The following is a 72,089-nucleotide window of genomic DNA, read 5'->3' as shown; positions in this document are numbered from 1 at the left end:
TCCTTATTACCATTTTCCTTATTATTTTATTCCACCTAATTCTCAATCCATGTCCTTTAAATCCTAGCCCGTGAATCCATCTCTCTGGATCAAGATCTAAACTTGTCATCATGTGACAAGTGTCCCTACCTTCCTCTTGCTTGCATACGAGTGATCATTAAATGTCACATCATATCCACCCTACCTCTTACATATGTCATAGAGATGTCATTTCCACAAGCCCTCTAACTCTTAACATGTGACTTTCACAAGTCAACCTATCTCTTACACATGTCATAGACATGTCTCTTTCATGAGATTGCCCATGTGTTCTCACACATGTGTGAGAACACTTATACCTCACACCTCACTTCTCCTTGTGATACTTGTCACAAGGCTAAGCCTCCAAATCTATGACCACATTCTCATTTAATCCTAACTATCCAATTCAACATTTAATCTTGGCCCTTGATTTTCATCATGAAAAATCTATAAATTGGGCCTCAACTCCCATTTTTATCATCTCTTCATATGCTATCATAATACTATCCATTTCATCACTCAAGCATCCTTATTGAGCCATCATGTCACTATATCAATAAGAAACCGCATCCAACCAATCATCATCAAATCAACATACTTATACCTCAATAGAGCATGCATGCATTGCAATCATTTTAGCATCCCAAAAAAATTGGCATTATATCCTTAGTCACAAGGAAAAGCTTATTAGAAAGATTGACCCACTCAAGTACCTCCTTAACAAATATTCTCTCATAGGTAGACTCACTAAATGGGTAATGATCCTTAGTGAATTTGACATAAAGTATGTAGACAAAAAAGGCATCAAAAAATAAGTCATTGTAGAGAAACTTGAGAAAGCACCGATCTAAACAGATCACCCAATATTGCCAAACTTCCCAGATGAATTAGTGTTCACAATAAATACCTCTACATAATGGAAATTATATTTTGGTGTATCATATACCAATCATGGAGCAGGAGCAGGGATTTTGTTCATCATGGCCTAGGAGGATCTCATCCCAAGGTCTTATAGATTAAACTTCCCATGCATAAACAACATAGCCGAGTATGAAGCTCTCATCTCTATCCTCTACACAAAAATTCAATGGAAGATAAAGGATATCCATGTTTAAGGTGACTCCTAGCTAGCAATAAGATAAGTCACTCGTATTTATCTCACCAAGGATGATAATTTTCCAGCTTACAAATGCATAGTAGATGATTTCAAAAAGTATTTTGATAAAATCATCTTTGAACATATTTCCTGAAACTAGAATAAAAACATCGATGCAATAGCTACAGTAGGGTCTTTGCTTAATATGCCAAACAATGTAACACACTTTGAGTTCTAGGTATTACAATTTATGATCCCAACTTTTGATATTTCCTTATCCAAATGTGTATGTGAAATTGTTGGTCCTAATTCACCTTGGTATAAAGACATATATTCCTACCTACATGAACAATACCTTTCCCCTGATTTTTCCCGAAAAACAACGTAAAACCCTCATTCGAAAAGTTGCATGTTATTCCATAATTGTTGACACTATATACCAAAAAAGTCTTGATGTAACTCTCCTCAAATGCCTTGACTCAATAGAAGCACAAACAACCTTATAAGAAGTACAAAAGGTATTTATGGAGCCTACTCTAGTGGTCTTTCCTTAGTCAAGAAGCTCATGTGAACTAGATACTATTGGCCTACGATGGAAAAGGATGCATACAATTTTATACAAAGATGTCGACAATGTTAGATGCATGGGACCTAATACATGCACCATCTCAAGAGTTATAGCCAATAACATCTCCATGACCATTTTCATAATGGGAGATCGACCTCATAGGGAAAATTAATTTGACTTCTTCAAATGGACATAAGTTCATCCTTACCACTATAGAATACTTCACCAAGTAGGTGGAAGCAATTCCACTTTCTTATGTAATTGGCAAACAAATAGCCAAATTATCACTTAACTACATCATATGCTAGTACGTTGTACCCCTATCCATCATCACATATAATAATTGCCCTCTTAAGAATCAAGATGTATGTAGACTCTTTGATAAATTTCATATTCAATACCACTTCACTACACCATACTATCCCCAGAGTAATGGTCAAGTTGAGGCAACAAGCAATACCATTCTAAAAATCCTTAAGAAAGTTGTCAATGATGTTGGTCGTGACTAGAAAATCCAACTAAATCTTTCCTTATGGGCCTACCCAACTTGTGTGTCCACCCCCACTGGCACCACACATTTTTCCCTTGTGTACGAATCTGAATCCATTCTCCCAATCGAGGTCGAGTTACATCACTCAGAGTGTGTTTACAAAATCTAATTTTAGATGAAGAGTATCAGGTGGAAAGATTGCATGAGTTAAATTTGCTTGATGAGAAATGTCAGAGTACATTAAACCATCTTCAAGAATATCAAAATCATCTCTATTGAAGCTATAATAAAAGAGTCAAAGTTCACTTCTTTGAAATAGGATACTTGGTCCTCAAGGAAAATCAGAGGAACTTAGCAATAAGAGAGAGACTAGGAAAATTTGAGCCAAAATGGTTGGGTCCCTGCATCATCACAACAACATATGGAAGCAACTCCTATCAACTATCAACCCTTGAAGGGGAACCATTGCCTAATCCTATTAATAGTATGTACCTCAAGAGGTTTTAAAACCAAATTCCTTTCGACCAAATTCAAAATTAAAACCCAACCATGTCAAAGCCTCAAAACTAAATTCACAATCTCCTCCAAAGAATAATCACGTATTAAACCTTTTCGCAAACGCTCTCAGAGTATCTTGACAAAAATAGGCTGATTAAGACATGTTTTATAGGCAAGATCAAAATCATATACCTATGTCTAGCAATGGCTCATCCTCCCATGAAGGAATTGACTCTCAAGTAGCCTCCACATCTCCCATAATTCCTCCATCCCCTAAAGCTTCACAAACTTCCTCTCCATCAAATGATACATCCAATGATGACTCCTTTCAAATTTACCCCCAAGGGCTATACACAATAGAAATCCAATCTAATCCTTTCCTTATACAATTAAAAAATCCTAGAACCAATGGCACCATATCCTCCATTATGAATTATACCTACTCCAAAGATTCATATTCAAAATCATTCTTGTCATTCCAAAGTTTTGACTCCTTCCAAGAATCTCCCATACATATTCGAACTCATACCCCATGTCAAGAGAATATTATGAAGTCAGAAGAAACAAGTCTTAAAATAAATCAAGATCAAGAACAAACCTTTCCATCCCATCCAATTTTTTAATAAGAACCCATCTCTCAAAAATCTTATGATGATCCCCTTCCATCTCAAGAGAAAAGAATCCCTTCCACTCCATGCAATGATCCTCTTCCATGTCAAGATCAAAGTATCCCTTTATCTCCTTGTCATAATCCTCCATATCCACCTTAATATCCCAACATCCCTCCTAATCCCCCTCATGATCTTGATCCTTCCTATGATCTCATTACCTCTACACAAGCTATTCAAGAACCCCTTGCATATCAAATGGGTCCGTCCACTTTCATCCAATCCAGTCTACTTCATGATCATGTCATTCCTTCCATACCATATCCCCCTCAAAATGGACTTGCATCTTGTTTTAAAAGCAACAAGTATCCAAGTGGTAAGAAGATTTGTCAAAACACGAATAATCAAGGCAAGGGGTTGGGAATCCACGAATAAGGTATATTAGAACCCCTTCTAATTAAATCAAATCTCAATTATCATGGACTTGACTACATAGCTTGCTCTCGAAACATTGGTACCCCTAATAAATCCAAAATCCATCCATCTAATTTCAAACATGGACATTCCCCATCCTCCAAATCTATTTTGGGTCCTCATATCCCAAAACCAAAGCCTTCATCCCTTCCATCCATCTTAGGTCCTTATATCCCTCCATCCACTATCCATGTCACTCCTAGCTCACAATGTAGTTACCCTCTTTTAAATCAAGATCAACAAAGGCACACATCTTTGAGAGCCTTACAACCATCTACCTACATAAACCCATCTAAAATCCCTTCATATCATTCATGTCCATCCATGAATCTTGTTCCCCTTGGAAGCAATTTGGATGCCAAACATAATATCCATAAGTCCAAAAATCTATATACATCCAATATCAAAATGTCCCATCTAAAAGACATTTCAAATCAAAGAAAAATTTGACCCAAAAGAAAAAAGAAAAATCCAAAAAGCTACAAAGGCCCATCAAGCAAAATGAAAAATCCAAAACTATGTAGATTCCTAAGTTTCTCATGAAGCAATCCATCCAAAGAATCACAAAGGAAAGAGTAATCAAAAACCATGTGGATTCCTAAGTTGCTCATGAAAGCACTACATCCTAAAGAAAAATAAAAATTGGCATCCAAACTTGTTATTCACAAGGCTTCCTTCATTCCTCCATCTAAACATCTCCTACCTTTCAAATCTATTTTGGGTCTCTATGTCCCAAAATTCACTATCTTAGATACTCCATTACCTCCTTCATCCATTTTGGGTCCTTATGTCCCAAAATCCATATCCACTCCTCCATCAAAATCTCAAAATCCAAAATCTACTTCTCCTCCATCACTCCACCACTCCTCAAGGTGCATACCAATGCTGATCTTGGAAACATTTCCATCCACCCAAACACAAATCTTCCAACATTCTATCCATTATCCAACACCTAATCCTTCCATCCCTCCCATCTAATCCTTTGCATAAATCCTTTCCTCGTTCCATCTTATCATTCATTTTGTCTCCCTATACCATCATCCTACCAACATCTTTGAGCATAACTTCAATAGTCATGGTCCATTGTAGCACATATTTCAAGGGTATCATCCAAAGAATGAGATTCTTGAGTCCTTCCACCACTCCTATCATGCATCCATTGTCTTCCAAAAAAAAATTGTCACCTTGATGAAAACTTGAAAAACAAGCATTTCACGTGACAAAAAAAATGGAAAAAAAAAGTAAATTCGTCCATTGGAAAAAACCATTTCATGTGGCACCTTAGGCAAGTACCATGATGAAAACCCAACAAATAAGCATTTTGAGTATTATATTTTCCTCTTGCATTCTACACTTGGGGGCAAGTTTCATCCATGCTATCTTACCTACCACATTTATCATTATCCCTCATCCCCTATCCACCACCTATCTACATCCATATTTATTTTTCCACGTTTGATCTTGACAAGGCTAAGGATCTCCATAAGCATCATGCATCCTATCTACTTCACCTTATCCACACCTTTCAGTCCATGTCCCTTATCTTATCTATTTTTATACTTCCATTCTTTATCACCTTTGATCTTGCTTATCCTATCCATATCCTATCTCCCTCATATCCAAATCCATCCCTTGATCTTGATCGAAACTAAGGACATAAAATGCAAAATATATTTTCAAAAACCTCTTGACATGTCCAATCTTGTGGAGCACATACCATTAAATGCTCCAAGCCATCACCTTACATTATCATATCTAGTCTCTTAGGTTGGATAAACATGTTGTCCCATCATGACATAGTCCTTGCAAACCAAATCAATTTTGATTCCACAATAAGTTACCTTCATCCTTCACATATACATTTCCATCCCACCAGCTCATTCATTCATTCATTCATATTGTTATATGCGTTGCTAGACATTGGGGCAAATAAATACATCTTGCTTGAGTATAAATCCTTAAATATGTCTTTCACCTCAATCAATGATACAAATATCTTTCAAAAATCCAAACAAATAAAAAAAAAATGAAAATCCAAAAACATAAAAAAAATCCTATAAAATCCAAAAACAGTCATAAAAAGTCTTAAAAAAATCCAAGAAAATTGAAAATTGTCCTAGAAAAATCCAAAAATATTTATAAAAAGGCTTGAAGCAAAAGACAAAAACATCAAATAATCCTAGAAACTAAAAATCAGAAAACAATCAAAACCACAAAAAATAATTGATCAAATTGCGATTCATAATAAGCTATACCCTTGCTAGGGCACTGACACTTTGAGAAAACACAACTAAAATATCACACAAAACATTGAGCTTAACAAATCAAGCATCAATAGACAAACTACCAAGCTAGCCTACAACCCAACTAATCAACTACCTATTAGTTTTAAACATCATTATCAAACAACGTCCCTTTATAGATATATCGTTCCTAAAACATGTACCTTATCAAATATCATGACCTAATGGATACATCTTTCCTACAATGGGCATCCTATCAAACAATCATCCTATCAAGAAACACTTGTCTTTGGAAAGAAGATCTAAATGGTTGTTGACTCATTTGGTCCAATGAGTCTTATTTTTTTATGTGATTTGTCTTTACATCATGTTTCTATGCTACTTGAGGATATCCACAAGTGATTACAGCGAGGATGGGGCATGATTTTTATTATTTGATTTATGTTTGTGATTTGTCTTGATAATATTGTTGGGGAAACTTAGATCCCTGTGTGTGATTAGGATTCCATTGGGCATAATCTAAACATCTAATGCAAGTCAAAGTTCATCTAACGCTTTCTTGCATCAGGATTAACACGCATTGTGGTTACTTCCTTACATATTCAAATAGGGATCTATTGTCACTAGTGAATCATTACACTCCTTGTTTGAAACATGTTTGTCTATGCAAAGGGATAGTCCTCACCTTGGTTTTTCTATACCTTGGTACAATATATCCATTTGCCACATAATAAGGCTCAATGATGATATTGTTTTACACTAGTGAAAGCACAATACAAGCTCAAAAGGCTATTTCCTATCAAACAATGCAATCAATCAATCAATCTTATACCATCTATTCTATCTGAGTAATCAAGCTTATCTACATCTGATATAGATAAACTATTGTCTATCATCAACTAACATTCTTCACTTCTTAATAATCATTCTTTTGTTTCATCATATTTCATTTTCCATCTAACATTCTTCTTCTTTCGAGAGATCATTCATGCTTTCCATGCACAAACAATCTCTCAAGGGGGCATTATATCTCCTTTCTGGGGTATGCTTGGGCAAAACTTTAACAAATTTTCTTTGAAATAATGCTCAAAATTGCATTGTCTCAAAGAGGAGCAAAATGTAGACACCTAAAATTGTCTAGACACCTATGACGCAACATTTTCCAAATTTTTATCTGAATTAATTAAATAATTTTAATTATTTAAATAATCTAGCATCATCCTTATAATTCAAATTCAAATAAAAAATTTCCCTTTAGTCCCATAATTAAATAATTTTTAGTTATTTAATTATCTAATTTTCCTCTAAATAATTAAATAGTTTTATTATCTAATTAATAATTTCTTATCCATTTTAATTAAATAATCTTTACCATTTAATTAAATATCAATTTCTTTTCATCTTCGCACAATTAAATAATTATTCTAAATTATTAATTTAATAATAATGTCCTCTACAATTAAATACATTCTTTAATTTATTTAATTATTCATTTTTCAAAAATCAATTTCTAAAATGGATAAAGTGTTTATTTTATTTATTCTCCTACATCACATGTTTAAAATGACTAATTATTCTCCCTTCCTAACTGCCACTGACTCTGAGTTCCACTCTCAATCACCTTTTGCTGACTGAGTCAATCAATCCACCTCACTCCCAATCAATGTAGTTAACAACCTAGTCATTTTTTCTAACAAATCAATCAACCCAGTTAGTTGACTAATCAATCTCGATCACATGAGCAATCATATCTCAACCAACTTGTTTCAACAATCCTCGACCATTGGTCTTTCTACTAAACATTAAATTTGAATTGTTGATCAAATCCATAAAATCTATAAATGCAAACCTCATTCCCATTCATCAACAAACACAATCTTTGAATTCTTGTCTCATCAGGTTGCAAAAAAGGTGTTGCAATTCTAAGAGCCACCATCATTTACAACACAAGGAGGAGAGAAGTGGAGGCACTTGCATGAATTCAACATTTTGGTTTGCATATGGTTGTTTCATTTATTGTTCTTGTTGAATTTGATAGCTGCCTCTATTGATTTCATTTGATAATTTAGTAATAGTATTGGGTTTGTGGTTACTCTTATGGTCTATTACAGTATTTTCCAATTTTCAGTGTAAACAGAATTTATCTACTTGCTCCTTCCTTTCAAAAATATCATAATCAATATCATGTCTTCTAATTGTTTCAAGAGATTCAACAAAGGAGATGTCCCAACTAGATAGTATTAGGGAACCACCTTATTTTGGTGCTATGTTACCTATATGAATATTAATTTTCTTTCAAATTCTTTGAGAAATATCGCAATCATTAGATTCCTCTTGTTGATGCTTCTTATCTTTTGTCCTTTAAATATCAACACATGTCTTCCATATTGACCAACAACATTTTAAACGCGTCAAACATAATAAAGTCATCATTTGAAAAAAAAAAATTGTAGGCAAGAGCTATCACGTCTTGCAAATTTTTCCCTCCATCCTAAAAGTACAATAGAGTTCTATAAGGGGGAATTACATCATTGATTTTCCTTTCAATCAAGGCAACAACTAGCCTAATTTCCTCTTCTTCAAAATCATATTCCCCACTTGCCTCTATCATATCATAACCCATTAAAGGCTAAACATGTTCCATTTCTATATGCATCCTAAATACTTTTTCACCAACAAGTAGTCCTAGAAATGAAAAAATTGGTTGTTAAAAGTCTTCAGGTTCAATACTTGGTCTTTATTCCTTTGAACAATCAAAGAAGACATTTTGTCCAAAGTATTTGCATTGTCCATCATTAATCTCATTCTTGGAAGCATATCAACAAATGCTCCTTTATAACTATTATTAAGCAAATGACTCCTTTTATCTATAAAGATAATTCCTCATTTTCTTCTTCTAATCAACTTCTCCTACCTTATTAAGATATTTTTGATTAAATTTTTTGTTTCATCGTATTTATGTTCATATCCTATCTTGTCCACATCTCTTCAAATTTTATCAATGAAGTTCTCAAGATCACACTTTCTTCCAAGGACTATTCTCATTCTCTAGTCCATCAATTTTGTATCTATAAGGTCCAAGCCTTTCTCTAATAATACTTTGAAATCAAAAAATCTTATTGTTGTAGGGAAGAATGACCCCTTATTGGTTTGTCTCAAAAAAAATCTCTAAATTATTCAAAATTGTCACATGCCCTGAAGGTAGGTAAATCTTTCAAGTACCCAAAGGGGAAGAATGTGAAGGCTTGCATCAACTCTATAGATTTTGATAATAGATTGATTTATTGAATGTAAAATGCCCCAATAGTTAGATGCTTTGGTCTCAAAACCTAGTGAAGACTTGAGGAAGCCTGTCACTTTTAAACCCAAGCAAATTAAATAACCTATTACAAAATGTAGCTCAAATACACAATAGTCAAAATTTAGGCAATGCATATCCCAAACGTATGTCCATCTCTACACAAGGAAAGGGCTTCCATATTGTAATGTGGGAGTTACCCTAAGAGTATGATCCCAATAACTTCTTCACACAAAAAGGTAAGATATAAGGGAATGTCATTTAAAAGATGGTACCCTTTGGTCAGTCTTCATTGATTCAGATTCCTTGTGGATTTTCTCTATTGTGAAAGAGGCAAAATCAAATAACCTTTATATGTATATGCTTGTTTTCAATATTAACAACCAAAATCATTAGTGTCATGAGCATTTGAATTTCATAATATGCCCCTAGTACCTTACACAAAGTTGCATGTCGTCTTGAAGTATCCATAAATAAATTTGCATTGAGGGGATCAATTTCTCTCTCATGAATAGGTGTTGGCCTCCCATCTATATTTATTGGCCTACAGTTAGGCTACCATTTTACCCTATAGCTATTTCTCTTCCTTTCTTACTCTTAATATAACTCATCAAAATCAATTAAATTATTGGCCTTAGGGTTGAGATCTAAAACCTCTTCTTGATCAATTTAGCATTCAAGGAAAATACTACAAATCTTGAGCTATTTGTCATGTTATAATAGTGGGGTCATATTTATTGTATATGGCATTTAGTAGGTCAGCACTAATAAGTACCACCAATTTCTCTAGGTCAAAAATCCAAATATTACACAATGGGATGGATTCATTAGCATGACATTGGTCATATTTGAACAAGTCTTATCCACTTAATGGAATTGCATCCCTAAAGTCTTGGTATAGGCTTCTTTTGGTTCTACTAGATTGGACAGGAACACATCTCATTTTTTAATATTTTAAGCTCTCTAGGGTTTACAATGTGGGAATTGAAAGCTTGGCCACAAAATATCAAGTAATTAAAACTTTGAAAACCCTATATAACTTGATATTGTAAAAAATGTTTAGTTATAAGTGACTTACCCATAGCTAATTACCCCTTAGAAAGTTTGTAGATGTGTTTAATTTAAATGTGTGTTGAAGAAAGATCACCAAATTCATCTCTAGTACATCCTTTTGAGTTCCTTGTCTATTTTTGGTAGTGACTCTGAATAACCTTGATGAATATAGATGAAACAATTTACCCTCGGCCAACTAGTTTCATTGAACATAGATACAAAAGTTTATGAATTAATGGTGGTCATTAACCCCTTGAATCTTATTTCAATTATAGTTGATGTTCTTGAGAGAACAAGACTATCATACATCTTGTACGCAATGCTCTAAAATGTGACAATCATCAATTTTAAACCCTTTACATTTGTAGTAGCAAATGACAATGAACATGTGGCCCAATAGAATTAGGTTACTTGTGCCATCATGAACACACCTAGGATACCATTCCCATAGATATGTTTATTTTATTCTCAATGCATGACACAACAAAGAATGTGGGACCTGCCTCTAATATTGCATTATGAAGAAAATAATGAGTTGGAATAGAATATTGTCAATTGTATAAGTTGATAAGACCAAATGAGAGACATGTGTCAAACTAGTGCAAATACATAATCTTTAAAAGAATGGGGAAGATATTTTTAAAAAATCATAATAATGTGAGTAGCATAAGTCTAACGTGGGTAAGAATTGATAAGATAGAATAAGGGGGTTGATAACATGACCTCCAAATGTAGAGATCAAGTTGTAAGCTTAAGTGATGAATTGGACAAACAAGTCAACAATGAATTAGAATGATATGGCATAGTAGGTCTTTAAACATAAGGAAAAGGATTTTAGTCAAAATATGAGGGAGAAACCCCTTGCAAACCAAAAAAATTAAAACCCTAAAGATCAACCCTACAAAAAATTGAAACATCCCAACACAATGTATTTTTGTTGGGTATGAAATAAATATGAAGGGATTTAGATTTTATGATCCCTCCAAAATAGTTATTGTTTTGAGTTGAAATGTTTACATTTTAGAATTTTCTTTATCTAAAATTTATTGGTAGTATTATCGAATATTCTGAAGAGGAGAAAGATCGGCAATCCTCTTAACACTTATCATAATCCACCTTCCAAAATACCTAAATGTGCTTTATTCTTAATTCAATATTCAAATATAGAACCTTCTCATTTTTTTCCAAAATGACTAGAAGTCAACTCACATTTTCTAATGACACTACATGAAATTGAACCCCAAATCTTCGAAGAAGCAAATAAAAATCAAAACTGAAAAAAATATCATACATTTAGAATACAAGGCTCTCATTAAAAACAAAAATTGGAAACTTGTTCCACCACCCTCTAATTGTAACATTATTTACAGTCGTTGGCTTTATAAAATGAAATATGACCCTCAAGGTAATATTGATAAATATAAAGTTGGATTAGTGGCTAAAGGATTTCCCCAATGACAAGACATATATTATGATGAAACATTTTCACTTGTAGCCAAAATGAGCACCACTCATTTACTCCTCACACTAGCTGCCAAGAATGGATGTAAAAATTACCAAATGGATGTTAAAACGTGTTTTCAAGTGGTGATTTACAACAAGAGATACATATATGGATCTCAAAGTTTTCTACAAACAAATAAATAAAACTACGCATGCAAACTCATAAATCACTTTATGGGCTAAAAAAAGCTCCTTGAACATGGTATTCCAAATTATGTAGCTTATTTCAAAACATAGGATTCTCCAATTGTAAATATGATAATGATCTATTTTTTAATCTAGAGATACTCATACAGCTATCGTTATAGTATATGTGGATGACTTGCTCATCACTATCAATATTTCATCCTTACACTCAAATACAAGCAAAAACTTTACTTTACTTTTGAATTAATTGATTTAGACTTTCTAAATCATTTCCTAGGAACTTCAATTTTCAAGATTACCATTATATCTCAAGCAAAATATACTCAAAAATTACTCTAAAATTTTAATATATTTGATGGCAAACTTGTCATTGCACCTATTAAAATTGATATTAAACTTGACTCTAATCCTTGCAAAAAATTCAACTCTACTCTATATTGTCAACAACTTGGGAGCCTAGTTTATCTATAACTATATCACTCCCTAAAATTTCCCAAGCAATTGATATTGCATCGCAGTTCATGCAAGAACCTTATGTACAACAATGAAAGATTGCAAAACGCATTTTATGTTATACCAAAGGCATTATTTGGATATTGTGATGTTGATTTTGAAAGAGGCTCTTGGAAATCCACTTCAAGATATATGTTATACCAAAAGCACTATTAACTTTGGTTTTTACTATTCTCATACTAAAAAGCACATATATATGGATATTGTGATGTTGATTTTGAAAGTAGCTCCATAGAAATATGTGTACACATTTAGATATATATATTGATAAAATTCAAGCTTTTTTTAAGTTATAAAAAATTTAATTCAATATTTTAAGAATTAAACATGTTGAAAATTAATAAAAAATAACATTACATAATAACTTTATATGAGGTCCAAGGGGTTGAGCTTAACTGGTTAAAACACTGGGTTCTCACTGTGGAGACCCAAGTTCAATTCCCAATAGGGACATCTGAAGTGGAATTCTAAGCTCTGACTCTTGGCCTTCCATAGGATGGGGAAGGTCTTGGGGTCAATCTAATCAAACATAATAATAATAATAATAATTCAAAGATATGTAATGGGGATGGGGCCCCCTACTATGTCCCCACTGGTTCCTAGCTCTAGTCAAAAGCTATTCAGGCTTTGACCAATTACCGATCATCAAAAAAAAAAAAAAAAAACTTAAAAAACTTATATGAAGAAAATCTTGTTGGATAAAAAATCTGACAAATAAAAATTTTTAATACTAAGAATGTTTACAATATCCATGAATTATAGATTGAATTATAGATTGAATCTAAGGATATACTTCACCATGCTTTCACACCTCTTATTTCCTTTATGTAAAATTTTCAAATATTTTTCATTCTTATCACTATAATGTTGAGAAGAATTCTCCTTAAGAAGGAATAGTAATTAAAAACTGTGAATAAATAAATAATCAGTAGTTTAAAACTTTATTAATTATTATACAAAGTAAATGCTTTTATGAATCATAGATTAAAATTATTTAAATACTATTCGGGTTTGTTTTGCTTCTTACTAGTTTTATGTTCTAACACTCCATAATTTTAATAGGGTGTAAATTTGTCAATTTCTATTAAGATAATAAGTACCTTGGTAATGCGCATTTGTTTTGACAAGGATAAATAGGGATAAATGTTTGTCAAATAAAGATGACGTATTTTGGATTACATGAAAGTCATTTTGTCATTATTTATAATTTCAATATTTTAACAAAGATGCTACATATGAGATATTATAATATTTTTATTAGGACCTAGACTAGCTTTATATGTGGAAGAATAATAGAGATTTTTTTAACAAAATGCATCAAAACCTTATATGTAATGTCTAGAGGTCTTATGTTTTACCTATTAGGTCTCACATCTAGGATTTAGTGATTAGGAGATGGTATTGTCAAGCATAGTCCCCCTCAATGTCACTATGTTAACCTCCAACGTTGATATGAATTTGGATAACTTAACATTGCCCAATGGTATAGTAAAGATATTTGCAACTTGATCTTCAATTTGGTAGCGATGAAGACAAATATATCTTTTTAGGACTTTCTCCTAAATAATTGACTTTGAATTTCTATATGTTTAGACCTTTGATGATAAATAAGATTTTTGGCAAGAGCAATACAACTTTGATTATTACATTAGATTTCCAAGTGAAATTCCTTTAGAAGGTGCTTTAGCCAAATAGCTTCTTTGGCTACTTTTGAGGCACTTTAATATTCAACCTCTATAGATCAATGTGCTATATAATTCATTCTTGTTTAGAACTACATGTGATTTGCACCTAACCCGTTTAAATACAAATCTTGAACTGGATTTCCAATATATAAATGCATACATATATATACACAAATATATTCATACATACGTATATTAATATAAATACAATGAATATATGTATTATGTAATACATATGCATATATAAACACCCATGCATACACATATACACATGCATGTCTACATATTTTTATGTTATTAAAAATCTAAGCGAATGTCTACATGTGCATACGAATGCATTTGGACACACATAGAAATAGACGCATAGACACATAATAAATCACACATTTACATGCACATGGACTTACATACACGTACATGTATACACAAGCATATAAATGCATACATATATACACAAGCATGTGTGCATGTGTGTACATGAATGCATACGCATTAAGAAACATTTACACATACATTATACATATATGTGTGAATTAAAAATGAACACATGCTGATCAAAAAAAATTGAACACATACATTAATGTGTATTTGGAGCACACATGCCTACACCTGCAGATAAGTGCGCAAGCGCATATATATACTTTGCTAACAGACAATGAAATTCAATGCACGGACAGATCCAATTTGCGCTCGGATAGCAATGGTCCACTAAAATGATCTGCGATATTTGTCCTCTTAATTAACCCATTGAAATTTGATAAAATGGTACAATTAAATAAATTCGATTTAGGTTGTCATTTCAATTCCAGGTGTCGCATTCAAATTCAATGAGTTGATCGTACTGCCAAATTTCCTTCATTAGCATTGGTGTAGAGGGCAAAAAAGTTCATGAAACAAATCCGAGTTTTAATCATACTGCCATCAGCAAATTATAAAAAGTCAAGCTACGAAAGCCCCAGTGGTGAAAGAAAACAAAGTACAAACTTGTTCTTGAGATCTGCGGGGCACACTGAGCAATAAGTCAACAAAATCAGTCAAATTATTGAAACATGTTTTCATAAGGCAAACACTTGTCCCTGCAATCAAACAAAGAGGTCCAACCCATGGTCCACTATAATACAATCGGCAATTGACTAATCCTAAATCTACCCTATGGTACTGTCGGGTGTTCGAGCGCACGGATGATGGCAAGATAATCCACACTGCCAATTATATGCATAAACACAATCCAGTGAAATTAACAACGATGCGATGATTTGCTGTGTGCTAACAATGACTACTATCAACCTCTTTAATCTTGGAGTTATTTAAAAAAAACGGACAGTGTTGGAATCCTTTTTATTCAATAGTTGTCCTCGAATACAAGTGTATGCTGAGGGGTCCATTGCACATCACCTGAGAAGTTGTAGCAAGGCTCACCCTATCAAAAAGTTAAGCTCTGAATTGCTGGGCTAACCTGCCGATTCCTCAACTAAAAAAACACATTATTATAAGATAATTGAAACTGTATATTCTAATCACCCTTTAAAATGTAAGTGGCATCCAATAACAAACTTAATAGAAAAAACCCACACCCAACCCTTCTCCCCTATGTATATAGAAAGCTTCCCCGCGTGCATATATACAAAAAAATTTAATCATATTGCATCAATATTGTCCGGAGTTTTCTTAGAAGAATTGGGCTTGGCCGTAGCATAATTTACTGTGTGTTGAAATATTCAATCGTAACCAGAGCTATAGTTTTGTCTATAGCTGCTAATTCTCCACAAAACATTAATAGATCTGAACAATTTTATAGAGGTACACAATGGTAAGGTAGGTAGTTCTCAACTTTTTATCGTTTGTGGTTATTGAAGTTTTTTGTGTTGTTCTATTGCACTGTATCTTATCCATACATTGGTGACTATCATGCAACTTTCTTCACTTTCTAAGGTATTTCTTCTCATCTTGAAGTCATATTTTTCTAAATACAACTACAAGGTTCAGTTCCTGGACATAATTTCAAAAACACGTAAAACTTACTTGTTAGCATTTTATTTTTAAGTTAGAACTTCTAAGTCATTATTTTTGCAATAGTATTGTGCCTCTGCCCAAATTTTTGAAGCATAAAAAATAAATGTGTTTCTAAGAAGATGCTAATAGTAAGAGCTGCTGCCCAAGATGTCATTGGGTCCCTATGCTAGTGAAAATGTTTTCCCTGATCTCGAATTCAATTTGAGAATCCATATTCAACATAGTAAGAAATTTAGTTTTTGGGCATGCGACTGACAACACACGGTATTGTGCCAATACATTATACAACATTGAAAAACTGTTTTACAAACTGTTTCATTTGCGGTAGCTTAAGCTCACAAAGACCTAAAATTTCACGGGAGACAATTTAGTCCTAGGTACAGGAATAATATAGTCAGTTACTGTGTCAGCAACATAAGATGTTCAGCGTGATGTTCTTCTCAGCTCTCACCATGACTTGTAAAATGATGAAGAAAATGCTGACAGAAGCATTTTCACATCCTTGTGCTGTTGCTCTAATCAAGGTCAACTGATCAGAAAACAAATAATTTGTTTATTATGAGTTCAGAAGAATGGTTTTAGATACTTCGACAGATCAAAATTCCATTCTTCACATCCTTGAGTTGTTACTCCAATCATGGTCAACTGATCAGAAAACAAATAATTTGTTTATTACAAGTTCAGAAAAATGGCTTTAGATAATTTGATAGATCAAAAATACCACTCTTCAAGCTATCTGGAGCTCTAAGTTTGTTAGGTGCATTGCTAAACAGGCAAACTGATGCAATAATGCCAGAAATTGAAAATGTCATGGACGGTGATGGCTGCCATGGTCTACCATATTACCAAGCCATCTGTTTCTGATTTGTACTTCACCTGACAATAATTTAAAATTTGAAATCAGACTCGAAATACCTTAACCCACAACCAGTTTATCTCCTTTTAGCACAAGCTCGACCTGCAGCGATACCAGAACAATGAGTCAGACTAAGACCATGTTTTAAAATACCCATAAAAGTTTTCTCTTTCAAGGTTTCTGAATTCCTGTGAATATTATCAAAAGCTGAAAAAGATGAGATTGTGATGTAAATGATGCAATAAAAGTAATCTTTCATTTTGGGAGTATTCCAGACAAATATTAGGACAATCTTTAGCATGATATGACAGCAAACCTTAACCACAATTCTGAATGAAAGAAAAAGCATAAAGAGAGTTGGCCCAAACTTCCACAGCAAATCTCAACCATAATCATTCCCTTGGGGACCAGCTGTGCTCCAATTCTTACAAGATTCACTACCAGTATGTTAAGAAACTCTAATTGATCTGATACAGGAAAAGTAATGTCATCTGGGTTAAAATTTTGTAACAAAAATCCTGAAAGTAAGGAAGGGTCCTACCCTTCTTGAACAAAAATGAAAATCTTATCTTGGAATGTTAGGGGCCTCAATGCCCCTAACAAGAAATGCTTAATAAAAAGGAGGCTTCTTTTGATAAATGCAGTTATTATTATGCTACAAGAAACCAAGTTTAATTCCCAACAAGCAGTCCTCTTTGGTCAATATTTAGGCAATCAATATAAAGATTGCAAAATGGAAACAGTTCAGGCAGAAGGTGCGTCTGGAGGCCTTCTCTTAATATGGAAACCATCAATTATTCAAATTGAGAGGCTTGCCTCAGACAAACATTGGCTATTGGCACCTGCTAAGATCCTATCCTCCAATTTTTCCTTCTTTTTGATCAATGTCTATGGCCCTATGTCTTCAACATTGAAATGGGCTTTTTGGTCAGACTTGGATGGAATCATTTCCCAATGTCAGATGACAATTTATTTATTGGAGAAGATTTCAATGCTATTAGAACTCTGACAGACAAGAGAAGCGGTATACTTAGGCTTGGCAAATCCCAACAAGAATTTAATGATTGGGTTGACAGGAATGAGCTTCTTGAGGTGGAGTCAGGAGATAGTATTTTCACCTGGAACAATAGGAGGCTAGGGTTCAGTAATATTGCAGAAAAGATTGACAGATTTTTTTGGCTAGGTGACTTAACTACTTTCCCTTACTCTCTTGAGTGTAAAGTCCTCCTATGCTCAGGATCAGATCATCACCCATTACAGTTAGGCTTTCAGAGCTCATCTTCCTCTTTCAAAACCCCATTTAGATTTGAGAATATGTGGATGAAGGACCCAAATTTTTTGTCTCTCATTGACCAATGGTGGAAAGAAGGCACCTTTGAGGGCTCCAAATTATACTGCTTTGTTTCTAAACTGAAATATATCAAAAGGAAGCTTCTAGATTGGAACGCTGAGCACTTTAAAAACAAAAGTCTAGGGAAAGTTGGTTGCAAGCTGGGGACAAGAATACAAAAATCTTTCATAATGTCACAAAAACAAAGGTCTGTAAACAGAATTGATAGAATAGAAATTCAAGGTAATTAGGCTATAGAGGATTCTAAGATCATTCGGTCTGAAACTTAGTAGAGGCACTTGAGTCTTCAAGGAAATCATGACACATTCTCAAGGAAATCAACAATACTTTCATTGTTCTCATTCCCAAAAAACAAAAAGCTGTTAGGCTGGGAGATTTCGGACCAATATCTCTTTGTAACACAATCTACAAAATTCTATCCAAGGTGCTCACTAACAAGCTTCAACCCCTCATGGACAGCATTATTTCAGAAGAGCAAACAGGATCTGTGCCAATAGATCAATCCTTGATGGGGTGATTGTTGCTCAAGAAGCAATTCATACACTCCAAAATACTAACAAAACTAGGATGATTATAAAGTTGGATATATCAAAGGCATATGACAATGTTGACTGGCGATTCCTTTGTAAAGTTTTGTAAGCTTTTGGCTTCAACAATCAATGGATTAATTGGATTTTTGAATGTATTTCAACACCACGGTTCTCTATTCTTATAAATGGAAATCCAGAAAGATATTTTCCATCCTCCAAAAGCATAAGACAAGGGGATCCCCTATCCCCATTTCTTTTCATCATTATGGCAGAGGCCTTGGGCAGAGCTGTCAAAGACATGCACAATAGAGGCTTAATAAAAGGTATCAAAATAGCTAGAAACTTCTCAGGAACACATCAACAATTTGTCAATGATAATCTATTGTTGGGGGAAGCTAATTCAAGAGAAGCGACTAATCTTCAGAGCATTCTTTTCTCGTATGGTAAGGCTTTCGGTCAGGTTATTAATAGAGAGAAGTCAGAAATATACTTCTTCTCTAACCCTTCTAAAACAGAAAACAAAATTTTGAACATCTTCAGTTGCAAGTAAGGGAGCCTCCCTTGTATCTATCTTGGAATCCCAATTGACAGAGGTTTGCGAAATTCAAAACTTTGGGACCCATTGAAGCTAAAAATGGAATATAGTACTAATTCATGGAAAGGAAAATGGCTCTCATGGGCGGGAAGATTGGTTATGCTACAGGCGATTAATTCAGCACTTCCCATCTACCTTCTTACCTTGCTCTAACTGCAGGGATGAACTCTTTCCTAATTCAGAAAATGAGAAATTTTTTTGGCAAAGCTCTGAGGAGAGGCATAAAATTGGTCTAATAGCTTGGGATAAAATTTGTAAACCAAAGACCTTGGGCGGCTTGGGAATTCGTAATCAACATCTCCAAAACCAAGCCTTAGGTGCTAAGCATGTGTGGAAGATGACTAAAGACCCAACAGCAAGATGGGTAAAACTTATGTATGTAACAGTAAAATACATCGCGGATGGGAATTCAAGTAATTTTACGAGGGTCAACAATCCACCTAAAGGATCAAAAATATGGAATTTCATAATTAAATGCAGACCTTTAGTGGCTGACTGTATATCTTGGGATGTTCATGATGGTTCTTCATGTTTATTTTGGGAGGACTCTTGGGGTGGTTACCCACACATTCACAGCTTGATTTCCATCCAATCCACAAGAGATTGGTTTAAATTGAATAGGGGAATCTACATCAAGGACTATGTTGTTTTTTCTGAGAAAGATCCTCTTGGATGGCACTGGAAAAGTTTTGAAGGGCTTCCCCTTCCTCCCAATGATGTTGATCAACTCTTGCTTTCTATCAAAAATAGGCAATTGTTCTTCAAAAATGGCCATGATTCTTTAATTTGGACCCTATCTAAATCAAGTCAATACACAACCAAGGAAGGCTATAATCTTCTAGCTAATCAACTTGAGCATAATGACCTTGGAATCCAACAAACTTTTTTGGAGTAGCAAACTCATTCCAAAAGCAGGGGTCTTTGCTTGGTTAGCCACGAGAAAGAAAATTCTTACCGCAAAAAGGTTTAAGAAAATGGGCTTTGAAGGCCCTTCAAGATGCATTCTTTGCAAGGCACAAAAGGAATCAGTGGATCATCTTCTCCTTAATTGCCCTTATTCAACCAGATGTTGGAGATGGCTTTGTGCTAACTTGGGATGGATCGCTGCTCTTCCCAATGACATTGTTTCCCTTTTCCAAGGATGGTCTTCTTAGCCCTTTATGGGAAGTCAATCCCTCAAGCCTCATATGGGAGATATGGAAAGAGCGAAATAGAAGAATTTTTGACGATAAAGCCAAGAAGGTAGAATCAGTTCTCAATTCCATTGAAAGCTCAATTGTAGAGAATATCAATTGCAAACTGGCTTTTAACCCCAATCCCAATAGGGATTTCACAAATTGGGATGGCAAGATCAGACAGGTGGAATGGCATCAAAATTCCCCCATTTACTGGTAAAAAGGCCAAAGAAAGAAGCACTGTTGTTTGGTCTCCACCAAAGACAAGTTGGTTAAAGCTCAACTTTGACGGTGCATCAAAGGACAATCCAGGTCCATCTAGAATAGGTTGCGTTATTAGGGATCACAATGGAACTTTTAAAGTCAAATTAGCAATTCCTATCCCCCCCGATACTAATAATGTGGCAAAATTCAAAGCCCTCCTTATGGGCTTTGCTGACTGCTCCAAGAGAGGTAATAGGGATATTGAAATTGAAGGTGATTCAGCCATAGTGATCAATGCAATCAGATCTAAGAGTACCCCCAACTGACACCTACAAGCTTTATTGGAAAAGACTATCGATTTTGGCTTTGTTTGATAACTACTCATGTAGACATATTTATAGAGAAGCCAACTCAAAGGCAGATTTGCTTTCTAAGTCAGCGGCTGAAGGGTTTGAATTAAGTTGGTGGGTGAATGATATCAAGATCTAATAGAATGACTAACCTGCAGATTATTTTCTAGCACTCTCTTGCCATTGCAATTTCAAATTCAATCTCCTAATGACTCTCAAGATGGATGTCTAATCTCATAAACAAAAATTCATTAATTGGAATCAGAATGGTAAGCAGACTCATTCGTTGCCTACACCAGCCTACCCATGGTAAACTATGCCATTTAATAGAAGTGAAGTGGTTCAATTGGCAGCAGAGTTGGCTTTTGAGCTTATATGGAAAGAAGACAAATTGAGAGATTGATGTCATTCGGTTGGTCGATGAAATGATTGGAGCTTGCTCTCTTTCCAGCATGAATTTGAATTTGAATTTTGAATGTTAAACCATGCCATATCTAATAGAAGTGAAGTGGCCTTTAGAGTCGTTGGCAATTTCTATTTGTCGACAAAGGTGGTCTTCAAGGTAAAGCTACATTTATGGCTCCCTCAGAATAGGTTTTTTATGCAAGAAAGCAAAGCCGATTTTCAAGGATTGCATCGTCCTTTTCAATCAAGAGCATCTAGCGGGGTTTTCTCTTCCCTCCCCAAAAAAGGTCATAGATAAATTAGCTCGCAGTTTTTTTCCTTTATCCTGACAAAGGGATGGCAACTTGTAATTTTGGCAAATCCTTCACTCGCTTTTCTCTTCCAAAATAGCAAGAGTACTTTCATTAAATTGGCATGGTGACTTGTATCCGAGCTTGAGATTTTCTGAAGATCTGGTAGTATGTTTCTTGGATCTCGATCCCTTAACGGCTCCTGCATTTAAGGCTACTTTCTTTCCCACTTGCTTGAAAGGTGAAATGAGGGGGAGGATGAGTTAATGCTCTTCCTGCGGTACACTTAATAGTCATTTCAAGTTAACTCCACGTAAAGTTGGCAAACTCAAATCAAGGACGACGGGGCATCTCAAGGGGTTAAGATAATTAATGCTCACCTGGCCTCAAGATTGGAATGTCTCATCAAGAGAATTTATCATAAAGATGGCAGACTTTATTCGAGTGTGATGTATGCCTTCTTTAATGAAGGCACCTCATTCATCTCCATTTATCTTTAGTTCCTCGTCCTTAATTTTTTCATAATCTTTTCTCCTCTAAGTTGGTTGGCTTTTCGTCAATAGCAGGTTTTTTACTCCAGACTTGGCAATGGGTGAATCCTCCAGGATTATCATCAAGCTATTTCCGGACCCTATTTCATGCTTTGGGGTGGACACTCTGATTTCCTTAACCAACCTAGTTTGTCAGTGTTGTTTCAAGGAAATAATAGATTTAAGAATCAAGCGAATTCTCCACACGGCAAACCCCTTGGTTATATTGGCTACAAAAATGGTTTTGGGGCAAGGCCATTTAGACAGGAAGGAATACTATAGAGACAATACACAGATTTCGTCAAGGTTTGTTGCCTCAGTCCTTGATGCAGGCTTCTCAAAAGCCCTCACTACAGCCCTTGCTACTAAACTGTTTGAGCCCGAAGTGCTAGGAGGGCTCGATAAGGTCCTTTATTATGCTTTGCTTGGCTCTAGTGTACCGAGGCCGGCTGACATTGAAGTTGCCCATGAATCTGGGGACATTGTTAACTTCTAGCCACTTCTACTGGATCTCAAGGGACCTACCTTGAGAAAACACAGACAATTCGTTCGAGCCGTTATTACGAATAGGGCGGATGGGATTATTTGAAATGGAGAGTCCTATCAGACCGGTCTGAAGACTCGATCAAGGAGAAAGATTTCAAAGAGTATGCAATTCTCAATGGCTTCCTCCCGGCAAAAGAAACCAACCTCCCTCCCCATCCAAGTGGAGAATCTCAAACAGACACGTCGAATGCTAGTGAGAGTGGTGGTAGTGGTGGTCCGAGTCGTGGTAGGATTCGTGCAGGTGGACGAGGCCATAGTAGGAGTTGGGGTTGTGCTTCAAGGGCCTAAACATGTTGCTGAATTTTTAAAAAATTTGAGAGATATGCTTACTTTTTCTCTTTCTTGTCTTCAAGTTCCGTATAGTCTAAAACTTTCTAGTCTTAGGAGGCTGATAGAAGTCTCTTTAGTTTGCTCATGGTGATCATAAGCTATTTCGGTTTTTGTGGCTTTAGCCTTTATCCTGGTCAGCAAGGACCATTTTTGCTTAATTTCTAAGTTACCGGGTTCGCCCTTGGACCCCCCTGGTACTGGTCCTGGTTCGGGTCTGATTCGAACTAGGTTCGACCAGGGTTCGAAAAACCTAGAGGTGGTTCAAACCTGGTCGAACCCGGGTTGAACCTGGTCAAACCCAGGCGGACCCAGGTCGAACTCGAGCGGCTGGGTGGCCCAAAAAAGCAAAATATATGCAAAGTTTAATTTTTTTTTTAATTTTGCCTTCTAAAAAGTGAAACTTATACCCTAAAAGTCACTTCTAAAACATTATATTCACTCATTTCACCTCATTTGTGTTGCAAACAAAAGTTTTATGAGAGCAAATTGAAGAAAGGGTGAACAAAATTTGGCTTCCAAGATCAAAGAGGAGTTGAAGACTGATTTGTGAGGCTTCAACAAGTGTTTCAGCATCATTTCCATACATTTTCAAGCTTCCATTGCTGCAAGAGGTAGGTTTTTAACATTTTTTTCCAACTATTTTTGTTTCACAAATTGTCAAACATGAAACTTGAATTTTTTTTTATTATTTAGTTTTTTTTTTAATATGTTTATGTTATTTCTTGCCATAGGAACTAGAAAGGCATCTACATCTTTCTCCATTGGCAATGAACAAATAATTGCAAAACAAAGAAATGATCCAAATTCTCCCTTATGGAAGTATGTTAACATTATAAAACAACTTCCAGGAGGTGGGGGATTTCGTTGGAGATGCCAAGGATGTGGTATTGAATGTAATAGTTCATATTATCGAGTGGTAGGCCATTTGTGTGGAATAAAAGGAAGAGGCATCAAAAAATGCCCTGGAAAAGATGGTAAACCTATACCAGATGAGACAGTGATGAAATATATTAGGGAGCATGAGGCGGCAGAAGAGAGAGAAGCCCGTAGATTGAACCAAACCGCATCAAATAAAACAAGGGGAATGCAAGCCCCTTCTAATCCCAATGTTGTAGTAGAAGACCACCCCTTCTTTGCCACAAATGAACCTCAAAGTGAACCACCCTTGACACGTAAAAGAACAAAGGGGCCTTTAGAAACCGCATTCCAAAATGAGAGTAGAGACAATGCTGACGAAGATATAGTAAGGTGCATTTATGCAAATGGGTTGTCTTTCAATGTTGTTTGCTCCCCATATTGGAAGCAAATGATAAAAAGTGTTAATGAGGCTCCAAGAGGGTATAAGGGCCCCAGTTATGAGAAGGTAGGTGGAACATTATTGGAGAAAGAGGTGAAGAGGGTTGAAGATGCATTGAAACCCATAAGGGATTCATGGGTTGAGACAGGTGTAACAATTGTTTCAGATGGGTGGAAAGATTCTAAAAACCGTCCCTTGATCAATGTCATAGCGGTGTCCCCTAAAGGGGCAATGTTTTTGAAAGCTGTGGATTGTGAGGGCCAAACAAAAGATGGCCAATTTATTGCAGAAATTCTCATCTCCGCCATTGAGTCAATGGGACCCCACAATGTTGTCCAAGTCATAACGGACAATGCAAAAAATTGTAGAGCTGCTGGTTTGTTGGTTGAACAACGCTATGATCACATCTTTTGGACACCTTGTGCGGTACATTCACTCAATCTTATGCTACAAAGGATTGGGCAAAAAATAAAATGGATCAGAGATGTATATGCAGAGGCTGAGGACATCCAGATGTTCATCACAAACCACCACATGTCTCGAGGGATTTTTAGAACCTATTCGAATTAGGAGCTATTGAAGGTAAGTGAAATAGTAATTTAATTTTACATTTTCTGATTTTTTTAATTTTCAATGTTCATAATATCATTGTGTAAGCTATATTGTGTATTCTTCTTTAAAGTTTGGCTTTATTTTTAATCATTTGGCATTAGTTTATGTTGTAGGTTGTTGAGACCTGTTTTGCATCAAACACAATCGTCTTAAGACGACTTGTGAAAGTTAGAGTGGCACTATGCAATATGGTGATCAGCACCAATTGGACTGTATGGAAGCAGAGTAGCACTGAGAGGGCAGAAAAAATTAGGGAGAGAATATTGAATGAGAAATGGTGGGATCTTGTTACATATCTCCTGAGTATCACTGAGCCCATCATGAGCATGATTCGCTATACAAACATGGAAAGGCCTTGCATAGGTGAGATTTATGATGGCATTGACTCAATACTTGAAAAAATAAAGGTCACTATAAATGAAAAAGAGAATGACCCCCAGGAGAAATTCATCAAAGAACTGGAAGCAATTATTGTAGAAAGGTGGAATAAGATGACCACTCCTTTGCACCTTCTTGCCTATGCCTTGACACCTAAGTACTATAGCAATCAGTTTCTTGATAAACCAGGAAGGATTTCACCATGGAGATCTGATGGGTACAAGGCAACATTTCTTAGACTATATCCTAATGATGATTTGCGAGATGTTGTTACAAATGAGTTCATAGAATTCGCAAATGGGAATGGTCTAAGTATTGATGCACTTCGTCATAGATCCAAGAAGGATGCTCATAGCTGGTGGTACTTCCATGGCACATGCTTCCAACACCTACAACCCCTCGCTATAAAAGTTTTATCACAAGCAAGTTTAATTAATTTAAATTTAAATTTACAAGTTTTAGTTTATTTATAGTTTACTTTGTCTTCATAGGTTGCTAGTAATTTTATTTTTATTAATGTATAACTTTAATTGTTTACTTTGTCTTCATAGGTTGCTAGTTCATCTGCTTCAAAAAGAAATTGGAGCACATACTCTTTCATCCACTCAGTAAAGCGCAATAGGCTGCTAACAAAAAGAGCGGAGAATTTAGTATATGTGCATTCCAACCTACGTCTTCTTTCACACAAACAATGTGACTATACACAAGGGGAAACGAAGATGTGGGATATAGAGCCAGAGCATACTGATTTGGATGCTCCTGCTTCTCAGCTTCTTGCATTGACACTTGATAACTCAGAAATCGAGCCAACTTATAGTGCAAGTGCAAGCGGCATTGGCTCATCTAATGTCAATGTCAATGAGGAGGAGGGGGATGAATTGGATGATCCATTTGATGATTAAACTTTATATTGTTGAAAGTTGAAACAATGATATTTGAATATTTTGTCAGTTTGATATTAAACTTGATGTATATGATGCTATTATGGTATCATCATGATGCTATGATTACAAGCTTATGTTTGTTTTGTTGTTTATATGATGCTATGTGACATGCAAATTTTAATTCATGCTTATAGGCTTCACAAATATCAAAATATTTATATATAAAAAAAAATTACATGTTTTTGTACTAACGAACCCAAACCCCTTTTCAAAATTTTGTCGTACCGGCGTGAACCCGAACCGGTAACTTAGCTTAATTTTGTAAAAAGTAACTTTTCCTTAATATAAATCTTCTGGCTCTGCCTTTATTGATCAAAAAAAAAAATTGTAACAAAATGAACTGTTTAAAAGAATATTTCTGTCAATATGCTCAAAATCAAGGATGAGGATCAAAATATCTGATCATAACTAATAGCTTAGTAGGCAATAAATTTCTCTACAGATATTTAAGTTACATGTTCTGCGAGTTCCCAGACTGATCATAACTAATAGCTTAGTAGGCGATAAATTTCTCTATTGATGTTGAAGTTACATGTTCTGCAAGTTCCTAGAGATGGCACTACGGACAAATTTTGAATTGTGTCTCACAGAAGCAACAATACTATATAAACTCTAGCAAACATTCACAATGGAGCTCTTATAGTGGATCTGAAACTCAATGCTAACGTTCAAAATTCTGACCATAATAGATCAAATACACATATTGGAAATCTGGCTTTGATTGTGATTATAATTCAGAGTATGTTTGTCCTTGCATGAATTTCCAATAGCCCAGATTCAGAGATACGGAGTCTGCTGGGTCTCAAATAGGTTTGTCTATGATGACCCTCTAAATAGGAAAAAGATAGAAAAGCAATCTAGACCCAACACAATTCAAGGGTGCTGTCCACAAAGCAGTCGAAGGTTGTTAGCAAGAGCTGTTTGTAAGAGTGATGCCACTAGGCAGTAAGCAAGACCTATAAAGACTTAATGCTATTTGATGGTAAGCAAGGGGTAAAGCTGAGAACGTCATAGAAGATAGAAGATAACAAGCAACACTATGCTATCTAATGCATGGCTTACATTTACAATTAAAGATATAAAATTTTCACAGTCCCTAATATTAGCTTGAAATATTTTTGGATTTGACTATGGACCTTTTGTTCATCAACATTTCAGATCACACTCCATAATCCATCATCAGGTTGTAGATAGCAGGAGAACAGAAACTTTCACACTTCATGATCCCTCCTCTATTTAGCTAGACTGATCTGCTAGTAATTATTATATATATGAATCTAAACCCTAAAAACCAAAATTCACATTTAGTAAACACCATTGGTGATGAGGACACCTGTGTTACCAGATTCGTATCTAGAGGATGGCCCACCCGGTCCAGGTTCACACCCACGTTCGCCCGGGTGCACCCTAGGAGCCTCGGGTTTGCTATGGGTCTGTGCACCCAGACCCACAATGAACCCAGGGCCCCTGAGCACACCCGAGCAAATATGGGCGAACCCAACCCCAAAAATCACCCAATCACTTAAAAAGTGAGAAAAACAATTAAAAAAACAATTTTTTTAAACTTTTTTCTCAATTATTATTATTTTTATTGTCAATTTTGTAATTGTAATGATTTTCATTTGAATCATGAGGACCCACAGCGAACCTGGGGCCCCTGTGGTGCACCCAGGCGAACCCAACCCCCAAAACTGCCCAGTCACTTAAAAAGTGACAAAAACAATTAAAAAACACTCTTTTTTCTCAATTATTATTATTTTTTATTGTCAATTTTGTAATTGTTATGATTTCATTCCAACTATAGTATTTATTAATATAGCCACCAAAATTGAGGGTACAAGGATGAGGACATGGTACAGATTGAATTATGGAGTTTCTTGGTAACTATGCCTTTAACACTAAATCCTCTTCTTCTTAAGGTGGATGTATTTACATAAGCCTAGTAAAAAATGTGTGCTCTTATCGAGAAATAAAACTAAGGGGAATCCTATAAATATGAAAAAACCAAAACTTGCTTTTAGGTGATGACATTGGTCCAGCCAATGGCATTTGCAAAAAAAATACTGCAAAGCATCATCAGTCTGTCTGATAAAATCGACTACATGCCACCCATAGGGAAATGGTGAGTCAGCAAGGTCAGAGGAAGAATCAAGGAATCAGGCAAACAAATCAGCAGATATGAAAGTGATACAATGGATGACAACCAATGATACATCTCTCACAAAGTACCATAATCTGGCCCACCCCAATTCCAACATATACATGAACACGTGCTCAAGGAGATTAATGCTCCAATAAGTCTTACATGTGATATGCGGTAAAGCAAAAATAAAGTGTATACATAGAGTTATGAATTTTGAGTTTAGCAAGTTAATATATACTTGAACTCGGACCGAAGCAACTCATATGATGCTGAATTAAATGTACAATAATAAATTAGGTAATGCACACGTTCCCAAAACAAAGCTGATGTCATTGAGACCAAAGATGCATTAATACTTTTATCTTCCCTTTTCTTTGTCTGTTATCAATACATGTTCTCACATAAAACTAGGTGACAAGCATATATCAGAGCTGCATGGAGATAAACACTATACCTGCTAACAGATATAGTTCCGATACGGATACAGGTGTAGCATATAAAATTATAAATAAAGCAAATATTCAAGACCTCATGTTTTTGATATGGCTGGATATGACATTCATGATAACATATATTTTATACACCAAAGGAGATAAAACATGACAAACAATATTTATTGTTAGGATAAATGTTAGTACTCACATATATTAGAATAATGGTGTAAGGTAAAGTGAGTTGGAATAACAACTCACGTAATTATTATGGGTATTACATTATTTGTTAGGTTTGTCAGTATGTTAAGATAATAGTATTACGAGCTGTTAAAACAACTCATCTATATTAGGGAGTTGTTATAGGAAGACTCCTACAATTTAGGAGATAAAACTCCTATGTAAGTGTGTAATGCGTTGAATGAAGATATTGAAATAAAGAAGTGATATTATATTTGTGTGAAATGTTTTAGCCTAAATTTCAATATTTATTACGTGTTCCTCCAAGTTGCTAGGACTGGGGGAAGTGGGAACAGGAAGACAGGTTTCAGGGATGGCAAGGGAATGACAATTAAAATAATATATAAATTAACATTTGAATATTTATAATATAAACAAATCAAAAATATCTAGAAATAACATAAACAAGCCAAGAGAAGCAAAAATTTAAATGAGTAATCACAATAACAATTCATTGATAATCATAAACATAATATGTAACATCATTGATATTGATAGATACCAAAAAAAGGAGTGTTGCATCACGCATAGTACAAAGGTATATTCATCAACAAGCTTACATATAGGCATCATCATCCAAACTGCTACTCTTCCTCTCTCTTTTCCTCTTTTTGTCTTTATCTAGTTTCCTCTTCTCTTTTGGTGAATGTAAAACAGCAATGCGCATGGATTTAAAATAATTTTGGATAGTCCCCCATTCATGAGGTTGGGCAGGTTGATCCAAAGGTCAATCTAAGAGAAGATATGAGATGGGTCGAGGTAATTTCAATGGGGCCGACAAGGGTAACCCAAGGCCATCAGGGGCAAGGTGTGTGTTGAGACACCAGTATAGGAATATTTTGGTAATGGAGGCCAAAAAGCTGAAAAATGAAACTAACAAGGCTGAATTCCAAGAGGCTTGGATGGTATCAAGTCTTTGCAACATATTAAAACAAGGGAGAGTTCATCTGGAGGTTGATTCTCAAATCATACTTAATGCTATTTGATGTTGAAGCACACCAAACTAGAGATTAAATATTTTTTGAGGTTAATTTGGGATTTACTGGAAGAGTAGGAAGAATTTCCAATTTCACAAATTTATAGGGAAGGCTATTCACTAGGGAATCACCTCGCAATTTGGGTGATTGAAATGATGAGGGAGAGCAAAGAGATCCACCTAAGAGATTGGTCACACAAGTGGGAAGTGGAAGAATTGAGGGATTGGACAGCAACATTAAGAAGGCTTAATGCTCACACAAAGTAAGCATTAAATGGGGCAAAATGATAGATGGCCTTGGCACAATGACAATAATGACAATAGGATAGCAAAGTGAGAGGGGTGTTTTGAATAGCAATATAAAATCCATTCAACCGCTAACATCATGGATATCACCATTTAAAACACAACCAAGTGCTCAGCAAATGGCTTTCTGGGGGCAAATTTTGGATGCATGTCTCAAACATATTTTCCACTACCAAACAAACATGATCCTGTAGACCATAGAAATAGCTATCAGCGAAGAGGTCATGGAGCTGGGGTACAAATATAGGACCAACACAGAGGTGGCGTTGCTCTTTCTAGCTTGGTTGTTGGAGTCGAAAGAGATCAAGATTGTCTGAATGATTATGGAGAGTGTGGTTGAGGCCAAGTGGAGAGTGGGTTTAAACTAGTGGCTAGAAATGGCGATGGTTGTGTTGTGACCATTTCACACATCGCCCCATTAGAATGGGGACCCCCTCTTTTTGCCTTGGGTTTTGCTCTCTCTTTGCTTGTTTTTCTCTCTGCTTTTAGGGTTTTGAGTGAGTGAGTGGTCTGCCTGGGCTGGCTAGATTAGGGCTAAACCTTGGAAGCCCATTTTAGGGTTTCTTTCAAGCTAAGTCTAGTTTTGTTTAGGGAGGTTGTTAGTCGTCTGCCCGAAGCCTCAAGATTGCCAGAATGAAGCATGCCTTTCAGGAGAGTCAAGTTGGTTAGATCAAGGAATAGGGAGAATAAGTCTCAGGTCAGGTCTAGAATGAAAGAGAGTTTTTCTTGTCAGGGTCCTGTTTGTTTCCATGTCTAAGTCAGTTGAGCAGAGCCAGTGAAGAAAAGGAGGTGGTTTGACTAAGTTTGATGGAAGATGAAGCGAATCAAGGTAACATATAGCCTGGAAATGTCAAAATCGCTCTTGACCCTTCCAAAGGGTCCAGGGCAAAAATCCTTGTAGACCTCCTTTTCTTATCATTTTTTACTGAATGATGCTTTCTAGGGCATGTCTGGAGGTGAATTGATGTGTTCTTGCCTGGAGAGGGATTTGATTGATTTTTGAAGAGCAAGATGATGCCTGAAAGAGGAATTTCGCTCTTGACCCTTCCAGAGGGTCCAGAGTGAATTTTATCCTAAACACTATTTTTTACCTTGGATAGACTTGCAATCCTATTCCTAGCCTAGAAAATGATCTAACTTTGCTTTGTGAGGTGGTCTGAAACTTGAAGATTGAGCAATTTGGCCTGGAATGGAGATTTCGTTCCTGACCCTTCCAGAGGGTCCAAGGCGAAAATCTTATTAGAGCTTATTTTTCACTAACTTTGGTTAAATTGTGATGTGCAGGGTCTCTTGGAATGAAGATTGGACATCATTTGATACCTTTGAAGATTTGGAAGCTTCCAAAATGAAAGATTTTGGACAAGAACATGATTTTCGCTCCTGACCCTTCCAGAGGGTCCAAAGCGAAATTTCCAAAAGCTCTTATTATGCAGTGAAGGTGGTAAGTTTTAGGCATGAATGAAACGAGAATAACTTGCTTTTGCCTCCTGAAGATGTTTTAACTTGGAAAGTGAAGGATTTTTGCCCAAAAGAAGAAATTCGCTCCTGACCCTTCCAGAGGGTCCAGGGCGAAAATTCTTCAATCACCTATTTTTCTTGCAAAATCAAGTCACTCTTTGATTTCTATGGCTTGGATGAGAGGAGAGCAGTGTCTTTTTTCCTTGAGAGGTGAAATCAACTTGAAATGATGATGAATTGAGCCTGAATTAAGAAATTCGCTCCTGACCCTTCCAGAGGGTCCAGGGCGAAAATCTCTATAGGAGACATTTCTTGCTCAGTTTGGTCAAATTGAAGTGTCAAAGGCATGGTGAAAGGAAGAATGAACATGATGAAAACCTTGGGCATGTTTAGAAATGAAGAAAATGAAGGATTCTTGCCAGGAAAGGCAATTTCGCTCCTGACCCTTCCAGAGGGTCCAGAGCGAAATTCCTTATAAACACATTTTTTAGCCTTTCTTGGATATGAAACCTTAACCCTAACATGATGAAACACGAAATCCCACTTGGCAAAGAAGTTTTAAGGTGAAAAAATAAAGATTTTTGATCAAAATTGTAATTTTCGCGACCCTTCCAGAGGGTCCAGAGCGAATTTCCTCAAAATCACCTTTTGATATCAAATTTTGCTAAGCCAAGTATGGGATAAGGTCAAACAATGAAAGAATTGCCCCTGGGAGTGAATTGAGATTGCAAGAAATCATCAAAAATGAAGGAAATGAGCCAAATGGTGAATTTCGCTCCTGACCCTTCCAAAGGGTCCAGAGCGAAATTCCTAAAAGCACCTATTTCCTTGCAAGGTCAAAGCACTTTTTTAGTTTTTATAGCTTGAATGGGTGTGAGGAAGAGTGTTTTGCATTTTGAAGATAATTGAAATTGTCAAGAAGAAGCAATCAAGCCTAGAACATGATTTTCGCTCCTGACCCTTCCAAAGGGTCTAGGGCGAAAATCCTGAAACCTATCCTTTCTTCCAAAATTTGGGCAAAGTTAAGCTTAGGCAGGGGTGTGAGAAGACATTTGAATTGCCTTGAAGTGGAATTGGAATGCTAAGAATGCAAATTTTGAAGCCAAGAGGGAAAGTCGCTCCTGACCCTTCCAGAGGGTCTAGAGCGAAATTTCCAAATTCTCCCTTTTTCTTGCAAATTTAAGACAAGATTTTGCTATTCATGACTTGGATGGGAGTGAGGCGTGATGTTCCATGCCTTGGAAATGATTCGAAGATGAAAGGATGAAGGAATTGCCCTAAAATAGAAAAATCGCTCCTGACCCTTCCAGAGGGTCTAGGGCAAAAATCCTAAAACCAACATATTCCTTTCAAGTTTGTGCTAAGGCAAGACTAGACCAAGGTGGAAAAGGCCTTTGAGACCACTGGTGATTAGATGTTTGTTTCAAAATTTGATGATTCTAGGTCAGAGAAGGAAAATCGCTCCTGACCCTTCCAGAGGGTCCAGGGCGAAAATCTCAAAATCCCCTATTTTACCTTGCAGGAACAAACCAAGCTTGGATGGAGTGAATGAAGAAGACCATTGCCTAGCCTTGAGGGGTGGATTCAAGACAAAATGATGAAGGAGTAAGCCTAAACAAGAAAAATCGCTCCTGACCCTTCCAGAGGGTCCAGGGCGAAAAGCCCCAAAGTCACCTTTTTCTCCAAGATTTGAGTGAGACTAAGCCTAGACCTCAGTGAAAGAACTCATTTGAAATGCATTGGAGAGGTTTTGGACCTTAAAAAATTAGAATTTTGAGCTCAGGAGAGAATTTCGCTCCTGACCCTTCCAGAGGGTCCAGAGCGAAATTCCCAAAAAAAAATGCAATATTTCCTTCAAAGTTTTGATGAGCTAACCCAATGATGGAGAGAAATGAACCTTGGAGATTGCCTTGGAGGAGTTTAATGATCATACTAAGGTGAATTTTGGCCTAAAATGTAAAAATCGCTCCTGACCATTCCAGAGGGTCCAGGGCGAAATTCACATTTTCACCTAATTTCCTCATGAAAAATGATAAAATTTGAAATGCAAGACTTTGATTAGGTCAAAGCAAACGTGAACTCGCCTTCCGGGAGATTTTGGAGTGAAGGGAATAGAGTATTCAAGTCTTAATTGGAAAAATCGCCCCTGACCCTTCCAAAGGGTCCAGGGCGAAATCATCAAAAAACCTATCATTCAACCTTGCTTGATTAAGTTTAGGGCAAATTGCAAGGTTGTAAAGACAAAGACATGGAAATTTGCAAATATAGGTTGAGAAAATTTCAATTCCATCAAGGGAACAAGCATGGATAAAGGGTTCAAACAGGTCTTGAAGTGAATCTTGACCTTCATCACTTTAAATATTTCAAAGCCTAAAGAGAAAGGAAGCTTCACTAAGCCTCAATCAAACCTCCATATTCCCAAATTTTCGCCAAATTTACTAAAATTAAGACATTTGGGGAGGTTAGATCAAATGCGCATGAATTAAGGCCATTACAATTGAATTAATTAATTTTTAAAGCCTTAATATAAATATAAAATCCACCTTGAAGGCCTTAAAATCATTTTTAAAATTTAAAAAATATAGGTGAGCGCTCAAAATGCATTTACTTGCTTTTACAAGCAAGTCGGCCTCTTCCTAAAGGGAATTTTATTTGTTTATTGCTAAAAAATTAGGTCGGCCTCATGGTTAATTAGGGTGAGCGCCCTATTTAAAGGAGATGCTTTGTGGTGAATTCAAATCATTCATTCATTCCTTCTTGTGCGAATTTAGAGGAGCAGATTGGAGGAGTGAAATCTAGCAGATTGGAAGCGAATTTCTTACTAAGTTGGAGGCTAAATTTCCAGAATTCCTTGCTAAGTGTTGGAGGCTAGTGAAGGTGAAGTTCTTTTGAAGGCTAATTGAGGTGTAGTTCATCCAAAAGAAGGCCAGAAATTTCAATTTTTGTCCAAAAAAAATCTGATCTTCTTTCTTCCATTTTCAAAGGTTCATAGTTAAGCATTCAAGGAGAAGGTATGAAGAATCCTTTTTGAAGTTCTTATTCAAGACTTGTTTTGATTTTCATAGTTAAGCATTCAAGGAGAAGGTATGAAGAATCCTTTTTGAAGTTCTTATTCAAGACTTGTTTTGATTTTCATAGCAATTTTTTTTAAAGTCTAAGTCTTGAAAATCTAATTTTCATTCATAATTAATTTGAGGAATCATGTCATTTTCAAATTAATGTTTTGAAGTATTCCCTTGGAAGGACTTAACTGCTATGCCTGGTATGATGCTTAAAGACTAATTTTAAATTTTTGTGTAGGCATCAAATGACGACCCCCAAAGCCGGAGGATCAACTACTTGGCAGACTCTCATCAAAGAAGATCAAGTCAGGCCAAGGACGATCTCCTCCAGCCCAGCATCATTAAGGGCGACCTTCTCCATCTATCTTCCAGTATAGCATTTGAAAGAAGGCATCACCAAATTGAGCATCAACCAAGTGTTGGACAAGGTGGCATCCCAGTCATCACTCCTCCATTCGGGTTGGTCCACCTCAGCATGTCCAGATTCAATGTACCTGGCTCATTAAAGATGGCACAAACTTCGATGTACCTACCCCGGCTATCCATTGGTCGAATATTCCAAAGAAGACATGTGTCCAAATAATGCAATTATTTCATTGGTCAGAATTAAGTTTGTTGTAACAAACCCTAATTAGGGTTTCATTGTGAAATCTTGGCCATTGATCTTGAATTGATCCAAGCCGTTCATTGTATTTGAGGATGCTGTATATGCCCTCACTCATTTCATTTTAAGGGGTTAGAAAAATTAGAGAAGAGAGAGAGAGCTTAAAGAGAAGAAAGTTAGAAAGTTATTGTTGTAGCAAGATTGAGTAGTGAAGAAAGAATTTTGAACAATTGTTGTCCATTTGGCTATGAGATCAATAAAATATTGAAGTTATGGTGTTTTGTTGCAATACTTGTGGCTATCTTCATGATTGTTTATTTTCTTGAATCACTCTCAGTTGAAGTAGCATTTAAGTTTTAAGTTTGAAAGACGAAGTGTTGTGCTTGATCTTTGATAAGATTCATATTCCAAACCACTAGCTTCTTACTGATTGTAAGGACGCCTTGTGTGGTCAACTGGAAACCTTGAGATTGATTAAGAATTCAATCATTCTTGGAAGTATTGATATGTATCTCTATGATAGTATCTATATCCTTGATGATTTGAAAAAACTATTGAATCCCCTTAGAAGATCGCATCAATTCCAGTAGAGTTGTAATTTCTTGGCGAAACTGAAATTGGTAGAATCTTATCAAGTCCAGTCTTCATTAAGTCATTCTTAGGATTAGTTCAAGTATCCCTTCTTAGAAACCCTTATCTTTTGACATTTTTTGAAAATCCGTTAGTGTTAGGAAACCCTGTTCCTGCATTTGGAAAGAAAACGTGGACAAGCTTTCTCTGAAAGTACGTAAAACCCCTTGAAGAAACAACATATACAATGACCACTGGTGCTTATCCACGCGTAGAGATCCTACAACAAAGAACCTTGAAGTCATCCCGATTGATCCTTTTCGCGACATCTTCAGCATTCGGAGACTTTAATCAAGAGAGCATAAGGTACCTTTTAGGTATTTTATTCTGTGTTTGGTCGTGTACAAAATACACATCAACAAGTTGGAGGGTTGAAACCTCAAGGGAGGCGTTGGCCAAGATTACACTAGTATTTCAATAGCCCATTGGACCCATTCCTAAACTGGGGAACTGTTGTGACTATTTCACACATTGCCCCATTAGAATGGGGACCCCCCCTCTTTTTCGTTTCCGTTTTGCCTGTTCTTCTCTCTGCTTTTAGGGTTTTGGGTGAGTGAGTTGTCTGTTTGGGCTAGGGCTAAACCTTAGGGGTTTCTTTTGGATGTTATTCAAGCTGAGTCCAGTCAAATTTTGAAAGTTGTTAAGCATCCTCCCGAGGATTGAGATTGTTGAAATGAGGTAAGCCTGTCAGGAGAGTCAGATAGGTCTCAGGCTAAGTCTAGATTGAGGGTTTTCAGGGTAAAATCCAGTTTTGACTAAGTGTTAGCATTTTGAAGGTGAAATTGTGTGTTTTTGCATAGGTGAGTTTTGATCAATTTTTTGAAGTAAGATGATGCCTGAAACACAAAAATCGCTCCTGACCCTTGCTAAGGGTCCAGGGCGAAATTCATCCTGAGTGCAAATTCTTGTTTTGAGAAGGCTTGCTATCTGGTTCCTGGCCTTGAGAATGACCTAACTCTGCCTTGTGAAGTGATTGGAGACTTAAATTTTGAATAATTTAGCCAGAAAGGGTGAAATCGCTCCTGACCCTCTCTCAGGGTCCAGGGCAAAAATGTTATCTAAGGCATATTTGTCACTAACTTTTCTAAATTGTTTGTGCAGGGTCTCCAGGAGGGATGATTGGACGTGGTTTGATGCTTCTGAAGATTTGAAGGCATGAAAAATGGTGAATTTTGAAGGCTAAGGGAAAAATCGCTCCTGTCCCTTGCTGAGGGCCTAGGGCGAAATTTTGATTTCCCTCATCTGGGAGTGAAAGAGGACAAAGTGTTGAACATGAATGGAAAACAAATGACTTTCTCCACCCGCTTGAAGGAGTTTTAACTTGAGATGATGAAGGATCTTATTGGAATCATCAAATTCGCTCTTGTCCCTTGCTGAGGGTCCAGGGCGAAAAAACTTATTAGAGTCATTCCTGACCTTGTTTGGTCAAATTGAGATATCAAAGGCGTGGTGGAAGACAAAATGAGCATGATGAAGCATCCAGACTTGATTGAAGATAATGAAATGATGGAGTTTTGCCCAAGAAGGGTAATTTCGCTCCTGACCCTCTCTGAAGGTCCAGAGCGAAATTCTTTATATGCACATTTTTAGACCTTTCTTGGACATGAACTTTTATTCATAGCGTGAAACAAGATGAAATCTTCCCTAGCAAAGACATTTCATGATGAAAGGTGAGGCATTTTGGTCTAGAAGGCAAATTTCGCTCCTGACCCTCTCTGAAGGTCCAGAGCGAAATTTTCAAATGGCACAATTTTTTGCAAAGTCAAAGTGATTTTTACAATTGGAATAGATAAAGGCAAGTGTGTTTTACCCATTGAATATAATTTGGACGATCAACAAGGAGGCAATCAAGCCAGGTTTGCAAAGTCGCTCCTGACCCTCTCTAAGGGTCCAGGGCAAAAAAATCCTAATAGCACTTTCCTCCTAGAGATCAAGTGAAATTAAATTCAAAACTCCAATAAGAAATGCCATTTAAATGCCTAAATGAAGTCTTGGACAAGAAAAATGAGGAATGCAAGGCCTAAATTGAAAGTTCGCTCCTGACCCTTGCCAAGGGTCTAGGGCGAAGTTAGTGGCATTCTTTATTTTTACCATATTTGAGCATTAATATCCTCCAAATTGTATTAAATGCCAAAATTGCTAACTTCGAAGCATTTGAAGAATTAAATTAAATTGGCATTTAATAAAAGACATATTGGCATTTAATAAATTAATTTTGAGCCTTAAAAAAAATCGAATTTTTATTGTAAAGGCATTTTAAATTAATTTTTATCAAATTAAAATTAAATATGGAGCACCTAAGGTCTTATTTTTATTTATTTTATCAAGTCGGCCCCTCCTTTTTGCAAATTTATTTATTTTTTTAAGCCTATGTTGCCAAGTCGGCCTAGGGGGAGCAAGGTGGTAAGCGCTCTATATATTGGAGGTGTTTTTTCATCATTCAAATCATTCACTCATTGCTTCAAGTGCGAATTTGGAGAGCAAGAAGGAGGTGTGAAATCTGGTCTATTTGGAGCGAATTTACCTCAAGTGTTGGAGACTAGAAGGAGGTGGAGTTGATTCTTGTGAAGACTAAAGGAGGCGCATTCTATTCAAGGGAGAGCTTTGATCTACATTTTGCCTAGCAAAATTCACCTATTTTTGCATCATTTCTTAGAATTAGTACTCAAGTGGAGGTATGGCGTAATCACCTTAACACCATTGTTGAAGATTTGAATTTTGAGCTTTGTTTTGAAAATTCTAAGTTTGACGTAGTTAATTAGGAAATGATAACTAAAGATTTATCATGAAGTTTCCTAATTAAAATCCTAAATCTTCTTTTCTACTCTATATTTCTACGCTTCAAGATATATTACTAATTATGAAATGTTGTGTAGGTGTCAAGATGGCGACTCCAAAGGCAGGAGCATCTACTAGTCATCCAGCTCTCATGAAGGAAGATCAGAAGAACGAAGAATTGGAGACCAGGATTGTGTCCAAGTGGAGCAATATCGGAGATACCAACTTGGGAAACTTCAGTGTGAAGAAGTTTCGAGAGGTCCCTTACATTGGCAAGCCATCGCCTGTCGCAAAGAAGATAATTGAAAGTGGCATCATCAAGGCGGTCGGTTTCCCTCCAGCAGTCCAGTGTCATGAGCTGATGATCGAGTGTGCCCGCCATTATGACTCACAATCAAGATCGATCGTATCCAAGGAAGGAAACACTTTGGCTTACCTGTCAGAAGAGGCTATAAGTGAGGCTCTCCATCTTCCAGAACATAAAGATATGATTTACAAAAGCCTAGAAGGAGCCAGGTCAATGTATGAGGATGATCCCGACACTTGCCTGAATCTCATCAATAAGAATTGGTTGCTCAAAAGTCATCCTCGTCTGAGCAAGATTCCCAACACACCACATAGGATCGACTTCCAGGAGGAGTACAGAGATTTGATAACTTTGCTCAATCGAGTTACAGGGGCTCCTCAAGCCTTCTATTTCGAGAAATGGATGTTCTACTTCATCCAAGTGATAGTCCAAGGAAAAGGAACGATTCATTGGGCTAGAATTATTAGCCATTGTCTGGATGTGCAGTTGAGAAGACTAAAGCCTACTAGATCATTCCACATGAGCTCATATGTCATATATGCCCTGATCAGGAGTTTCGAATATGCTGGGCTACCTCACAGAGGAGTGATTGGAAGAGGACCCGGAGAGATGAGAGTTTGTGACTCTTATGATCATTTGCATCATCCACCTAGAGGTGACTACAAGTTAGTCAATGACACCTTCACGATGAACATCACTAGGATATTGCAAGGTGGGATCCATAATCGACTATCTCTGGATGCACAAGAACTGGTGAAGAAGTATGGTGCATGGTTCATCCAGTTTCAAAAGTTTACATATATCAGAGTTCATGGGTGTCCTTTACCTCCCTACATGTTGCCGAGGTATCCGACAGACAGGATAGTGCTACTTGAGGTGACTAGACAGTTAGCAGCTTATGCAAAGGCATTCAGACACAAGCATGGAAATGGAATTCCCGTGCCCTTCATATTGGGGAATTCAGTTGAGGTATGTCCTAATACTCAAGCCTTGGATGATGCAGAGGAGGAATTGGCTTTATATTCATTCACATTCTTTGCCTCGAGGGAGAATTTTGATCCTCACGGTTATATGGAGGAGACAGTTGGTAAGAGGTACAAACACGAATTTCAGGTAGAGGACTTTTGGATGAATCTCACAAGTGATTTGGAGGTTAAAAGAAAGATGCATTCCAGGCTACCCTTAGATCTTATCAGAAAATGCAAAGTTTATAGGGTAGCAGATCAAGCACAGGATAGCGGCAGACATCTCCAATCATCTTATGATAGAGAAGACAAAGTTGTGAAGATAGATTGGAATGAACTTGAGGTTTTGGACTTGAGGGCTTTGATGGCTCCAGTTTTGTCATGTACTCGCAGATGGGTGGATGTACAACATCAGAAGCTAAGAGAGCAGAACATACCAATGACTTTTACTTTGGAGGAAAGACCAGAAGAAGGAGGAGCGAGCGTAAGTGAAGACAATTCTCATCCTAGAGGCGCAAAGAGGAAAGAAAGACCTGAGAAAAGAGAACCTTCCAAGAAGAAGCAAGAGGCCAATCGAGATCGCTCATCAGGCACATCTTCTTGACATGGAAAGAAGGCAAGTCAAGCTGAAGGACAAGAGAAGATGGTGCCTGAGGTTGATGAATCTATGGAGTCCATGGTACAGAATGATAAACCTGGAAAGGGGCAGACACCTCAGTATTCATCAAGTCAATCTCCCCAAGTTGATGAGCTACATGAGGAGAAGAATGATGATGAAGCGACATCTCCTCTCCGAGAAGATGAACCATTGCCTAAAGAAATACAAGTAAGAGAGACGAGATCTGCCATTCCGGATTGGTTGAAGGAGAGACTGACGAGGGTGATTGTGATTGAAGATGAAGATGATGTAATTGACTTAGAGAGCCTTATAGGAAATTCTCAAGAAGTAACGGAGAGGAAGAAGGCCACCAAGATGTCCAAGGTGATTAGAGATGAGATAGGATCCAAGAAATTGCAGATAGCTACGCCAGTAGTGGACAAATGTGAAGGTGAAATCCTTGCAGATGAGTATGATGTAGAAACATTTGAGCTTGGTCCCATCACTACTGAACAGGCACTGGATGAGGCAACCGATTCATTTGAAGCACTTAAGGACAAGCTTAAAGAAGAAATGGAAAAGAATAGAAAGCTTGAGAGAGAAGTCGGTGCTTGGAGAGGCTACTTTACCCATCTCAATCAGCCCTTGGGACGTCAAGATCCGGCAGTATCTCCTGTGCAGGCACTTCCCCTCGAATCAGTTGGCGAGGCAGAAAGAGTCAAGAGCTTGGTTTAGCTTATGAGCTCTTGGATTGACAAATCCCACACGGTAGCTGTTGAATTTACAACAAGAATGATGAAAACAATCCACCGAGCTATCCAGGTCCTTGAGATCGTCCACAATCTAATGATAATTGTAGCCGCTTTCGCTCACACTAGAAATGTTATCATTCCTGTTCTGCAAGTAATCAGGCAAACACCAAGGAAAATCCTAGCACAAGAAAAGATAATGGATGGAGGAGCTCATAACCTACTTCAGTGGTCAACTCTACTCCAGATGAAGGAGGTTCTTTTCGAGGACATCAGCACCAAATGCAATCAAGTTGAGGGCGTCATCCATCCAATTCAGGATAAGGTGTTTGAAGTGTTATGTACCATTCTTGGCAGGAGGATCGAAGTTGAGACGGATGTGGACCTCCAAGAGTTGGAAGAGAGAGTCAAAGTCATCTTTTGCAAAAATGAGAATGTCATCACAAATGAGCAACGGGATATAATGTTCACTACTATGCTCCTGATTGAGAAGATCAAAGAACTCGAACCTGGATGGGAAGCTGCCCTTCTCACTGCCTTTGATCAGGTTATCCACTTTGAGGAGTGCATGAAGAATATCCCCGAGATTCCTATTGCTGAGATTGAAGGAATTGTGTCCAGATTCGTTGCATATGCTAAGAAAGAACATTGGAAAGGGACTAAGATTCTAGAAGAAAGGTTGTTATAGAATGATGTGGCATCTTGATTATCATTGGTCTATGTTTCCTCGACTTTTGTGCCAATTAAATATTTGGCTATGCATTTAATAATGTTCATCTAAAAAGGGAACTTTTTGTAACAAACCCTAATTAGGGTTTAGGTGTCAAAATCTCAGCCGTTGATCTTCTTTTGATCTGGGCCGTTCATTGTAATTGAGGATGCTATATATACCCTCACTCATTTTCATTTTGTCATTAGAAATTAGAAGATTAGAGATTAGATATTAAGGAGATAGATAGTTAGAGCTTTTGGAGAGAAGAAAGTTATTTTGTAGCAAGATTGAGTAGTGAAGAAAGAATTTCAAACAATTGTTGTCTATTTTGGCTTTGAGATCAATAAAATATTGAAGTTATGGTGTTTTATTGCAATTCTTGTGGCTATCTTCATGGTTGTTTACTTTCTTGAATCATTCTCAGTTGAAGTAGTATTTAAGTTTGAAGGACTAAGTGTTGTGCTTGATCTTTGGTGAGATTCATGTTCCAAACCACTAGCTTCTTACTGATTGTAAGGACGCCTTGCGTGGTCAACTAGAGATATTTAGATTGCTTGAACCTTCAATCATTATTGAACTATTGATATGTATCTTTATGGTAGTATCTATAATTCTTGATGATTTGAAAACCACTAATCACCTTAGAAGATCGCATCAATTTCAGTGGAGTTGTAATTCCTTGGCAATACTGAAATTGGTAGAATCTTACCAAGTCTAGCCTACATTGAGTCATTCTTAGGATTAGATTAGAATTCATCTCTGGCAAACCCTATCTTTTGATCTTTTTTGAGAACCTGTTAGCTTTAGGAAAATCCTGTTCCTGCAGATCGAAAACGTAAGGCCCCTTGAGGAAACAGCATTTACAACGACCACTGGTGCTTATCCACACGTAGAGATCCTACAACGAAGAACCTTGAAGTCATCCTGATTGATCCTTTTTTGCGATATCTTCAGCATTCAGAGGCTTTACTCAAGAGAGGATAAGGTACCCTTGGGTATTTTATTCTGTGTTTGATAGTGTACAAAATACACGTCAACAGGAACCAAGATGAATGAGAATTTACATCGAGGACAAGCGATAGTTGGCATAGCCCACTTGAAGGAACTATTGGGTATGAAAGTATGGGAGTTTGTGGAAAATCCTTGACTGGAGATAGAGAAACAAAAGGATGAAGAGGAGGGGTGAATGCAAAAATGGCGATAATGAGAGTTTTTTTGGCCTTTTGATATGCAATGTAAGCACCAGTAGTCATCATTTCATACCAATATATGGGGGGAGTAGAGCAATGTAGGGTGCTTAATGGTATAGACCAAACCCTTATTTGGATTTTTGTTTGCAAATCTCTGCTTAGCAAGAAGCTTGGAATGTGATAAGGTGTGGCCCCTGTTGGCCCAAGGTTCGTCATTGCGCCAAAAGATAAACCTATTAACCCACGATACAAAAACCAAGGATAAACAAACCACGGGAGGCGGTTAAGCCATGTCACAAATCCCCGACAACAATGTTGAACAACCAAAGGGACGAAGGCACCAACCTTCCAACAATGCCCCCCCCCCCCCCCCCCCACCAGCACGACCAAGGGATTCGAACCTATAACCTGAGCTATGATACCACTTGTTAGAAACACGATTTGTCGTTGCGCCAAAAGATCAACCTATCAACGCCCAATACAAACACCCAAGATAAACAAACCACAGGAGGCGGTTAAGCCATGTATAGCACAAGGAGACCAAGAGTGCACACCTTACAACAATCCCCCCCAAAGCGCAAGCTAGGTGTTTGAACCCATAACCTAGCTCTGATACCACTTGTTAGAAACACAGTTGTCGTTGCACCAAAAGTTCGACCTATCAATGCTCGCTACAACCATGATAGTTAATGAATCCACAAGAGGTAGTTAAGCCATGTCGCATACTCGAGCACTGCGTTGCACACAACGAGACCAAGGGTGCACACCTTGCAACAATTTTTGTCACATTAATCTATCATAAAAAATTGGGTTGGAGAACCTTTTTAGGTTTTGTTTGTTTCAAAATGCTTTTATAAAAAAAGAAAAAATTGGAGTCTATGTGTTTGATACTAAAGTCTCACGACGTGACACCAAGAAGTCCCCAAAAAGACCAAAATGAGGGGGACAACCCCAAAAACTTCAAACAAAAGGGGGATGGGGCCAAGACATCTGGTGCGTTACCTAGATCCAATTGGAAGCTTCCCCATGGAACACAATTCTATTGTTGATTTTATATTTTACTTTATTACATTTACTTTTTTACATTACTTATGTTTTTTTCTTTGTTTGAATGATTCTTTTGCCACTAACCCAAACACAACTTTGGATAGTGTGGCACCCTATACAGACAAATGAGATACAACCCAGATATAGGCTTGGATTTGGATATTTCCACATACATATTCCACATACAATATCTAGGCCATAACTGAAAGTATTGTATTCATATCAAACAAATGATATGTGTGTATCTAGGTGGGGGAAGGGAAGTATCTGTCAACTTTGGCATATATCTTAAAGAATCATGTGTGGGGTATAAGCTACATATGTCTTCATACGTGCTTTAGTACTCTATAACCATCTTTTACATCTAATAAACATACTAGAATTTCTTTAGCTGATACAAGTCAGTGGTCACACGAAATTGAGCTCTCAGTCAATGCATGCAAATATAGTCTTTTTCTAAAACACTATTGCATCCATCACTAACATGTCATACCAAATCTATACCATATCTGAGTGTGTTGTATTCTTATCCAACAACTGATATGCGTGTGTCTAGGTGGGGGAAGGGAAGTATCTGTCAACTCTAGCATATACCTTAAAGAATCATCTGTGGGGTATAAGCTACATAAGTCTTCATACATTCTTTAGTACTCTATAACCATCTTTTATATCTGATAAACATAACAGAATTTCTTCAATTGATAAATGTCACACCAAATTGAGCTCTCAATCAATGCATCCAAATATAGTCTTTTTTCTAAAACACTAGTGTATCCATCATTGGCATGTCATACTAGAGGGTACATATCTATCTCATCAACATATACAATTAGTCAGCCCAGATATTTTCAGATGTGATGATCCTTGGAGTCATCTAAAAATCTTTACTGGTCGTATATATATCAGTAATGAAAAACATATTTTTCTTTCTTTCCATGACTCTATATCTCATTGTTGCAATCTAAAACTTTCATCTCCATCAAGATTTCATATCAGCTTAAGGAGATAATTATACATAATGTTGTTTCCAAATGAATTAAAACAAAGAAAATATTATGTTTTAAGTTTGGCACTTTATATCCTGTTCATGGGGCCTCAGGGGCTCAGCCTCTTTCTCATAATAGGGTTTCCAACACATAGATCCCTCCACCCTCAAGGTTCTTTAAACACAATTTCAATGGACCTTCTTAGGGCAATTCAAAGTTCATTGGTGCTAGGTGTTATCCAAGATTCTTTAGGAGCCCTGATTAAAGCTGCCTCCAGAAAATTAAAAAAATGGAATAAATAATGAGTATGCCTCTAGACCTTAACACTCCCACCCAAAGCAATATCTCACCCCTGATCATTGAGGGAAAATTCAATGGTTATCCTTGACACCATTAGAAAGCGATTCATAGAATTGTAAGTTGGCAAATATACTGAGGGGAGGCATGCTCCATATTGGATTCCCTGGAATCCTTCTCCAGTATGCATTGCTTTAGGGAATCAAATTTAATTGCCAATCGTCTCACAAATGATGGCATTGGTCAACTTGAAGAGTTAATAATTTGAAATAATATGTGGTAAAGAATATTTGCAAGCATGTTTAATACGTTTTTGAGATCCTTCCCTACTTTGCATTTATTTACCAATGTGAATGGCATGAGTGACAATGCGAGAGGAGTTTTTATGTGCAGTAGCTTTCCACTCTAAGTCATCATGCACACCAAGAATGCTAATTTTCTCACTTGCTACTGCCATCGCAAAAATCCACCTCTACTCCAAGAAGAGCGAAATGCCATTCTGCAACCCAATGACATTCATTTGGGGAAGTGTTGTGCTATGGACGCTTGCTAGCAGTGAGGATGTGCTTAATATGCAACCCAATGACATCCTTGTTCTTGGTGGTATGCATGGGGATGTGCTTAATATGTATGCTTAATATATGAAGCCTAGAATTTAATAGCAATATTGATATAGACTGCAATATGTATGACAGTCATACCTAATTTCATATATTTCTGATCTAATCTCTGTTATTTCTGCTAATGCCTATGGAGGATGGGCTAGATTTGTGCTCAGCGAGAGGCGGTCTAATTCCAACCAATTAGGTAGTCCCGAGATGGGGTAAGGATCAGATTCCGTAAACCTTGAGGGTATAATCCCAAGATGGAGTAAGGATCTGCATCCATAAACCTTGAGGGAGCCCTGCTGTAGTTTGGCTTCTCAACGCCCTGGCAACATAGTCACCCCTTCCTCCCTTAAGGTTTAGTAGTAACAAGGTTAGATCATAATATAGAAGGTTATGAATTATTAGATGTATAATTAATTGTAAAAAGGCATAATAACTGGGTAATGCATTCGGTAATGTATAATAATTGTTTGAAATATGATAGCTTCCCATTAGGGGGCATCAAAATTGGTATCAGAGCTTTGATCCTGCCATCCTGCAGGGTAAAGACAAATGAAAGAATCTAATAATACATGTATTTGCGTGTATGCTTCGTGTTTGCATATATCTATGTGTATGCTCTGTGTTTGGTTCATGCCTAATAAGTTTCCAGCATGTTTATTCCATGTGTGTTTCCAAAGCCATTTCATATTGAAAGTCATTTTGAACACCCCATGATCATTGCTTGAGGACAAGCAATCTTGGGTGGGGTGGACTGTAATGTCCCCACTTTAAAATAGAATTTAATAATAAATAATAATAATAAAAATAAAAATTAAATTAAAATATAAAATATTATAATTAAATATAATTAAAATTTGATTAAATTTAATGAATGATCAAAAGGCATGAAATGATGAGTTGTGACTCCCCCAAAAATGAGGTATAAATGGGAGGAGAGAACTCATTTGAAGAAGGGATAATTTGGGAATCAGAAGTGCAGATCTGATTTAAATAAGAAAAGCAGATCTGATTGTTAAAGGTTGTGTCCCTTTCAAAGGGCATAAATAATGAAGAATTGCACTCTTTCAAAGGTGCTAATGGTGAAAGGGTGCGTCTCTTGCCAAAGGGCATACATGATGAAGAGGTGTGACCCCTCCCTCACATTGAGAGTTATAAAAGAAAGGAATCAAAAGCATCCAGTGACATCACCATCAATCAGATCAGATCAGAACTGTTATTAAGTTACAGGCAATAACATCCTTGTTCTTGGTGGTATGCATGGGGATGTGCTTAATATGTATGCTTAATATATGCAGCCTAGAATTTAATAGTAATATTATATAGACTGCAATATGTATGACAATCATGCCTAATTTCATATATTTCTGATCTAATCTCTGTTATTTCTGCTAATGCCTATGGAGGATGGGCTCGATTTGTGTGCTCAAGGAGAGGCGTTCTAATTCCAACCAATTAGGTAGTCCCGAGATGGGATAAGGATCAGATTCCGTAAACCTTGAGGGTATAATCCCGAGATGGGGTAAGGATCTGCATCCGTAAACCTTGAGGGAGCCCTGTTGTAGTTTGGTTTCTCAATGCCCTGGCAACATAATCACCCCTTCCTCCCTTAGGGTTTAGTAGTAACAAGGTTAGACATAATATAGAAGGTTATGAATTATTAAATGTATAGTTAATTGTAAAAAGGAATAATAACTAGGTAACGCATTCAGTAATGTATAATAATTGTTGCAAATGTGATAGCTTCCCAATAGGGGACATCACAAAAACAAGGACTAAGAGCATGGTATTCAATAATTGGCACATGATTCTTAACAAATGGATATGTGAGATGCAAGAATGAACCTACACCGGCCCATTTATGGGCCTTGTCGGGTGAATCCGACCTGTGATGTTAGGCTTTCAGTAAAGTGGGAAGTACGTCAACAAGGATGGTATAAAGCAAATTTTGATGGTGCTTCAAAGGGTAATCCTAGAGTATAAAGTGCAGGGTTTGTGATAACAGATTGGAAAGAAGGTACGAATAATGAGGCAAAGCGGCTCTTTTGGCTGTTCAATGGGGGATTAAATTGGGTATGCAGAACCTACATCTAGAAGGTGACTCGCAAATTATTACTAATGCAATCATTAAAGGTGAAGCTCAAGCATGGTATTTAAATAAATTTATTTGCAAAATCAAAAATGATTTAAATTTGTTCAAAAACTACACCATCACACATGTGAGAAGGGGAGGCAATAAAGTTGTTGACATTTTGTCCAAGTGGGCGACATCATTTGAAGAGGTAGGCAAAACTCATGTCGAAGATTTTAGAGATCTAAAGGTGGATGATTTGGATGGTTGTGTACACTGGGGCCTTTAAACGCATTAATTATTTGGTAAGGCTGAGAATGTGGGGATGTGATGGGGAATTATTTATAGGTGTTTGGGCCAATTTTTTGATGCATCTGATGGCGGTGGTTGTTGAGGTGTTGAAAGGGATGGAGGCTACGTTTACTTTGTATACCAACAAGCAACAGCTAGCGTTTGTGGGGGAAGTCTCTACAAAGAGAATTAAGTGCAAGTTTGGTGATGATGCCTTTGTGCAAATAATGGAGACATTGCTGGGGGGATGCTTTCTCAAAACAATGCATAAATACAAAGCGAATGTGAATGTGGTGTCAATGGTGATGGCATGGGGTTTGGAGTTGGGAGAACAGAAAGATGTCTTGGTCCAGGTGCTACGACAGTGTGTTGAGGACGACTAGCTTTGTGGGTTGATGGAGCTGTTGGATATGGCCATGCCTAGGGCAGGCTTTGATGCAGGTGAAGGGCTTGATATTGACGGAATTCATAAACTGAGGGAATTGGTGCCCTTCATCCGGTGGCCCTTTGGGATTGACAGAGATGAGAGTAGAGCGGAAGCGGCCATCGGCTGGGACCCTCTCAAGCTCTAATTGAAAGAGAAAGACGTTGAGTCTCAAAGCAAGGAAATTGGTGAATCTGCAATGAAGGATGCAAGGGGCAAGGGCAAGAGGAAAACGGTTGGTGTGCGGAGGTTGATACATAAGAAAAGGGCGAGAGTATGCACCGGTGCTGCTACGGGAGGTGAAGTGTGGAACAATGCTGGTGAAGGACTGAGCGGACAAGCTCCAAGTGTGCCCTAGATTCTGGAGGGGAAGGTGTCTCAGGGTCTCTATGCCTTTTTGTTTTGTCTTTTTGGTTTCAAAATGATGGAAAATGTAATGTTTTGTTGTGTTTTATTGTAAATTGCTATATCTGGGTTTCGAGTAGTTTGTAATTCTGCCCTGCGTTGGTAGTTTTGGATTTCAATTTTGGGAAATTTTTGTATGAAACCCTTTGAAATATTGTAAGTGTTGGCAATTTTTAAGAAAGCCAACTGGTTGAAGGATTTTTCTAGTGGAATGGCAGGGTGGTAGGTGATAGGGTTCTGGATAGTGATCACCTGCATATTCCAGGCCTTTTGATACTTTGAAAAGATGATATATGATTCTCTCTCTATTAATAAAAATATATATTACCGACCAAAAAAAAAGAATGAACCTACACCATATTTTGATAAGGCACTAAAACAATTTATGTATGTCTATATGTTGATGACCTAATCTATACAAGAAGCTCAAACAGGATGAAGAAAGATTTCAAAAAGACAACAAAATAATTTGAAATGAAACATTTAAGACATGCAATATTTTTTTGGTGAGGAGATTAATCAATCTCAAGGTAAGATCTTTATTTGTCAAGATAAGCATGTGCAAGATATGTTGAAAAAGTTTGATATGCTGGATTGTAAGGGAGTTGATGCACCAATTGCACCTAGAGAAATATTGATGAAAGAAGATAGATCACCAAAGGTACATAGAAAGAAATACAAAAGTATTGTTGTTGTTTAATGTATTGACAGCTACAAGGCTGGATATTAGTTTGCAGTATCATTGGTTTTTAAGGTATATGAGTGAACCTACATAAATACATTTACAAGCAACAAAAAAGATACTATGTTACACGAAAGAAACAAAAGGATCGTGGAATAAATTATTATTTAGTTGAATATTCAAATTTGTTTGATTATTGAGGTGCAGATTGGGCAAGATTATCACACGATAGAAAGGGAAGATTAGTTCATTCTTTTATGTTAGGAAGTGGATTAATTACATAGAATTCAAAGAAGCAGAATACAGTTGATTTATCGAGTACAGAAGCAAAGAATGTTGTGATAACAGCAGTATGTACACAATCAATTTGGTTAAGAAGAATATTGGAAGATCTTGGAGAAAAGCAAAGGAATCCTATAGTGATATTTTATGACAATGGTGGAGCAATGCAATTAAGCAAGAATCCAGTATTTCATGCAGGTACAAAATATAAGTAAAGCACCATTACATGAGAGAGTTGGTACAAAACAAGAAAGTTGAAATTCAGTTTGGCAAGTCAAAAGAACAATATTGTTACATCCATCTTTTTCATTGATACTATGCTATGCTTTATTTGCACTATAAGGTGATGTTTAGTTAATGTCAATTGAACAATGGTTCAGAAATTCATATGTGAAATGAATTCACTCAATAGTCAATGAAGTTTTTGTATTGCCATCTAATCATATTTATACATGCTAGAATGATTGATGAGATTTTGGGCTAACTACATTCTTATGACCTAGTGGTTGCAGGAAATTCATCGTCCTCCGAGAAAGGAGGGGAAGTATCATCAAGTAGAGGAGGTAAACAGGTGAAGGGTCGAGTTGCCATTTGAGTCCCTAAAGCCTGTAAGTATTGGTCATGTTATGTGATGTTAGAGCCTAGGGTTAAGGAGTCATGAATTAGGTTCTTGGTTTGGTTAGCCCTAGATCAACAATTGAGCCATTAGGGTTTCTTTCCTTATCGCGAACTTATTATGTTAATTTTAGCTCTTATTTAATTAATGTTGATCTTGTAGTTAAAAAAAATTAAACTTAAAACATACATAGTTATGTGTATATATGAGCCATAAGTTTATATATACGTATGTATGTATGTATGTATGTATATGTGTATACATGAGCAATACATGATGTAAACACGTATATATATATATATATATATATATATATATATATATATATATATATATATATATATATTATAGTTCACATATAAACATAAGTATGAATGAATATATTCCATGTAATTCATTTCAAATTTATTTGAAATGGCATTATCTTATAAGAATTACTATCGGCTATCAAAGCCAACGTTAAGAGGATTGGAATTGTGTGTATATTTATTGCAAGGCTTATCCGCCACATTCCTACATTCATGGAATTTGTTTTGAACCCACCATCGTGAGTGAAAGAAATCAAATTTAAATGAAATTCAATGTAAATTCAAAAAAACAAGATGGAATTCGTATAATTGAATTGGCAATTAATAATTAAAGGAAAGAGTTTTTGAATTCCATATGGATAATTATGGGGAAGGGTTGTGAAATATAAAGAAAGGAAACTCTTCTTTCTCATTATTCATGGATGCTGAAGGAAAGGGAATTGCAACTTAGGGAACGGTGTCAAAGCTAGTGGAGACTCAGTTCGAAGTTAAGGAAGAGCTTACAGCTGCAACTATTTTGTTCGTCAGGCATGTAGCTTGCACTAAATGTCTAGAAATGCATTTGTTTTACTGCAATTTAGAGAGAAACTTCTGTATAATGCATAACTATTGCAATAGTAAACTACTTGCAATGACCTGAGAATGAAGTCGTTGATTCTTAATCATATTCTTCTGTGTTTCATTTAGCTGGAAATGAAAAGATTTGTGTTTCAATACTAAAGTCTTATTTCCTTGATCAAGTATTACTTATGCAATGAGCTCAAATTTGCTCAAGCTCTGTCCAAGAGCAGACCGTAATAAGTATGAGATCTTCAAGAATTCGAACTAGGAAAAATTAATATTCATTAGTAGAAACATAAAAGTTGAGATTACAAATTCAAACCGTGCCTTTGGGAAAAGGAAAGACTCAATTTGAAGGCCTCCATTCTTTTATTGAAAGCTATACATCAAGGTTACCCGGGGATGCATCGCCAAGCCTACATCTCCTGTCCCCGTCTTGGGGACGTTTCAAGGAAATGGGGACGACAGGGGACGTCCCTCCCCCCCATCCCCAAAATTGCAAAAATTTAGGGAAACATCCCAAAAACTTGAGGACAGCAATGATTCTCAAACGGGATATCCCCCCTCCCCAATATGGTTGGGGCCATCTGGACATCCCCTAACTGTCCCGGGGGCAGCCAGCCGTCCCCCTTTTCCCAGCACATTTTTAAAAAAAAGACTCAAATGCTCAAAAAAAACATTTTTTAATTTTATTATAGGTCTGTAAAACTGAATTTTCACTAATATGATGGGTAAACATGTCTGAATCACTTCCAAAAGCACTTAGAAATAATGAGCAGCAGCCTGGTAATAAATTTCACAAACACTCAAAACTCAGTAGTGTGTAAAAAAAGTGTTTGCACCTCTGCAATATCGGACTTTTCACTGATATGAAAGGTAAACAAGTCTGAATCATAGCCAAAAAATATGAATAGTAGCTTGGTAATGAATTCACAAACACCCAAAACTTGGTAGCGCATAAAGAAGCGGTTGTAGGTCATAATAGTAATGGAATACTATCAAAATTTCCTCCAACCAGAAAGAAACAATGAACTACATGCAAACAACTGCTGGCATTTTGACAGTGAATTTTCAATTATGAATGCATATTGAGTATTGACAATGAATTTTGAATTATGAACGCATGTTGAGTATTGACAATGAATTTTGAATTATGAATGCATATAGAGTATTGAAAATGAATTCTAAACACAAATGTGGTATGTTAAGGTTCTATAATGTACATATACATGCTTTATCCATGTTTTCATATGAATATAATGTATATATACATGATTTATCTTTTCATATGAAATTTAAAATTTCCCTATATATTTTAAATTTTCGCTATATTTTATATAGCCATACCCCCGCCATCCCCAAAATTGGCAAAAAAATTTGCCATCCCAGAAACTCGTCCTACCATCCCCGTCCCAGAAACTTGGGGTAACATAGCTATGCGTACAATAAGAATATAAATGCCAAACTAGAAGAGTGAGAAGGAAAATGTTTCAAAACTATATCATTAACCTTATCTTGCGAACAACTCAGAAAGTAATGAAAAATAAAAAACGATAAGCAAATAATGCTTACATTTTAAGGATGAGATGAATTGAAATAAAACAGCCCTGATTTGTTTTACCTTACTCATGCATTAGTTATGTGAGGTCGAAGACCACTAATAGTATGCTTTTAATACAAAAGCTTAGTAAAGTAAAGTATTCCCTTTGGTTTTAGAATTCCAAAGATTGACTACCAAGATTGGTCTAAAGAGTATCTAGTAAAGCAAAGTATTCCCTTTGTACCAAGATTGGTCTAAAGAGTATCTATTAAACATAGAGACAAGTGTGTCCTTATACCCTTGTTAGTATGCAGTTAGCATATAAGATAACCTAGTTTGTCAGGATGACAAAACCCTGGATTGATGTTCTAGCCAAGTAGGGTGGCAAAGGTTGACTGCATGTTAAATCGTGCTTGCAACTATGAAAAACCTTTGGGCAAGGTGGTGTTGTGTTACACAAACGTCTGCCAATTCACATGGTCCAAATGGACTACCTAGTCAAAGGTTATACTAGTTAGGAGTACCTATGATGTGTGACTAACTAGAGTTTTGTAGGGTCAAAACATCGGGCTTAGATGGCATTAGACCTAGGGGACCGCTAGGTCTATGGTTGGGTGGTAAATCGCCCTGATGATACTTTCCCTTTGGTCAGTTACCATGGTTCTTAAAGATTCAAAATGGAATCCGAATGTTGTAAACTCTAGACTACTATTGTATTTATTTAATGTTGTAATATGTTAGAGCAAGTTGTTTGATTTGTATATATGCATATGAATCATTCTTGGTTAATTGATGTTATTACTTGCTTATAGAAAAGATAAATTTCAATTCATAACATCTATCTTATGTGACAAATTAGATGATGATAATGCAACGAGTCAAATAATATTACTTACAAAAGAAAATGGCACTGCACCGCCCTTCTGCAACTAGGGTTTCGAGTCTCAACCCGTATCCATGGCCACTCGCGTCGTGTAGGTTTCTCTACTAGTTTTATGGAGGGTGGATATCAATATCCTCCCTTTTGACCTGCCATTTTTGGGAGTCGTAGGGATTGCCACGGGAGAGGTGGCCCGATTTCTAACAAAAGTGGTGTTCGCCAAAGATTCGCTCAAGCTATGAGCGGGAGGGAGATGTCTTTGGCGCAAAACACTTATTTAGGCAAAGGGGTTTTGGCAGGAGACGGTTGATATGGGGTAAATCTCTTTCAGGGTTTCCCCATTGTTGAGAGGCCGACTGTGATCTTAGGGGCAGATGTAGCTGATGAAGTTAAAGAAAATGAAAGATACTTTTCTGAGTTGGGTTTGATTGGGAGATTTAAGGGCTTTTGGCCGAATCTGTGCGAACTCCACACATGGATATCTACGTTCTGGAAACCCATCCTTGATGGGGATATTCAGATCTTTCCAGGGGCATGTGGTCATTTCATGGTCGTTTTTGACAATGAACAAGATAGGAAGAGGGTCCTCTGTGAGTATCAATGGAGCTGAGAGGACAAGTACATGTTGCTCCTGAAACCGTGGTACCCGGCTTTCAATCTAACTACGGAATCTTTCGATAAAGTTCCAATGTGGGTAAGACTTTCGTACTTTCCTTGGCATTTTTGGCTAGAATCATGCTTTGAGGCTATTGGAAATTCTCTGGGTAAATTTTTGGGAGTGGATGAGTGCTCCCTAGGTTTTCAGCACACGACCTTTGCCCGTATTTTGGTTGAAATGGACCTTAAAAAAGGGCTTCCCAAATGAGGTGTGCTTGAAGTTTGGAGAGGGAAAGTGGCTTCAGCCAGTAGATTATGAGGGCATCCCTTTTCGATGTCGTAGATGCTTTCAGACGGGTCATATTGCTGCAAGCTGTGACCAGAAATCTTCAGCTAAGCAGGGCACATGGTGGAAAAATGTATCTGATTCCCACCACGTGGTGGAAAAAGACAACCAAAATGTCCCTTCTTGTGCCTCACAGGTGAAGAGTGAGACCCAAACGCCGAAGGATGCTCAGGTTTCTCCATTTGGGGTGGTTCTATGGCTGTTTCTAGTGTTGATACTAGCATTAATGGTCCAAAAACAGATTTATCTGGTGGTTAGACAAAAGAAGAAGACAAAGCTGGGACCGAGAGCCCCAAGATAAGGCGTGCTCCTGAGGATGAAACCATGCTGAAGCTACAGAAATCAGACAAGGTTGGGGCCGGAAGCCCAATGGTAAGGCGTACTCCTAGGGATGAAACCAAGAGGGCACTAAAGCAATTTGAAGAAGGTTGGATTGAGGTGAAGAGGAAATGAGAGAAGAGAGCCAAAGAGGATGTTCCTTTCAATATGCTTCTTCGCTCTCATGATAAGAGCAGAACCAAAACCACGGTGTAATGCCTAACCTATTAATGGGTTTAGCCTTTTGGTTTTTGGTCTGGGGATTAGGCTCCCCTCTGTAGCCCCACCTGGTTCAGACTAGGTTTAAATCCCAATATCTAATATAACTAAGAAACAATTACCGACCAAAAAAAAAAAGAAAAGATAAATTTCATTTACTTATGTTTCAAAAAAAAAAAACAGTTTTATGTTTGTCAATTGTTAAGAAATATAATGATAGATTACATACTTTTCCTGTTTAAGAAATTTAGCATATATATATAGTGACTAAAGAAGTAGGAAAGATAATACATTCAAGGTAGAAGATAAAATTGCAAATACAGGGTTTGACATCAAAGGGGAGAATGTAGGAAAATCTGACGTGAAATCAGCAGACAGTTCCCAATAAATTTGCTGTCAGCCACTTTTAGCAGATCCAAAGTTAGTGCACAGTCTTTTTAGAGGATGCTGTTCCAGTTTTTCAAGTGCCACTTTTTCAGCTATTTTTTGGAGTTTAAAAGTGGAGGAATTCATTTTTAATATGGAGCAATATTTTCAGGTTTTCTATTTATAAATGAGTTGCTGTTGCTGATTTCAGATGTAGGTCATTGTTTTTTGTAATTTATTAATAGTTTTTGTGCCTAGTTTTAGCACAGTTATTTTTAGGCGTTACAATTGAACAGTAGTTAAGTTTAGTATTTTAATTTTTTTCGGTTGTTATTTTGAGGCTTTAAAGCTCTAGAAACAATCACCTCATTGCTGTAACAAGTCATCCAAATCAGAAATATCAGAAATAAAATATAGAGTTTTCTGCTGCGCATCCAGATACAGGTCTGATATAGGGTTTTTAATTCTGCTGTTTCTCATTTTTCAGTATTTTCTATGCTGCAAGTAACTGTTTTCTGTTGCTGCGTGTAAGTGTATGTTTAAATAATTTCTAACAAAGTTTTCTGTCAGAGTCCTGAAGCATCCATCAAAATGCTCTGTTTCGTGAAACCTTATTGCTGGAATGAATGCCAAAAAAATTCTGCACAGAACCCACAATATAAATTGTGGAAACCCTGATCCATGGGGCCACTAGTTATAACTTCCAAAAGCTCATATACAAAAAGGTCAAGGAATCTAATTATTTGTCTCATCACAACTCTACTCTCTCCATTGACTAACAAGAAAATCAAGGACAGAAGGGGGAAAATTCGCAGGTATTCCTGACATCATCAAAATGGTCAATGACATCAACTTCCCCCTTACTAGGAAAATGCATGGGACAGCTAAAAAATTGACTGGATTGTTGGAATAATAGATAGACAGCTCAATGACTTCAACCGAGGCTAATTTCGACTGAAATGTGGGGTTGTGAAATCTTAACTATGGAGAATTATGTTCATAAGACCGTATAAACACACCATATCCATATGGAGAATAAGTAGTTACATCAAAGTGATGTAAGAGGCTAAACTACCCCTCATCAACCACCTGAAACACACTTCTAAAACTAGTGCAAATCTGATAAAACAGCAAATATTAAGAAATGAACACCAAATTTGAGCAAACAAAACTTGAAATAGAAAATTTAAACAACACTTTATTACATCAATCCAAGCCTATTGGCTTCACATTCCACTATCCCAATCTGACCTGGGTCTGAACATAGACCTGTAACAAAATGTATTATCAGCAGCAAATGGCTTCTCAAAAGCCTTCCTTCAAGCTCTCCTCCAAATTTGCACCTGCAACAAACGAGTTATTCAACCCTCCAAAACCAAAACTACACCCAGCTCTGTCCTCCTTGTTAAAACTGGAACCAGAATATAGAGAAACTGAGAACAGAAAAAAAAGAATGAAACACAAATACACAAGCCCTTATCCTCGGAAAACCCTCCACGTAAGGGTGAAAAACCCAGCCCACTCAAAATGAACTTTATTATATCTCAGAAAAGAATACAACTGATGATAGTCTCAGATTACTATCAATCACAATAATATGAGTTTGATTCTCTACAAATCAATCATAAGAACGAACTCAGATGATACATCCCGCATACAATATAAAAACCTAAGTCACCAGGTTCGAATTCAAATTCGAAGTTCGACAGCTTTGAAATTCGAATGAAGTTCGATGAGGAAAAAATTCGAAATGTATAAAATTCGAATTAAATTCGCCATATGTAATTTTTTAAAATTTTTAATAAATATATGCAATATATCTATAATATTATATTAAATTCTTCCTAATTGAAATTAAAATTGAAAAATCAATTAATTGAGCAATTAATTTTCAATATTATTTTCCAGAAATAAAAATTATTTATAACACGTCATCTTTATACATTACTAAATTAAATTAAAATTATTAGAAATAAAAATATATTATGAATTTATAACACATCATCTTTATACATTACTAAATTAAAAATACATCTATCATAATTTTAATACATTATCTTCGGGGTGGGGGGCTCACCACAACTAAAGTATATCGAGCCTTTAATCATTATCTTTATATATTAATAAATATGTTTAACGAATATGGAGCAATATTTCATCAAATCGATGGTTTTCACCCATTCCTCCCGCCACTGAAGAGTAATCTCCTTTCCACGATTCGTTGATCCAGCGGACGTGGCGGACTGGGCAGACTGCACCTCCCGGCAACTCCCGTGGGCACCAAGCGAACTGCAACTCCCGTGGGCGCAGGGCGGACTGGGCGACTCCCGCGGGCACCAAGCGAACTGCAACTCCCGTGGGCGCAGGGCGGACTGGGCGACTCCCGCGGGCAATGGCGACTCCTGTGAGTGTGGCAGACTGGTAGCAGTTGCTAGCATGGGCAATGGCGACTCCCGTGGGTGTGACTGCAACTACCGTGGCGCCCTATTTATTAAAACCGCGATGAAACCCTAAAACGCAAGCGAAAAAAACTTTTTTCGGCAACCCTAAACTTTAATTCGAATTTAATCGAATTTTTTAGGGTTTTTGCAGAATGTTTCAAGTTCGGCGAATTTCGAACTTCAAGGTTGAAATTCGGCCGAACCTGGTGACTTAGATAAAAACCTTCACATGACTGAAAACTCTGGATGCAAAAGGAACACATAATATCTCTGATCTGTTAGACACAATCACACGATTTTATGAAAGAGAGAAGCCGATCATGAATCTATTGAAAACTGCCGAAAAAGAGAACAAGAGACAAGGAAGAATAATCAATATAACATCTCGGAATTTCTAGTGAAGAGGCACACGAAGGGAGAGGGAAAGGCACGGACAGTTACATCTGCACCAACAGCCTCATATACACCAACAGCCACATCACCTTCACCGACAGCCGTAGCAACATGAAGAGTCATCGACAGCAAACAAGGCAAGAAAAGAACGGAAGCTAATGAACCGATACTAGACGAAATAAATAAGGAACACTGCATTGATGATCTCTATCGCAGCTATATCTTCAACACTCCCTCTTAGCAAGAGAGAGATCTTCATTATGTCAACATATGACAAGTACACATAACTGCAACTCAGAAGATGTCAACAAAAATACCATCACAGATTTTATTCATTAAAGTTGTTATCTTAGTATAACAATATTCATCATAGCTACTCCTAGAGGATGAATAAAACCAAAAAATAAAAATCATAAAGTCATACACATGACTTCCACCATAGCTACTCCCAGAGGGTGGATCAAGGGATTTCACCTCAAACTTCTCTCGCAGAGAAGAACTCATTAATCAAGGGATTTCACCTCGAACTTCTCTCGCAGAGAAGAACTTATTAACCAAGGGATTTCACCTCGAACTTCTCTCGCAGAGAAGAACTCATTAACTAAGGGTTTTCACCTCGAACTTCTCTCATAGAGAAGAACTCATTAAACACAGGCAATGTATCATTGAAGCTGAGACTCTCTCTCAGCAAGAGCATCATTCTCCATCATACCAATCTTTTCTCGGAAGTAACAGAACTTCACTCTCGGAAGTGGCTTGGTGAGAATGTCTACAGTCTGCTCCTCTATAGAAATGTACTTGAGTTCAACTACTTTTCGCTGAACCATGTCTCTCAAGTAATGATATTTAATTTCCACATGTTTGCTTCTATCATGAAATACTGGATTCACTATAAGTTTCACACAGCTTTGATTATCACACATAATCACAGTAGGTTCCAAAGGCTGTCCAAACAAACCTGCAAGTAATTTCCGAAGCCACACAGCTTCTCTTGCAGCCACACAAGCTGCAACATATTCTGCTTCAGTTGTACTTTGTGCAACACAAGATTGTTTCCTGCTGCACCAGGAAATCATAGATGAACCTAGGCTAAAACAGCAACCTGAAGTGCTTTTTATGTCATGCACACAGCCTACCCAATCTGAATCAAAAAACCCCTACAAGTTTAGCTCTACACACGAAGAAAATTTTAAGCCAAGTCCAATTGTACCACGTACATATCTCAATATATGTTTGGCTGCCACAAGATGAATATGCATTGGTTCACACATGAACTAACTCAAGGTTTTAACTGCATAGCATATATCAGGCCTTGTGTTAACCAAGTACATTAAAGAGCAAATTAATTGTCTATACATAGTAGGCTCAACTAAATCTGAAGTAGCTGCATCATCATGTAATTTCTTCAGATTTACTTCCATAGGAGTCACCATAGACCTACACTCTAACATGTCAAATCTTTTCAAAATATAAACTGCATATTTACCTTGACTCAATATGATTTCATTTGGTCTTTGCCATACCTCAAGTCCAAAGAAATAATGTAACAAACCAAGATCTTTCATTTCAAATTCTGAAGCTAAATCCTTCTTACATTTGTCAATGAGATCATCATTACCAGTGAGGAATAAATCATCAACATGTAGTACTAAAATCAGCACCTTATCATCACATACCTTGAAGTATAAGTTTGGATCAGCGTCATTCTTTAGAAAACCCAAGCTCAAAAGATAGTGGTCTATTCTTTCATACCAAACACGAGGGGCTCGTTTAAGACCATATAAGGCCTTTTTCAGCCTGCATACATGAGAGTTTCTATTATGAATAATAAAGCCCTCTGGCTGCTCAATGTAAACCTCCTCTTCAATTTTACCATTCAAGAAAGTTGTTTTCACATCCATTTGATGAAGTTTCCAACCCTTAGCAGCTGCAACAGCTATGATAGTCCTGATAGAAGTGTAACGTGCTACATGTGCAAAGGTTTCTTCGAAATCTATACCTTCCTTTTGGGAAAAACCTCTGGCTACAAATTTGGCCTTGTACTTTTCTATACTCCCATCAGCTGCATGTTTGATTTTGAACAGCCACTTAGAAGAAACCACTGATTTGTTTTTAGGCCTTGGAACAATGTCTCATACATCATTTTTCATAATAGATTGATATTCCTCTATCATGGCATCCTTCCACACTTGTTGATTTAAAGCCTCTTCAACATCTGAAGGCTTGGATGCTAAGATATGACTCATCAAAGATACATAACCAGCAAACTTGTGAGGTCTTTTGCTTTCTCTGCAAGTACCACGAGGGGCTGCATATTTTTCAGCATCTTCCATAGTGTGTCTAGCCCACAAAGGTTTTTCTTGTTAGCTGAACTATTACTAGGACCTGCTGATGTAACTATAGAGTCAACTAGATCAATTGGATCAGCTGAATCAACAGGATCTTCTAAATCTATAAACTCCCTCTGAATGTCTGAAGATGGATTTGGATCAGCCCTATCTAAATCTTGAGGATGCTCAAAATCTTCTTTATCAGATTCTATGTTAGATTCTTTGAATTTCATGCAAGCTACATCTTCATCGAGTTACATCTTCATCAAAAGAAACATCCCTGCTGATCTCAATCTGCTTTTGTCCTAGAATGTAGATTCTATATGCTTTTGAAGATTCACTATAACCAACAAAGATGCCTTTCTTGCCTGAAGGTTCTAATTTAGATCTTTTCTCTTTAGGAACATGAATATAAACAGGGCATCCAAAGATTCTGAAATAACTTACTTCTGGTTTGACACCTGTAAAAGCTTCTTCTGGAGTCAAGTTGTTTAGAATCTGATGAGGACTACGATTCTGAATGTGAACTGCTGTCCTGCAAGCCTCGGCCAAAAGAAATGTTTGAAGACTTTGGTCATGAATCATAGCCTTTGTTGCTTCAACAATTGTCCTATTCTTTCTTTCAGCCACACCGTTTTGTTGAGGATTATAAGGGACACAGAACTCCCTCTTAATCCCAGCTTCAACACAAAAGTTATGATAAACACCAGAAACATATTCTCCTCCATTATCAGATCTAAGAATTTTTATTTTCTTGCTAGATAGGTTTTCAACTAGAGCTTTGAACTCTTTAAATCTGGACAACACTTCATCAGACTCTTTAGACTTAAGAAAGTAAATCTAGCACTTATGTGAAAAATCATCAATAACGGTGACATAATACCAAAAGCCACTAAGAGAAGCAATTGACATAGGTCCACATAAATTAGAATGAATTAATTCTCGAGCATTCTTCGCCCTACTTTCACTACTATGAAAGGTGCTCTTAATGTTTTTACCTAGAGCACACCCCTTGCAAACACCTTCATGGTTTTGATTCAGCTTAGGAAGACCAATGACAACCTTCTCCGTTGAAGACAAAGTTTTGAAATTTAAATGACCAAATCCTTTATGCCACAGCTCACTTGAACTTGAAGAATCATGAGCTAAGACTTGAATAGGACGAGCTGAAAGCTTGTAAAGACTATCATGACGAACACCAATAGCATGAGCTGATTGAATACTAGAGTTCTTCCATGCAAGTACTTTTCCATCAGCAAAAGCAACATGATAACCTTTGTCTTCTAATGCAGAAATAGAAACCAGAAAGCAACATGATAACCTTTGTCTTCTAATGCACAAATAGAAATCAGATTCCTCTTAATACCAGGAACAAATAGGACATCACTTAAATGAAGAGGAATACCAAAGTCCAACTGAAAAGAAGTATAACCAGCACCCTTCACAGAATAGCAAGCATCATCACCAATGATAACTTGAAGATGAGTGTCTTTTTCTTTCAAGTTTGAAAGGTGTTCATGAAAACCAGTGATATGACGAGATGCTCCACTATCTATCAACCATGTATCATTGTTAGTAGGAACATTACTAGAAAGTGCAGAAATAAATAAGAATCCTTCAGAATTTTCACTTGACTCTCTTTGAGGAGAAGGATTCTCAACATTTGTAGCAGTTGCTTGAGGTTTAGATTTTGATACACAATCTCTGGCAAAGTGACCAAATTTGTCACACCTAAAACTCTGAAGTCCACTTTTTCTTGGCATCAAGGGCTGAATCAACATTCTTGTCTCTAAATCTTTTGAAGTTACCTTTCTTTCCTTTCCCCTTAGATGCATGGGTAGCAAGCACGTGATCATCTTCATGATGATGATTTGCGACCATAACCTCTTGCTTCTTGTCTGCATTCTTCCTGAATGCAATCTGCCCTCAACCTATCAAATTTAGGAAGATCATCTCTTCCACTAATGCCTTGAATGAAGGATTCCCAGGAGATGGGAAGCCCATTCATAGCTAACATAACCAAGTCTTTATCAGCAAAAGTATCTCCAATTGCACTGAGCTGATATTTTAACTCAGAAATCTTCATGAAATAAGAAGTAACAGATTCTCCTCTAGACATTTTCACATGCAGCAGTTGACGCCTCAGGGCTAAAGCTCTGCTAGTATTGTTGAATTCATAAAGATCCTTTAGAGTCTGAAACATTTCCTTAGCTGAATCCAACTTAGAGATGATAGGCACCAGATGATCCTTAATAGAATCAATCAGGATTTTCTTAGCCATGGTCTTATTCTTTCTCCATTGAACTTGCTTTGCATCAGCAGAAGGTTCTTCTACATCTTTCGAGACATAGTCAAGGAGATCATTCTCTTCTAGAGTGATCAGAATTCTAAATTTCCAAGAAGAGAAATTTGACGAACCATCTAGTCTATCTTCTACTTTCAATCCGTTCACCATAATGAATGACTTAGGCAAACAACTGAAAGAAATAAAGAACTTAAAAATTCTGGTTCTGGATCGATCTTCTAGACCCGCTCTAATACCATGTTAAAACTTGAACCAAAATATAGAAAAACTGAGAACAGAAAAAAAAGAATGAAACACAAATACACAAGCCCTTATCCTGGGAAAACCCTCCACCTAAGGGTGAAAAACCCAGCCCACTCAAAATGAACTTTATTATATCTCAGAAAAGAATACAACTAATGATAGTCTCAGATTACTATCAATCACAATAATATGAGCTTGTTTCTCTACAAATCAATCATAAGAATGAACTCAGATGATACATCTCGCATACAATATAAAAACCTTCATATGACTGAAAACTCTGGATGCAGAAGGAACACATAATATCTCTGATCTGTTAGACACAATCATATGATTTTATGAAAGAGAGAAGCCAATCATGAATCTATTGAAAACTGCCGAAAAAGAGAACATGAGACAAGGAAGAATAATCAATATAACATCTCGGAATTTCTAATGAAGAGGCACACGAAGGGAGAGGGAAAGGCACAGTCAGTTACATCTGCACCGACAGCTTCATATACACCGACAGCCACATCACCTTCACCGACAGCCGTAGCAACATGAAGAGTCACCGACAGCAAACAAGGCAAGAAAAGAATGGAAGCTATGAACCGATACTAGACGAAATAAATAAGGAACACTGCATTGATGATCTCTATCGCAGCTATATCTTCAACACTTCTCTCCAAATCTGGGGTTTCTTCTTTTCCTTTTCAGAAAATCCTTCTTCCAAAACAAAAAAATCACTCCCAATTGCTGCTCCCCCTAAATGCTACACCAGCCTCCCCTAAAGAAGCACTCCAAAGAGAACTTCAGTGCCCACCATATAGACTCCTGCATTAATTAGATCCTTGCGGGAGGACTCCCCTACCCAGCACCAACATTCAAAAATCTAATGGCTAAAGAAGGAAATTTGAATTTTTAAATTGGGGTTCCCTCCATGTGGATGCCCCTACATCACAAAGCTTACAAAATATAAGTGTTTTGGTCATAAATCTCGAAAAGAGAAGCCATATCTCCACCACTAATGATTAAAAGAATGTACTGGCTATTCTGGCCAACAGAATAATTTAAAATTCTATGAAAATATGGTTAATTTCATTAAAGTTGCTTCCCCATCTTTTAGAAATAATATATAATAGGAGTACAGAAAAAAAATCCCTTTATATGAAGATTTTATAGAAATGCTAATTATGTTTAAAAATAAAATGATATCTTCTTCAACAGATTTTCTTTAAAAAAATAACAAAAATATATGCTAATATCTTGAAACTCAGAGGATGATGGAATACAAGTGCAGTAGGGCATTTTGCAACTTTTCATGCTCAAAAACATGTATTGGTTTTGACTATATTTGAAAGTGATTAAGCATTCAGGTAAGACCCTAGGCAGGGATACACAATTGAGAAAATAAAGTAGACTAGTTTGTAATCATGGAAGTAATGATTTATATGCACAAGAGTCGGATAATTACACTATACCTCTATGGATAAATAGGATACCAGGAATAAATAAGTCTGAACCTGAACCTGTTCCATGACCAAATATTATTTTCCATGATAATTTGATCCATTCTCATGCTCTTCTTGTGGTCACTGTTAAATGTGTGTTCCAAAGAAAGTTGTGGCCATGTCAAAAGGGGAAAATATTAATTACTTCAAGTGTCATTAAAGATGCATTACTGATTTCCCTTCTTCTTCAAGCTGATTTTAACCATCTACAGGTCACTAAGACACAAAGCGACCATACATCTTGCCATGTGAAGATTACTTCCCATTTGTGTTATTTGTGATCAATAAAGATTCCAGACCATGAAATTTAAGACTGGAACGCAATAATTCTGAAGTGGTCTTCTGCAAATGATCAATAATCAACACATCATACTCGGCAGCAAGAGACTCTGTGATGTATTTGTCATTTCTGAGACTCCTGAATACTTTGCGAGCTTCCTCTACATTCCCATGTCTACAAAGCCCACTAATTACTGCACAAAATATGACATCTTCAGGAGGAATACATTCCTGCATCAGTTCAGTAAAAACCTCTAATACATGTTCTGCCTTCCCTGACTGACAAGCATGCAGAATTGTTAAAGTGTACTTGAAGACTCGAGGTCCACTTGTCACAGATCCTAGACAGTCTCGCACAAGAGAAAGGGCTGAATCAATCTCACCAACCTTGCAAAGACTACTGACTAGAGAAGTGTACACTGTAACATTAGGTACCCAAGATCTCTCCTTCATATTGCCAAATAGATTACAGGCCTCTTGTAGTTTTCCAGAATCAACTAGACAAGGAATAACGTAGTTATATGTAAAAACATCAGGCTCGCACTTTACTTCTTCCATTTCCTCGAAAAGAGCAAGAGCCTTGACAACATCCCCAGCCTTGTACAGACCATTGATTAGCACATTAAAAATTGAGACACTGTAATATCCTATTTCCTTCAATTCTTCAAACAGTTCAACTGCTTTCATTACTTTCCCTTCTTTACAAACCATAAAAACAAAGAATTTAACAACATCCTCCTTGACTGGGCGGCCTAATTGGGTCATTTGCTCAAGCAACTTAGACACATCATCTATGCTATTTGTCTCAGCAAAAGCCCAAAATAGGGGCATAAATGTCGAATAATCGTGGCTAACACCCTCTTGAATCAGAATTTGAAGGAGCTTGTACGCCTTGTCAACTATCCTCTCATTGCAAAAGGCTTCAATTAGTGATTCATATATCGCAAGATCAGCCTTGTATCCACATTTCACCATCTCCTTCAAAAGATTGTAAGCAAACCCCACCTTCTTGTTTGAAGCATACATTGCTATAAGCGATCCATAAACGGTACGATCAATAAGGAACCCTCTAGCCTTCATTTCTCTAAAAAGAATGAGTGCCTTCTCGTCCTCATTCCCCTTACAAAGTCCTGTGATCAACGTTGTATATGACATAGCATCGGGCTTAACAGAAGCCCTGGCCATTTCCTTCCAAACTCTCCAAGCACCCTCCAAATTCCCCACACCAACCAGCGACCGAATCATAGCAGTGTACGCAAACACATCAGGCCTACAACACTTGCTTTTCATCTCATCCAGAAATTCAAAAACCCTGTCCAACTTACCCTCTTTACAAAGACCCTTTATCAAAATCATAAAAGTTATACTCTCAGGCTCCAGTCCATCCTTCCTAAAATCCTCATAAACCCCAAGAGCCAAATTCAAATGGTCTGTCCTAACCAATGCATCAAGAATCCTATTGTACAAAAAAACGCTAGGCTTAACCTCAAACTTCTTCATCTTCTGAAAAACAAAGTAAACTCTCAAACCCCTACCTGCGTCAGCATGCATTCTGATCATTATCTCAAACTGCTTCATACTGGGCTGCTTTCCATGCGCGTACATCAACTCCACAACCTGGTCTGCAGCTTTGTATTTACCAGCCCTATTCAAACAATAAGCAAAAGCGTTATAAGCGGAAAAATTATGCCTAAACCCTTTTTGTCTGTGTGCCCAGTGAAAAAATTTGGCAGCCAATTTAGCATCTGTCATCACCTTCAAGACTTCTGTAACCACATTAGGTGTCACCCGATGCAATTTTTTTAAATCTTCAAGAATTTCAGGCCCCCATATTTTATGTTTGCTGAAGCTTTCGCATACATAGCGAGCTATGGCGGACAATCCCCGGCCTGTTTTGAAATTAATTTCATTGGCAGTTAATGTAGTGCGGTTTAGTTTAGGGTTAAAGGTTTGGGGATCCCAGAGGTCTGTTCTGAAGGGTTTAAGTTCGGGTTTCCTTGATAATGAATATGTCCATGGCTTTGATCTCGTGTTGGTGAATGTGAACCCCTTCACGCTTGGTCTCTTTATCGATTGTGTTCTTTGTCCATGGTATATGTAGTGTTTGTTGGGTTGCGATGTAAAGTTCGGATTTGAAGGCTGTGGAGGTTGTGTGGAGAACAAGTGACGAGAATGGTGCTGACGGAGATCTGTGAGGAAGCCATTGGAGCCCCAATGCAGCAATCTTGAAGAGGACCGCAGGAAATTTGGAAAAATGCGACTGATTTTCCTGTGTTTTGTCATGCTCGTGGCCACCACACATCTAGTGTGTTTCACAGTGATGCCATTTAACAGGGTATTGCAGAAATATTGTATTTCGCAGTGTTGCGTTTCAGTATTGCATTTTCCTTTCGAATTTTTTTGAAGTTAAGAATATTAAATTGAATTACTTTTTAATATTTAATTTTTAAAATAGTTGTAAGATAATTCAAAAATATTATTAGTATTCGTAACATATAACTTTAATAAGTGTCATGTAGTAACTAGCAATTGCACCTTGGTGCAATGGGTACACTGAATAGGTGTGGAAGATCAAATAAAATAAATTTGTTATTTTTTGCATACATTTATGTAATTAATGAGAAAAATTGGCAGGGCATTTAACAAAAATCTCAATAGAGAAGTAATAACTCCAAATCAATTATACATCCACTTACATGGATCCAAGCATGATTGAAATGAAAATTTTGAATCAAGAACAAAATCAAGCTCTATTACCAATAGGCTCATGCTATGTTTGCAATAAGAAGAGAGGGAGATAGTGGGAGATATAGAGGGGTAACAAGATAGAGATGGAGAGGAACATAGAGATGGAGATTAAGATTGAAATGGAGGAGAGGGATATGGAGAGGAGATGGAGAGAGAGAGAGAGAGAGGAGAGGGGTAGATATAGATGGAATAGATAAATTGATAGAGGGAGAGGGAAAGAATGATAGAGGGAGAGATAGAAAGATAAAGATAGATGTAGGAAGTGCAATATAGAGAAAGGGAGAGATATAGGGGCGGTGGGAGATGGAGAGATAATGAGATAGAGATAGAAGGAGAGATGTAAGAAAGAAATGGAGAGCTAGAGCTAGAGCGACAAATAGATATAGTGGGATAAGAGAAGAGATAGAAAGAGAGAGATTGTGATAAAGAGTGATAAAGAGTTAGAAATAGTGAAAGAGAGATAAATATGTGATAAAGAGGGAGGTGGCAAGATAGGTTGACACCTAGTATGGTGAATATACCTTTGATAAATCTTTGGATCAATGGTAATAATTTTAACAAATAATAAACAATTTTTAATCAACATATATAAACTCATTAAATGACAAATCATAAAACATGATCTATATTATTATTTTAAATTTTCTAAAAAGTGATTATAAATTCAGTAATAAAATAATATAAATATCTTTAATTTATTTATTCGCCTTTTAAAAAATCAATTCAACGAAAAAAAAACTACACGATTAAAATAATAAATATAAGTGTAAAATTTCTATAAAGAAACAAAATATTCAAGTTAAAACTACTTTTTGCATGTTTTTGGACATTAAAACATCCACTTAAAAAGACAGAATTTAAAGAAAAGCAAAAAAATAAGTTGAAAATGCCAACCATTTTTTTTAAAAGGCATCACGTCACATTATTTACTTAATTTCATCAAAAAAATAACAAAACAAAAAATTTGCTAAAAATGTGCATAAAGGAAGAAATTTTGCTAACAAATTCAAACATACAAGTAAAGTGCATTACTTGGAATAAATATGTACTTAAACAAAAAGTGGATTTGCAAACACTTTAGGTGTAACACAAAAATGTGGTGTACAAAATGGTAGGCGGTTTTAAAAATGAAAAAAGTAGTTGCTTCAAATTATTATTATGGTTCCTATGTATAGTTTCAGTCTCATTAGAGAAGTTGTTGTGTTCTACTAATGTGGATTTGGGTGTGGAGTTGTCTAATGTAATTCCTATAAGCACTTTTCTATATGCAAAGTTAAAAATGACAAAAATAGTTGTTTTATATAATAATAATAATAATTTATTAATGTATGATACAAATTAAAGAGAGGATATGAAAATAAAAAAGATAAAGACATAGGAAGTGATGTGTAGAGAGGTGATTCATATGTGAAGATATATTTATTACATAAATTATGGTGTAATTTAATATAATGAAATAATATTTAACATTCATAAAAATGAATAAATCATTTTACCTTCTATGGGACAAATGAGAGCTATGCAAGAAAATGCTTGCATCAATCAAAAGATTCATTATAAATATGTTATTAGAGGCCTTATGCAAGAAGATCAAAATAACCAAACACATGCTTTATAAATCATCATATTGATAGAAGAAAATGCATTTAAATATAGCATTTTCAAATAGAAATCTCATATAGTATCCCAAAATTCATAAATGATGAATAAATAAATCACCATACCTTCTATTTGCCAAGTGAGAACTATGCAAGAAAACAATTGCAACAATTAATAAAATCACTATAAATATATTATTATAAGTATGTTACAAGAAGATAAGAACAATTCAACACATGCATTATAAATAATCAAATTGATAGAAGAAAATGTATGTACATATAACAATATTGATGGAAACCTCACATAATATCTCACACTAATCCTACCCAAAAAACTATTATTTCTCTTATATCATAATATAAGTCAAACAAAATTGATAAATATTTTTAAAATGTGTAAAAAATTCATAAAAATAAAAAGTATTGAAAGTCAAATACAAAGTAACTATAGTAATAACACTTCATTGTAATGGTGTAAACTCATCACAAATAACTATTAAATGTGGAAACCAAAATAATGCTAATAAACTAGTTGTGGGCCATTGTTAGTGCAATTAATGTCTGAATGGAGAAGTGATAGCTTCAAACCAACTATGCATGTAGTACCCCTGCCCTAATCTATTTCTAACCTTGGTTTAATCTTGATTAGTATATCTTAATATGATGTTACAGTCAGGTGCTTGATTTAACGCATAGCTGTTGATGTGGTTTTCACACTAGTTGTATGCAAGTTGTTAGTGTACCTATTTCGTGGTATTAATATTGAGCTAACGCGTTCATCAATTTTATATATGTATGCATGTATGACTCTTGGTTGCAGGAGATTTCAGGTCCAACGCCGCATGAGTGCGAGGTTCGTCTTCACCTGGATTGCAGGTTTGAGTGTACCTTTTTAATCCTTAGAGTTGGATTAGGTGGTCGTAAGACCCTAGTTGACCTTAGTCGTGCTCCAGTGAGCATCGTCAGCCGTCGTCGGTGTTCCCTTTTTGTTTGGGTTTGCGAGTCGTCTGTTTGGTCGACCTTCTCGATTTGCGTGCTTGGTGTGCATGGTTAAATTGATTAATTAGTCCTTAATAATTATCTTGATTAAATATGTATTTGTGCATTAGAGATTAATGGACTAGATTAATCGGGTTTTCGTTATGCGATTTTCGTTGTTATTGGATTGCTCGTTTTAAATTGGGAGTAAGTTCGATTAAATGACTGATTTTGAATATTAAATGCATTTTATATATGCTGTTGAAAAAAAAAAAAAAAAAGTTTTGTATTTTATCGCAAAAGACTAAATTGTATTCTGTTGGATTCTGAAATTTGAAAGGTTAAATTTAATTCAATGAGGAAATCGATTTTGGATTGAAAAGGCAAGTCGATTTGTTGTGGTAATTAGAAAAGGATTAAATTTTGAGAATTATTTTGTAAATAAGAATTTTAATTCCAAAAATGGAATTTTTAGTCAACTCTTCCATATAACCCAAAATTTGGGGAAAATGTGGAAAAATGGACATTTTTGGAGAAATTTTGGTTGGAAAAGATTTTGGAGATGAATTTGGGGATTTTGGATGGAGAAGGAGGGATTTGGGAGCTGGAGATTTGGACTCTTCAGCAGATCTTGCCAGGAACGCGAGATCAGGTAGGATTCAATTCTCAATTTTAGTTATTG

The 72,089-nt window shown here is 36.6% G+C and overlaps 1 protein-coding gene across 1 annotated transcript; it reads right to left on the bottom strand.

Annotated features, from left to right (window-relative positions):
- Positions 1-16,272: 16,272 nt before the first annotated feature.
- On the bottom strand, positions 16,273-68,440 carry LOC131079879 (pentatricopeptide repeat-containing protein At4g20740). Its single transcript, XM_058017920.2, has 2 exons — positions 65,772-68,440; positions 16,273-17,168 (listed from the first exon to the last, which is right to left on the bottom strand). The coding sequence occupies exon 1, from the start codon at positions 68,361-68,363 to the stop codon at positions 66,057-66,059; it is 2,307 nt and encodes a 768-aa protein (XP_057873903.2). The 5' UTR covers positions 68,364-68,440; the 3' UTR covers positions 16,273-17,168; positions 65,772-66,056.
- Positions 68,441-72,089: the final 3,649 nt, after the last annotated feature.

This window comes from Cryptomeria japonica, chromosome 10 (assembly GCF_030272615.1).
Source record: "Cryptomeria japonica chromosome 10, Sugi_1.0, whole genome shotgun sequence".
In the NCBI taxonomy this organism is placed as follows: domain Eukaryota; kingdom Viridiplantae; phylum Streptophyta; class Pinopsida; order Cupressales; family Cupressaceae; genus Cryptomeria; species Cryptomeria japonica.
This window is presented reverse-complemented; position numbering and strand designations above follow the sequence as displayed.

What these genes read in the sequence shown, in the direction of transcription:
- LOC131079879 (XM_058017920.2), bottom strand. Translation starts at nt 68,363, where the DNA reads ATGACAAAACACAGGAAAATCAGTCGCATTTTTCCAAATTTCCTGCGG.